Source organism: Atractosteus spatula, chromosome 5 (genome assembly GCF_055471065.1).
Source record: "Atractosteus spatula isolate fAtrSpa1 chromosome 5, fAtrSpa1.hap1, whole genome shotgun sequence".
NCBI classification, from domain to species: Eukaryota; Metazoa; Chordata; class Actinopteri; order Semionotiformes; family Lepisosteidae; genus Atractosteus; species Atractosteus spatula.
The window spans coordinates 1512406-1574834 of NC_142710.1; the positions used below are offsets into that span (position 1 = coordinate 1512406).

Consider the following 62429-nt stretch of genomic DNA (forward strand, 5'->3'; position numbering starts at 1 on the left):
CCAGACCCCAGGACACTGTCAGTAAGAGTAGGGGTGTCCTGACTGCTGGTCAGTCCAGATCCCAGGACACTGTCAGGAAGAGTAGGGGTGTCCTGACTGCTGGTCAGTCCAGATCCCAGGACACTGTCAGTAAGAGTAGGGGTGTCCTAACTGGTCAGTCCAGATCCCAGGACACTGTCAGTAAGAGTAGGGGTGTCCTGACCCCTGGTCCGTCCAGACCCCAGGACACGTCAGTAAGAGTAGGGGTGTCCTGACTGTTCAGTACAGATCCCAGGACACTGTCAGTAAGAGTAGGGGTGTCCTGACTGGTCAGTCCAGACCCCAGGACACTGTCAGTAAGAGTAGGAGTGTCCTAACTGGTCAGTCCAGATCCCAGGACACTGTCAGTAAGACTGGAGGAGCTCACCCAGCTGTGTCTGGAGAGGAGCCAGGGTATCGGCTTCAACAACATGGCTGGGCAGCTTGTTCCCCACCCCCACCACTCTCTGTGTAAAGAAGAGCCTCCTGTCCTGACTGGAGGGTCTCACCCAGCTGTGTCTGGAGAGGAGCCAGGGTATCGGCTTCAACAACAGGGCTGGGCAGCTTGTTAACAAACTGATACCCTGGCTTCTTCCGAGAATTAGTGACCTAGCCAGTGCGTGCTAATGGGCCGAATGGCCTCCTCTCTTTTGTGACCTGTCTTATGTTCTTACAGACGTGGTTTTGGCGCCTTACGCAGGAGTACGGCAGGGGAGTCTGGGACAGCCAGCGAGGGTCATGATCTCATTGTTTATTGGCGTACCCTGTTTTACCCAAACCACAGTTTTTTTTTTCTCCCAAAAACAGCTAATACTTGTGGACTATAACAGTGCAAAAAACAAAAACAAACCAACACATTCAGATGACAAATATAAATGTACTCTTCCTCACGCCTGGCGGTTATAGATCACAGGGCAGGAAGGCTGGCAAAAGCAGAGCGAGTCCTGGGAGAGACTGAACGTCGGTCCTCCTGCTGTTCCGCTCAGGCCCAGGAGAGGGCGCCGAGGGAGGGGCGAGAGTCTGAGAGGAGCCAGTCCAGGTCGAGGGGAGGGGAGGGGAGGGGTGGCCTGTGGCGTGATGTCTAGCAGGAGCTGGCGGTGACCCCTACGTGGCAGGAGGGGTACTGCACCCCCCCCCCCCACACAAACCCAGGGGGGCACACCTGAACAAGGCAGGAGTGGAGGGCGGGGGCGCGGTCTGTCCGAGGCTCTTACTGTAAACTTGGGGTGTCAGAGAGCCCCCTTCCCCCGCCCGCCGATGAAAACGAACGCCCTGTCGCCACCCACCCCCCCCCCCCCCCCCGGCCGGGGGGCAACTCAGACCTGGAGCCCGTCCTCCGAGGCGGCCGTCATCAGGGTCTTCGCCTCGGCCGGCCCGCCCCCCCCCCGGGCCCCCGCGGGGCTGCCCCCCGGCCCCTGGCCGCCGCGGACGGCCCGGTCCTTGCAGGCGCCGGCGGCGGGGAAGTTGACGGAGAACTTGCGCAGGGCCGACACCTCGGCGGACGAGCCGCTGCGGCTGGTCCGCGTGCCGCGGGAGAGCCGGCTGCCGGCGGCGGCGGAGGAGGAGGAGCCGTCCGAGTGGGTGCCGTCGAAGAGCCGGGCCATGAAGTCGAGGCCGGCGCGGCGGATGTGGGCGCTGCCGGCGAACACGTACAGGACGGGGTTGACGCTGCTGCTGAAGAAGGCGAAGGCCGTCACGTTGGGGCGCGCCGCCCGGGCCGCCGCCAGCGCCGCCTCGTGGGAGCCCAGGATCCCCGCCACCTGCGGGGGCGCGGAGCACCGAGCCGGGCTTTAGGGGGTATGTCGCCCGTACCCCTGCTCAGACGCGTCGCTTTGCTGCATGAAAACCGAAACCTGGGGTGCCTGGGGGCTGGGTGGGCCTGGGTGAGGTGGGGTTAGCGACGTTTATACTAAAGGGCGAGGCTAGGTGGTGGGGTGGGGCGGGGTTTGCAAGGCTGATACCCAGGGGGCGGGGCTAGGAGGGGCGAGGGCAGCGCAGTTGATACCCAGGGGGCGGGGTTTGCGCGGTTGATACCATGGGGTGGAGCTAGGAGGGGCGAGATTAGCACAGTTGATACCAGGGGGTGGGGCTAGGAGGGGTGAGATTAGCACAGCTGATACCCAGGGGGTGGGGCTAGGAGGGGCGGGGTTAGCACAGCTGATACCAGGGGGCGGGACTAGGAGGGGTGAGATTAGCACAGTTGATATTATGGGGCGGGGCTAGGAGGGGTGAGATTAGCACAGTTGATACCAGGGGGTGGGGCTAGGAGGGGTGAGATTAGCACAGCTGATACCATGGGGCGGGACTAGGAGGGGTGAGATTAGCACAGTTGATACCAGGGGGCGGGGCTAGGAGGGGCGGGGTTAGCACAGTTGATACCATGGGGCGGGACTAGGAGGGGCGGGATTAGCACAGTTGATATTATGGGGCGGGGCTAGGAGGGGCGGGATTAGCACAGTTGATATTATGGGGTGGGGCTAGGAGGGGTGGGATTAGCACAGTTGATATTATGGGGTGGGGCTAGGAGGGGTGAGATTAGCACAGTTGATATGATGGGGTGGGGCTAGGAGGGGTGAGATTAGCACAGTTGATATTATGGGGTGGGGCTAGGAGGGGCGGGGTTAGCACAGTTGATACCAGGGGGTGGGGCTATGAGGGGCGGGGTTAGCACAGCTGATACCCAGGGGGCGGGGCTAGGATGAGCAAGATTAGCACAGTTGATACCAGGGGGCGGGGCTAGGAGGGGCAAGATTAGCACAGTTGATACCAGGGGGTGGGGCTAGGAGGGGCAAGATTAGCACAGTTGATACCAGGGGGTGGAGCTAGGAGGGGCGGGGTTAGCACAGTTGATATTATGGGGTGGGGCTAGGAGGGGTGAGATTAGCGCAGTTGATACCATGGGGCGGGACTAGGAGGGGTGATATTAGCACAGTTGATATTATGGGGCGGGGCTAGGAGAGGCGGGGTTAGCACAGCTGATACCAGGGGGTGGAGCTAGGAGGGGCGGGGTTAGCACAGTTGATATTATGGGGTGGGGCTAGGAGGGGTGAGATTAGCACAGTTGATACCATGGGGCGGGGCTAGGAGGAGAGGGGTTAGCACAGTTGATATTATGGGGTGGGGCTAGGAGGGGTGAGATTAGCACAGCTGATACCAGGGGGTGGGGCTAGAAGGGGTGAGATTAGCACAGTTGATATTATGGGGCGGGGCTAGGAGGGGCGGGGTTAGCACAGCTGATACCAGGGGGTGGGGCTAGGAGGGGCGGGATTAGCACAGTTGATATTATGGGGTGGGGCTAGGAGGGGCGGGGTTAGCACAGTTGATATTATGGGGTGGGGCTAGGAGGGGCGGGGTTAGCACAGCTGATACCAGGGGGTGGGGCTAGGAGAGGCGGGATTAGCACAGCTGATACCAGGGGGCGGGGCCAGGAGGGGCGGGGTTAGAGAGGTTAACACCATGGGGTGCGACTCGGAGATACCTGGAGGATGTTGGTGATGTGGTAGGGTGCCCAGAAGGCGGCGAAGGCCATCACGATGAGCAGGATGAGCCGGTTTCCCCGGCCGCGGCGCTGGAACATGGCGCTGCGCAGGCGCAAGGCCACGCCTGTGTAGCACATCAGGATCAGGGAGAAGGGAAAGAGGAAGGCCAGCACAGTCTCCCACAGGTACTGGAACACCTCGTGGCTCCAGCTCCCGTAGTGATACGGCATGCAGATGTGCACACTGGAGCCTTTCTTCAGAAACGGCTGAAGATTACTGAAGGAGAGAGAGAAGGGTTCATACAGACACACTGACTCACTGGACACTCCAGTACATTAACACTGCACTGAGAGAGAGGGGTTCATACAGACACACTGACTGACTGGACACTCCAGTACATTAACACTGCACTGAGAGAGAGGGGTTCATACAGACACACTGACTGACTGGACACTCCAGTACATTAACACTGCACTGAGAGAGAGGGGTTCATACAGACACACTGACTGGACACTCCAGTACATTAACACTGCACTGAGAGAGAGGGGTTCATACAGACACACTGACTGACTGGACACTCCAGTACATTAACACTGCACTGAGAGAGAGGGGTTCATACAGACACACTGACTGACTGGACACTCCAGTACATTAACACTGCACTGAGAGAGAGGGGTTCATACAGACACTGACTGGACACTCCAGTACATTAACACTGCACTGAGAGAGAGGGGTTCATACAGACACACTGACTGGACACTCCAGTACATTAACACTGCACTGAGAGAGAGGGGTTCATACAGACACACCGACTGACTGGACACTCCAGTACATTAACACTGCACTGAGAGAGAGGGGTTCATACAGACACACCGACTGACTGGACACTCCAGTACATTAACACTGCACTGAGAGAGAGGGGTTCATACAGACACACTAACTGACTGGACACTCCAGTACATTAACACTGCACTGAGAGAGAGGGGTTCATACAGACACACTGACTGGACACTCCAGTACATTAACACTGCACTGAGAGAGAGGGGTTCATACAGACACACTGACTGACTGGACACTCCAGTACATTAACACTGCACTGAGAGAGAGGGGTTCATACAGACACACTGACTGGACACTCCAGTACATTAACACTGCACTGAGAGAGAGGGGTTCATACAGACACACTGACTGACTGGACACTCCAGTACATTAACACTGCACTGAGAGAGAGGGGTTCATACAGACACACTGACTGACTGGACACTCCAGTACATTAACACTGCACTGAGAGAGAGGGGTTCATACAGACACACTGACTGGACACTCCAGTACATTAACACTGCACTGAGAGAGAGGGGTTCATACAGACACACTGACTGGACACTCCAGTACATTAACACTGCACTGAGAGAGAGGGGTTCATACAGACACACCGACTGACTGGACACTCCAGTACATTAACACTGCACTGAGAGAGAGGGGTTCATACAGACACACCGACTGACTGGACACTCCAGTACATTAACACTGCACTGAGAGAGAGGGGTTCATACAGACACACTGACTGGACACTCCAGTACATTAACACTGCACTGAGAGAGAGGGGTTCATACAGACACACTGACTGGACACTCCAGTACATTAACACTGCACTGAGAGAGAGGGGTTCATACAGACACACTGACTGACTGGACACTCCAGTACATTAACACTGCACTGAGAGAGAGGGGTTCATACAGACACACTGACTGACTGGACACTCCAGTACATTAACACTGCACTGAGAGAGAGGGGTTCATACAGACACACTGACTGACTGGACACTCCAGTACATTAACACTGCACTGAGGGACACCCTGGACAGTACAGAAATTTGCACCATTTAGCCAGTGCACTTCTACAACTTGTGGCAAAAACAATTAGCATTTTCAGCTGCTCACTGAGGCTTCCTGACTTTGCGGTTACAGCTGCTCAGAGCAGGGTGGTGGTTTAGGCAGGGGTTGTGGTGAAGAATGTGGGAGTTGAGGTGAGGCGGCTGTGGAAATCTAGTTTCACTTTAAGCAGAGAATCCACAGCTGGAATGCAATGATAAGATAGGACAGACCTGATCTGCACTGTGTAACAGTGTGTGTTGTACAGTGTATTGTGTAGTATACAGTGTACAGCACACTGTTGACACTGTGTAACAGTGTGTGTTGTAGAGGTGTGTACTGCAGTATACATTGTGAAACACTGTGTTATAGAGATGTGTTGTGCAGTATACAGTGTGAAACACTGTGTTATAGAGATCTGTTGTGCAGTATACAGTGTGAAACAGTGTGTGTTGTAGAGGGAGTGTTGTCCAGTATACAGTGAGTAACAGTGTGTGTTGTAGAGGGAGTGTTGTGCAGTATACAGCGAGTAACAGTGTGTATTGTAGAGGTGTGTAGTGCAGTATGCAGTGTGTAGCAGTGTGTGTTGTAGAGGGAGTGTTGTCCAGTAAACAGTGTGAAACAGTGTGTGTTGTAGAGGGAGTGTTGTTCAGTGTAACAGTGTGTGTTGTAGAGGTGTGTAGTGCAGTATACAGTGTGAAACAGTGTGTGTTGTAGAGGGAGTGTTGTACAGTGTACAGTGTGTAACAGTGTGTGTTGAACAGTGTGTAACAGTGTGTGTTGTAGAGGGAGTGTTGTGCAGTATACAGTGTGTGTTGTAGAGGTGTGTAGTCAGTTTACAGTGTGAAACAGTGTGTGTTGTAGAGGGAGTGTTGTCCAGTATACAGTGTGAAACAGTGTGTGTTGTAGAGGTGTGTAGTGCAGTATACAGTGTGAAACAGTGTGTGTTGTAGAGGTGTGTAGTGCAGTATACAGTGTGAAACAGTGTGTGTTGTAGAGGTGTGTAGTGCAGTATACAGTGTGTAACAGTGTGTGTTGTAGAGGTGTGTAGTGCAGTATACAGTGTGTAACAGTGTGTGTTGTAGAGGGAGTGTTGTACTGTGTACAGTGTGTGTTGTAGAGGTGTGTAGTGCAGTATACAGTGTGAAACAGTGTGTGTTGTAGAGGGAGTGTTGTACAGTGTACAGTGTGTAACAGTGTGTGTTGAACAGTGTGTAACAGTGTGTGTTGTAGAGGGAGTGTTGTGCAGTATACAGTGTGTGTTGTAGAGGTGTGTAGTCAGTTTACAGTGTGAAACAGTGTGTGTTGTAGAGGGAGTGTTGTCCAGTATACAGTGTGAAACAGTGTGTGTTGTAGAGGTGTGTAGTGCAGTATACAGTGTGAAACAGTGTGTGTTGTAGAGGTGTGTTGTGCAGTATACAGTGTGTAACAGTGTATGTTGTAGAGGTGTGTTGTGCAGTATACAGTGTGTAACAGTGTATGTTGTAGAGGTGTGTTGTGCAGTATACAGTGTGTAACAGTGTGTGTTGTAGAGGTGTGTAGTGCAGTATACAGTGTGTAACAGTGTGTGTTGTAGAGGTGTGTTGTCCAGTAAACAGGGTCCTGCTGCTGAGACCCTCAGGGCCTGAAGGGGAGAGTTAGGGTGCTATCCCATCATAGTCCTGCAGGGGGCGCTGTGTCTGTCCCTGGGACAGCCGGGAGGAGCTCTCACAGGGCCAGTCCAGCCCGGTAACCACCTGGTTCGGCCCGCTGAGAGCCCAGCTGTGAGGGACCCGAACCCGGACGTGACCTTCTCGGCACTTACGGGTCCAGGTCTGGGGGAACCCCCCCCCCTCCTCCGGGCATGTCGGAGAGCCCTCAAGAGGGGGCGCAAGGGGGCTCACAGAAGGGAGGGGCGGGAGACAGACAGCGACAGACCCCTGAAGGGGGCGTCGCTCTCACCTGCGGTAGAAGGGCATGGGCACGGAGAAGACGAAGGCCAGGGTCCAGAGCGCCAGGAGGGTGAGGAGGAGGGCGCGCTTGGTGCGCAGCCGCTGGGAGACGAAGGGCCGGGACACGGCCAGCCAGCGGTCCAGGCTCATCAGGCAGATGAGGTAGATGGAGGCGTACATGTTGACGCAGCACAGGTAGTGGACCAGTTTGCACACCGCCGTCCCGAACTCCCAGTTCCGGCTGGCCAGGAAGCGGATGAAGAGGGGGGCGCTGAGGAGCACCAGGGCGTCCGCCAGGGCGAGGTTGAGGACCAGCAGGCAGGTGACAGAGCGGCGGGTCACCCGGCACACGATCGTCCACACCACGAAGGCGTTGCCCGGGAAGCCGAGGAGGAAGGACAGGGAGAGGATGGCGATGCCCACCTGGTGGGAGACCGGGAGGCCGGCGGGGGAGGCGGGGCCGGTGGAGTTCGCGCTGCGATTGGACGGCAGGGAGGCAGTGTTGGCGTGGAAGGCTGGGAGGGACAGAGGGAAAGGGGAGGGGCCGAGGAGGGTGACGCCCACCGGGGCGGGGCTTGTGATGTAGTTGTCCATTTGGGGGTGGGGTTTTGGGCGGAGGGGTGGGGTTTGGGGAGGAGCTAGGGGGACGGGCTAAAAGGTGAATTCCTTCCTGGACCTTCAGTCGAGTCTGTGAGAGAGAGAGAGAGAATGGTTGTGTTTGTCAGCAATGCTTTCAAGAGAAATGAGCTCTGATTTCTGAAATGGTTGGTGGGATTCTCAGCAAAGGAGGAGATTCCTAAATGCTGCAACAGTGTGTGTTTAAGCAGCTTTGATTTGACTGAACAGTTTACCTTAGATGAGCTAAACTGTGTGACAGCGGTAGTTTTAATTTGAAATTGGTGGAGGAACTCATTAGGGATCGTTATTGGAGATAGAAAGTGGGATTGCTGCAACAATCTCCCTCACCACTGGGTGGAAGCATACCCTTGCAGCACATGACAGTGCAGTACTGTACATCAAAGCACATCTGTACTCCAGGTGTGTGTCCAGTAAGAGTCTGTATAGGTGTGTGTGTACAGTGTGTCCAGTAAGAGTCTGTACAGGGGTGTGTATCGTGTGTCCAGTAAGAGTCTGTGCAGGTGTGTGTGTGTGTGTGTATACAGTGTGTCCAGTAAGAGTCTGTACAGGTGTGTGTGTGTGTGTGTATACAGTGTGTCCAGTAAGAGTCGTACAGGTGTGTGTGTGTGTATACTGTGTGTCCAGTAAGAGTCTGTACAGGTGTGTGTGTATACTGTGTGTCCAGTAAGAGTCTGTACAGGTGTGTGTGTACAGTGTGTCCAGTAAGAGTCTGTACAGGGGTGTGTGTGTGTGTGTGTATATATATACAGTGTGTCCAGTAAGAGTCTGTACAGGTGTGTGTGTGTGTGTGTGTGTGTGTGTACAGTGTGTCCAGTAAGAGTCTGTACAGGGGTGTGTGTGTGTGTGTGTATATATACAGTGTGTCCAGTAAGAGTCTGTACAGGTGTGTGTGTGTATGTGTGTGTATACAGTGTGTCCAGTAAGGGTCTGTGTGTGTGTATACAGTGTGTCCAGTAAGAGTCTGTACAGGGGTGTGTGTGTGTATACAGTGTGTACAGTAAGAGTCTGTACAGGTGTGTGTGTGTGTGTGTATACAGTGTGTCCAGTAAGAGTCGTACAGGTGTGTGTGTGTGTATACTGTGTGTCCAGTAAGAGTCTGTACAAGTGTGTGTGTACAGTGTGTCCAGTAAGAGTCTGTACAGGGGTGTGTGTGTGTATACAGTGTGTCCAGTAAGAGTCTGTACAGGTGAGGGTGTGTGTGTGTGTATACAGTGTGTCCAGTAAGAGTCTGTGCAGGTGTGTGTGTGTATACAGTGTGTCCAGTAAGAGTCTGTACAGGTGTGTGTGTATACAGTGTGTCCAGTAAGAGTCTGTACAGGGGTGTGTGTGTGTATACAGTGTGTCCAGTAAGTTTTAAATGTTATATAAAATAATTTGTGATGTTAAACATATGGTGTTCTGTCACAGCAGTGTACAATTTTACCAGTATTTATCCACGAATGATGGGGGATGTTGTGGACTACACATAGCAGGCCATGTTACCAGTATCATGGTCTGGTGCTTAGTCCTCGTTATAATTCAGTCAGATCACAGTTGGTGTTAATTCTGACATGTTAGCATATCTAGCCCATTAGGATATGTATCATGATTGTTATCTGACAGGAGAAACTAGTCCTCAATTAATTTTGTACTTATTGGAAACAAATCAATTGATTAAGACGCCTGAAGTCATTGACCAGATTTCACAGTACTATAATCATCACTTATCATTGACTGACTAACAAATTTAGGTAGGCAGGTCTATGTCTGTTATCATAATCTGTGAAACTACGTTTCTGAATATCAGGCTTCTGATGTATTGAATATGGAGATGTTTCAGATGCATTGATCAGCAAATTGATCCTTAAATTCTTCCTTACACACAGGGGTGTGGGGGTGGGGAACAAGCTGCCCAGCCATGTTGTTGAAGCCGATACCCTGGCTTCTCTCCAGACACAGCTGGGTGAGATCCTCTAGTCAGGACAGGAGGCTCTTCTTTACACAGAGGGGGGTTGGGGTGGGGGACAAGCTGCTCAGCCATGTTGTTGAAGCCGATACCCTGGATTCTTTCATGAAACAGCTGGACCATGAACAGAAGGGTCGGACGTGTGGCTTGCTCTTGTTCATAACATTAAGGGAAACAGCCCAGGGGACGTTTAGCCAGGCGTTGTTCTAGTGCCAGCTGCTCTAGACGAGCTCGGAGCTCAACCCCTGCCCTCTGAGTCTGACAGTCTCTGAGAGTTTCTGCTGTGCGTCTATCGGCCAGGAAAAGCAGAAGCGACCTTGGCCCCCCGAGGGGATAGAGGGAGACAGATAAGCCTTCGCCTGTTAACTTTGCCGATGTGTGAAACACGCACATCGGAAACACTTAAACTGCACTTCCTCTGCTCTTCTCTTCCTCTCTGTCTCTCACTACGGGTCTCAATAAAAGAAATAAAGCTGAAGTGTGAAAGTGCTGCAGGTCAGGAGGGTCACAGGGCAGCAGGTCCTACAGGTCAGGAGGGTCACAGGGCAGCAGGTCAGGAGGGTCAGGAGGGTCACAGGGCAGCAGATCAGGAGGGTCACAGGGCAGCAGGTCCTACAGGTCAGGAGGGTCACAGGGCAGCAGATCAGGAGGGTCACAGGGCAGCAGGTCCTACAGGTCAGGAGGGTGTGAGGGCTGCAGGTCTTACAGGTCAGGAGGGTCACAGGGCAGCAGGTCAGGAGGGTCACAGGGCAGCAGGTCCTACAGGCCAGGAGGGTCACAGGGCAGTAGATCAGGAGGGTCACAGGGCAGCAGGTCCTACAGGTCAGGAGGGTCACAGGGCAGCAGGTCAGGAGGGTCACAGGGCAGCAGGTCCTACAGGTATGGAGGGTCACAGGGCAGCAGGTCAGGAGGGTCACAGGGCAGCAGGTCAGGAGGGTCACAGGGCAGCAGGTCCTACAGGTCAGGAGGGTCACAGGGCAGCAGATCAGGAGGGTCACAGGGCAGCAGGTCAGGAGGGTCACAGGGCAGCAGGTCCTACAGGTCAGGAGGGTGTGAGGGCTGCAGGTCTTACAGGTCAGGAGGGTCACAGGGCAGCAGGTCAGGAGGGTCACAGGGCAGCAGGTCCTACAGGCCAGGAGGGTCACAGGGCAGTAGATCAGGAGGGTCACAGGGCAGCAGGTCCTACAGGTCAGGAAGGTCACAGGGCAGCAGGTCAGGAGGGTCACAGGGCAGCAGGTCCTACAGGTATGGAGGGTCACAGGGCAGCAGGTCAGGAGGGTCACAGGGCAGCAGGTCAGGAGGGTCACAGGGCAGCAGGTCCTACAGGTCAGGAGGGTCACAGGGCAGCAGATCAGGAGGGTCACAGGGCAGCAGGTCAGGAGGGTCACAGGGCAGCAGGTCCTACAGGTCAGGAGGGTGTGAGGGCTGCAGGTCTTACAGGTCAGGAGGGTCACAGGGCAGCAGGTCAGGAGGGTCACAGGGCAGCAGGTCAGGAGGGTCAGGAGGGTCACAGGGCAGCAGATCAGGAGGGTCACAGGGCAGCAGGTCCTACAGGTCAGGAGGGTCACAGGGCAGCAGGTCAGGAGGGTCACAGGGCAGCAGGTCCTACAGGTCAGGAGGGTCATAGGGCAGCAGGTCAGGAGGGTCACAGGGCAGCAGGTCCTACAGGTCAGGAGGCCCTCAGTGCAGCAGGTCCTACAGGTCAGAGGGCGTCAGTGCAGCAGGTTCTACAGGTCAGGAGGGTCACAGGGCAGCACGTCCTACAGGTCAGGAGGGTCACAGGGCAGCAGGTCCTACAGGTCAGGAGGGTGTGAGGGCTGTAGGTCTTACAGGTCAGGAGGGTCACAGGGCAGCAGGTCCTACAGGTCAGGAGGGCCACAGGGCAGCAGGTCCTACAGGTCAGGGGGCCTCAGTGCAGCAGGTCCTACAGGTCAGGAGTGTCACAGGGCAGCAGGTCCTACAGGTCAGGAGGGTCACAGGGCAGCAGGTCCTACAGGTCAGGGGGCCTCAGTGCAGCAGGTCCTACAGGTCAGGAGGCGGCAGGGCAGGATGGTCACAGTGCAGTAGGATTTGTAGCCGGATCAGCAGCACATCAAGGGCTGGGCAAAGCTGTCCAAGCTCTGTACTAGCAGCTTGACTTAACAGGATCTGAAGGAAAACAAGGTCTGAAAGTCAGAGCTGCCTGGCTGTGAAGACAGGAGTTATATCTTTATACGAGAATCTGTGAGCGTTCTGGAACAGACTACCTCAACTGTCTACTGTGCTGTGAGATTTTTTCCCTTTTCGATTTGAAGAAAGCAGTTCGTGCGATTTGACACACTTCCTTCCTTCTCTCACAGCTGATGCAAGAGGACACCACTTTGCCTCAGAGTGCTGTCCTGTTGTCCTCGTTGTGAACGTTTTCGCAACCGTGTACCGAAAAAATCACTTCCCCTTCCCTGCGGGGCATTGCAAAACAAAGGCATGCACGCACCCTACACACATGCCACCTTCACACACCAGTGCTACATACACACCTACAATCTTCATGCATGCACACAACACATGCAGGCACAAAACCTACACACACACAAGCTCCATGCACCAATAAAACCTTTGTGCATGCACACAATCTAGACACAGACCCAAGCAACACAACGTACATACATGCACAACTTTCACTCTTGCATGCAGTCTACACACACAGCTTACAAGCACACACACCACCTGGAAGCACACACACAGCTTACAAGCACACACACCACCTGCAAGCACACACACAACTTACAAGCACACACAGACAACCTTCAAGCACACACAACGTACAAGCACAGACACAACTTTCAGGCTTGCATGCAGTCTACACACAACCAACAAGCACACACACCACCAACAAGCACACACAATTTACAAGCATAAACATACACCACCTACAAGCACACACACAACCTAAAAGGGCACACACACACAAAACCTTCAAGCACACACAGACAACCTACAGTACAAGCACACACACACACAACCTACAAGCAAACACAGACAACCTACAGGCACACACACACAACCTACAAGCCCACATACACACAACCTACAAGCACACACAGACAACCTACAGGCACACACAGACAACCTACAGGCACACACACACAACCTACAAGCACACACACACAACCTACAAGCTCACACACTCGGGGCCTCCTGGACACACGCAGAGCCGTGAGGCTCTCCGGCCTCCTCCTCAGCGCGCGGCTCAGACTGCTGCTCGAGGGAGAGTCCCAGGTCGGCCTGACGGGGGCCCCCCCCCCTGCACAGACGCACGCACCCCCGCGGCGGCGGCAGCGGCGATGCTGCAATCCTTCCTGCTCGCAGCAATCTCTCTTCGCCCAGAGCCCCTGCCGACACCCGGAACCCCGTCCCTGCCACCCTCCCCCCCCGTGCGTGAGGTCGGGCCGGTGGTTTTGGAACAGCGTGTCTCCCTCCGTGTCCTGTCCCCGCCCTGTCCCTGTCCTGTCCCCATCCGCGTCCTGTCCCCGCCCTGTCCCCGTCCTGTCCCCGCCCTGTCCCTGTCCTGTCCCTGTCCTGTCCCCATCCGCGTCCTGTCCCCGCCCTGTCCCTGTCCTGTCCCCATCCTGTCCCCGTCCTGTCCCCATCCTGTCCATTGCTTCACCCAGCGTCACAGCTTCCGCTGTCCGGCACGCGAGCTCCTGGGGGGGGGGGGGCGGGTGTGAGGTCCGCGCGGCGGGTTTGGTTTCGCGGCAGGAACGCTGCTTCATGCTCGGTTCTCTCGGCGTCGCAACGCTCCGCTGCCTTGTCTCCCCGAGAGCTGCTGTCGGGCTGTGGGTCGGGCCGGAGTCGCGGGAGAGGAGGTTTAACGGAGTTTACGACAGGAGTTCGGGAGGAAGGACAGATCCTAAGCGAGTGTCATCACGCCCCGGGACTTCCTGGGGCGCAGCAATCGCGCACCCCTGCAGCAGCTCCCTGGCTCATTCCTGCCAGCAGTGAGGCAGGCTGATCCTCACAGCTAGACTGCCCTCCCTGCAGCTAGGAGAGCCACGCCAAGCGCCCTCCACACATCTCGTTCCTCTGTCGCAGGCGGGACACGAGGCTGTTCTTCACACGGAGGGTGTAAAGATGCTGTTGAGGCCGATACCCTGGCTTCTCTCCAGACACAGCTGGGTGACCTCCTCCAGTCATGACAGGAGGCCCTTCTTTACACAGAGGGGGGTGGGGGTGGGGAACAAGCTGCCCAGCCATGTTGTTGAAGCCGATACCCTGGCTCCTCTCCAGACACAGCTGGGTGAGCTCCTCCAGTCATGACAGGAGGCTCTTCTTTACACAGAGGGGGGTGGGGGTGGGGAACAAGCTGCCCAGCCATGTTGTTGAAGCCGATACCCTGGCTCCTCTCCAGACACAGCTGGGTGAGCTCCTCCAGTCAGGACAGGAGGCTCTTCTTTACACAGAGGGGGGTGGGGGTGGGGAACAAGCTGCCCAGCCATGTTGTTGAAGCCGATACCCTGGCTTCTCTCCAGACACAGCTGGGTGAGATCCTCCAGTCTCCTCCAGATCCTCCTGTCTCCAAGAAGACAGGAGGCTCTTCTTTACACAGAGGGTGGGAGCAAGCAAACCAGCCATACTGTGCAAGCCGATACCCTGGCTTCTTAAAAGAATAAGTTGGATGAAGTCGATACCCTGGCTTCTCTCCAGACAGTGGGATGAGCTCCTCTAGTCAGTAACCTACTTATAGTCTCTGGGTGCTGTACATGCCTTTCTTCGATGGACTTTTTTATAGCTATAATATCTAATAGCAGTAGAAGTGTCAGGTGACGCAGGAAACGTTTCACCACAGAGCTTCTTTCCTGGAGCCTGATAATATCTGATTTTCTGCGCCAGTGCCCCTGAACCTGCGCGGAATTGAAACACCAGGTGCTTTGAAGAATGGGACTCCCTGGTGGCCCTGGCGCGCCCACACACACACCGCCTAGTGTGTGATAGTTCAGTCTCTGTGTGATAGTCTATATCCTGTGTGGTAGTCCAGTCTGTGTGATAGTCCAGTCTGTGTGGTAGTCCAGTCTGTGTGGTAGTCCAGTCTCTGTGTGGTAGTCCAGTCTCTGTGTGATAGTTCAGTCTCTGTGTGATAGTCTATATCCTGTGTGGTAGTCCAGTCTGTGTGGTAGTCCAGTCTCTGTGTGGTAATCCAGTCTGTGTGACAGTTCAGTCTATGTGTGACAGTTCAGTCTCTGTGTGATAGTCCGGTCTCTGTGTGATAGTTCAGTCTATGTGTGATAGTCTATATCTTGTGTGGTAATCCAGTCTCTGTGTGGTAGTCCAGTCTCTGTGTGGTAGTCCAGTCTGTGTGTGGTAATCCAGTCTGTGTGGTAGTCCAGTCTCTGTGTGGTAGTCCAGTCTGTGTGTGGTAATCCAGTCTCTGTGTGGTAGTCCAGTCTCTGTGTGGTAGTCCAGTCTCTGTGTGGTAATCCAGTCTGTGTGGTAGTCCAGTCTCTGTGTGGTAGTCCAGTCTCTGTGTGGTAATCCAGTCTGTGTGGTAGTCCAGTCTCTGTGTGGTAGTCCAGTCTGTGTGGTAGTCCAGTCTCTGTGTGGTAATCCAGTCTGTGTGGTAATCCAGTCTCTGTATGGTAGTCCAGTCTCTGTGTGGTAATCCAGTCTGTGTGGTAGTCCAGTCTCTGTGTGGTAATCCAGTCTGTGTGATAGTTCAGTCTATGTGTGGTAGTCCAGTCTCTGTGTGATAGTCCAGTCTCTGTGTGATAGTTCAGTCTATGTGTGATAGTCTATATCCTGTGTGGTAATCCAGTCTCTGTGTGGTAGTCCAGTCTCTGTGTGGTAGTCCAGTCTGTGTGGTAGTCCAGTCTCTGTGTGGTAGTCCAGTCTGTGTGGTAGTCCAGTCTCTGTGTGGTAATCCAGTCTGTGTGGTAGTCCAGTCTCTGTGTGGTAGTCCAGTCTCTGTGTGATAGTCCAGTCTGTGTGGTAGTCCAGTCTCTGTGTGGTAGTCTAGGTCCTGTGTGATAGTCCAGTCTCTGCTTGATAGTCCAGATCCTGTGTGATAGTCCAGTCTGTGTGATAGTCCAGTCTCTGTGTGGTAGTCCAGTCTCTGTGTGGTAGTCCAGTCTGTGTGGTAGTCCAGTCTCTGTGTGGTAATCCAGTCTGTGTGGTAATCCAGTCTCTGTGTGGTAGTCCAGTCTCTGTGTGGTAATCCAGTCTGTGTGGTAGTCCAGTCTCTGTGTGGTAATCCAGTCTGTGTGGTAATCCAGTCTCTGTGTGGTAGTCCAGTCTCTGTGTGATAGTCCAGTCTCTGTGTGATAGTTCAGTCTATGTGTGATAGTCTATATCCTGTGTGGTAATCCAGTCTCTGTGTGGTAGTCCAGTCTCTGTGTGGTAATCCAGTCTGTGTGGTAGTCCAGTCTCTGTGTGGTAGTCCAGTCTCTGTGTGGTAGTCCAGTCTGTGTGGTAGACCAGTCTCTGTGTGGTAATCCAGTCTGTGTGGTAATCCAGTCTCTGTGTGGTAGTCCAGTCTCTGTGTGGTAATCCAGTCTGTGTGGTAGTCCAGTCTCTGTGTGGTAATCCAGTCTGTGTGGTAGTCCAGTCTCTGTGTGGTAGTCCAGTCTCTGTGTGGTAATCCAGTCTGTGTGATAGTTCAGTCTATGTGTGGTAGTCCAGTCTCTGTGTGATAGTCCAGTCTCTGTGTGATAGTTCAGTCTATGTGTGATAGTCTATATCCTGTGTGGTAATCCAGTCTCTGTGTGGTAGTCCAGTCTCTGTGTGGTAGTCCAGTCTGTGTGGTAGTCCAGTCTCTGTGTGGTAATCCAGTCTGTGTGGTAGTCCAGTCTCTGTGTGATAGTCCAGTCTGTGTGGTAGTCCAGTCTCTGTGTGGTAGTCTAGGTCCTGTGTGATAGTCCAGTCTCTGCTTGATAGTCCAGATCCTGTGTGATAGTCCAGTCTCTGTGTGACAGTTCAGTCTCTGTGTGGTAGTTCAGTCTCTGCTTGATAGTCCAGACCCTGTGTGATAGTCCAGTCTGTGTGATAGTCCAGTCTCTGTGTGGTAATCCAGTCTGTGTGGTAGTCCAGTCTCTGTGTGGTAATCCAGTCTGTGTGGTAGTCCAGTCTCTGTGTGGTAGTCTAGATCCTGTGTGATAGTCCAGTCTCTGTGTGACAGTTCAGTCTCTGTGTGGTAGTTCAGTCTCTGCTTGATAGTCCAGACCCTGTGTGATAGTCCAGTCTGTGTGATAGTCCAGTCTCTGTGTGGTAATCCAGTCTGTGTGGTAGTCCAGTCTCTGTGTGGTAGTCCAGTCTCTGTGTGACAGTTCAGTCTCTGTGTGGTAGTTCAGTCTCTGCTTGATAGTCCAGACCCTGTGTGATAGTCCAGTCTGTGTGATAGTCCAGTCTCTGCTTGATAGTCCAGATCCTGTGTGATAGTCCAGTCTCTGTGTGACAGTTCAGTCTCTGTGTGATAGTCCAGTCTCTGTGTGATAGTTCAGTCTATGTGTGATAGTCTATATCCTGTGTGGTAATCCAGTCTGTGTGGTAGTCCAGTCTCTGTGTGGTAGTCCAGTCTCTGTGTGGTAATCCAGTCTGTGTGGTAGTCCAGTCTCTGTGTGGTAGTCCAGTCTCTGTGTGGTAATCCAGTCTGTGTGATAGTCCAGTCTCTGTGTGATAGTCCAGACCCTGTGTGGTAGTTCAGACCCTGTGTGGTAGTCCAGAGCCTGTGTGGTAGTCCAGACCCTGTGTGGTAGTCCAGTCTCTGCTTGATAGTCCAGATCCTGTGTGATAGTCCAGTCTCTGTGTGATAGTTCAGACCCTTTGTGGTAGTCCAGTCTCTGTGTGATAGTTCAGACCCTTTGTGGTAGTCCAGTCTCTGTGTGATAGTTCAGACCCTTTGTGGTAGTCCAGTGTCTGTGTGATAGTTCAGACCCTTTGTGGTAGTCCAGTCTCTGTGTGATAGTTCAGACCCTTTGTGGTAGTCCAGTCTCTGTGTGATAGTTCAGACCCTTTGTGGTAGTCCAGTGTCTGTGTGATAGTTCAGACCCTTTGTGGTAGTCCAGTCTCTGTGTGATAGTTCAGACCCTTTGTGGTAGTCCAGTGTCTGTGTGATAGTTCAGAGGAGGCATGGTGGCCAAGTGGTAAGGTGTTGACCTTGTAAACTGAAGGTTGTGGGTTTGAACCCTGTCTGTGCCTGTTTCGTTTACCATGACTCTGTGTGGTAGTCCAGACCCTGTGTGATAGTCCAGTCTCTGTGTGGTAGTTCAGACCCTGTGCTCTCCGATAGCACTGGATGCTCAGTGATGCAGTAATGCCTGCTGGGGTCAGGGACAGGACAGCCTCATCTCTCCCAGTCCGAGCTGTTACAGAACTACGAAAGCTTCGAATAACCTAAATGCAGAGGTCATCTTTCGCTGCTGAAATATGTTCCTAAGAACATAAGAAAAGTCACAGGCAAGAGGATCTGTTCTGCCCATCTGCACTGTGTGGTCCTTAGTAGTTTATTGATTTCAGGATCTCATCCAACTTATTCTTTTAAGAAACCAGGATATCGGCTTGGACAGTATGTCTGGTCTGCTTGTTCCACACCCCCACCACCCTCTGTGTAAAGAAGAGCCTCCTGTCCTGACTGGAGGGTCTCACCCAGCTGTGTCTGGAGAGGAGCCAGGGTATCGGCCTCAACAACAGGGCTGGGCAGCTTGTTCCCCACCCCCACCCCCCTCTGTGTAAAGAAGCGCCTCCTGTCCTGACTGGAGGATCTCACCCAGCTGTGTCTGGAGAGGAGCCAGGGTATCGGCCTCAACAACATGGCTGGGCAGCTTGTTCCCCACCCCCACCCCCCTCTGTGTAAAGAAGAGCCTCCTGTCCTGACTGGAGGATCTCACCCAGCTGTGTCTGGAGAGGAGCCAGGGTATCGGCTTCAACAACATGGCTGGGCAGCTTGTTCCCCACCCCCACCCCCCTCTGTGTAAAGAAGAGCCTCCTGTCCTGACTGGAGGATCTCACCCAGCTGAGTCTGGAGAGAAGCCAGGGTATCGGCTTCAACAACATGGGTGGATGGCTTGTTCCCCACCCCCACCCCCCTCTGTAAAGCAGCCTCTGCTCTGCAGCCTCTGCTCAGCAGGAGGTGTCTGTGCGTGGTGCAAACCACACAGGGACCATGTGGTTCCTGCGAAACCAGCCCACATCTGTTCCAGCAGGAAGGAGGTGTAAAGAAAGCGCTTCTGAGAATCCGTCCGCGGCCCACAGACCTCGCACCCCTCTCCTCCCCTCCCACCCTGTCCTGGCCAGCTCTTCCCCGGGATCAGAGGCGCCCGTCGCCCACAGGTGTCCGGCGTGAGAAAGAGGGGGCAGGGGAGCCGAGCGCGCGGGGGACGTGCGGAGCCCTGCTCAGTCTTTTTCTCGGATGTGCAGTTTCGCCAAATGGAGATTATAACAGGAGATGGGGGGGGGGGGTGGTTGATCCTAATCTCGCGAATGCTTCCTTTCGCCCACACCTGTCAGAGTCGCACCTGGGACTTCCTGTAGGGCATCACTCTCATACCCTCGCAGATGCTCCCTGGCTCATTCCTCACAACAATAATAATAATTCCTCACACCTCTATAGCGCCTTCCTGGACCCTCCTCTCCCAGCGCTGTCCAGTACTGGGGACCCCCTCCACCCCCCCAGTGTGATGAGGCTCCAGTCCGCTCACACACTCCAGCTCTCAGTGGGGAGGAGAGCAGAGTGATGAGGCCAGTTCAGAGAGGGGGGTGATCAGGAGGCCATGACTGGTAAAGACCAGGGGGAGTCTGTCCAGGACACTGGGGTCACACCCCTACTCTTTCTGAGAGACACCCTGGGGTCTTGACTGACCACAGAGAGGCAGGACCTCAGTTTTATGTCTCATCCAAAGGCCGGAGCGATTCTCTTCCTCTCTCCTCTCTCCTCTCTCCCTGTAGTGAGCACTGAGGAGGTTTGCATGGCCTGATCCTCTCAGCTAGACTGTCCTTCCCTCAGCTAGGAGAGTCAAGCCATGTACCCTCACACATTCGCACAGCTCATTCCTCTGTCAGTCATTAGGTGCAGTTACAGGTCTACGGTTACCAGTTTGTGGTTATCTGTATGTGGTTACCTGTCTACGGTTACCTGTCTATGGTTATCGTTCTCATCTGTATATGGTTATGGTATGGTTACCTGTATATATTTATCTGTATATTGTAACGGCTCTTGGTATATGGTTATGGTTATTTGTATATGATGTATACAAATCTCTGTATAAAGTGATAGTTCTCTGTGTAATAATAATTAATAATAATAATAATAATTGGTTACACTTATATAGCGCTTTTCTGGACACTCCACTCACAGCACTTTACAGGTAATGGGGATCCCCTCCACCCCCACCAGTGTGCAGCCCCACCTGGATGATGCGACGGCAGCCATAGTGCACCAGAACGCTCCCCACACACCAGCTCTCAGTGGGGAGGAGAGCAGAGTAATGTAGCCAGTTCATAGAGGGGGATTATTAGGAGGCCATGATTAGTAAGGGCCAATGGGAAATTTGGCCAGGACGCCAGGGTTACACCCCTACTCTTTTTCAAGAAACGCCCTGGGATTTTTAATGACCACAGAGAGTCAGGACCTTGGTTTTACGTCTCATCCGAAGGACGGCACCTGTTTACAGTATAGTGTCCCCGTCACTCTACTGGGGCATTAGGACCCACATGGACTGCAGGGTGAGCGCCCCCTGCTGGCCCCATTAACACCTCTTCCAGCAGCAACCTTAGTTTTTCCCAGGAGTCTCCCATCCAGGTACTGACCAGGCTCACACCTGCTGAGCTTCAGGGGGTTGCTAGTTGTGAGTTGCAGGGTGATATGGCTGATGAATGGATTATGGTTGTAGGCTCTGTGTAGGACTATGAGTCTCTGTGCAGGATTATGGTTGTAGGCTCTGTGTAGGATTAGGAGTCTCTGTGCAGGATTATGGTTGTAGGCTCTGTGCAGGATTATGGTTGTAGGCTCTGTGTAGGACTATGAGTCTCTGTGCAGGATTATGGTTGTAAACTCTGTGCAGGATTATGGTTGTAGGCTCTGTGTAGGATTATGAGTCTCTGTGCAGGATTATGGTTGTAGGCTCTGTGTAGGATTATGAGTCTCTGTGCAGGATTATGGTTGTAGGCTCTGTGTAGGACTATGAGTCTCTGTGCAGGATTATGGTTGTAGGCTCTGTGCAGGATTATGGTTGTAGGCTCTGTGTAGGATTATGAGTCTCTGTGTGGATTATGGTTGTAGGCTCTGTGCAGGCTTCTTTGCATTGGGAATGTGCCCTCTGGGACTGCTGCTGCTGAGCTGCTGAGGACTGAGGTGCTGCCTCTCCCCCTCGGGACTTGGCCCCGCGCCGCGACTCCGAGACGTGGCCTTATCTTCTCAACGCAGAGCGGACAACTCCCAGCTCGGCGTCGGCCCAGCCTGTATCTGCCCCGGCCAGGGCCGCGCGAGACTGAGCTGCCTGCTCCGCGACCGACGCGGCTCGGCAAGCCTCAGGGGAGCTGTACCTCCCCACCTGCCCCTGCCCCTGCCCCTGCCCCTGCCCCCGCGCCTGCACCTCCTGCCTGATCACGTCTCGCGCGGGCTGATCTCAGAGCCGCCAGGAGGCAGAGATTTGCAAACGAAAGCCCCCCACCCCCGACACAAGCCCCTTCAGGGGGGCTGAACTGCCCCCAGCTTAGCTGTGAGAGGCCAGCCGGTGCCCACGCCCAGCGGTGAGTTCACTGGCCAGCAGGGGGCGCCCCAGCGAGGCACCGCCCCCTCTCCTGTCCTGGGGCCCGGTCTGGCTGTACCCCACTGCCTTGGACAGCTCAAGCACAAAAGGAGCGAGCAGCCCTCTGCTGCCTTCACGCAAAATCTAAATATTTCACAGCGCCTGGTGCGGCCAGCTGCCCCCCTGCCCCAGGGGAGGGCAGATCCGGTCCTACCTTGATCACCACTCAAAAAACACGCAAACACACCTCTGATGCAACGAAAAGACTGGAGGCGCCCAGCTCTGACCTCAGCCAGCCAGCCAGCCAGCGCGGCAGAGGAAGAGGCAGGGTTTGGACAGCCTCTTCGTCACCTCCTCCTCCTCAGTAAGCGTGTGCCCCGGCAGGCGCTCTGGAAGCAGCGGGGTCTACAGCCCCGGGGGGGCAAGCGCTCAGACGGGCCGGAGCCCGAGCCGGACCTCGTCTCCTTACCTGTCCCAGGTGGGCGGGGAGGTGTGAGCTGTCAGGCTGGCTGTCCGCTGGTCAGCGCGCGCGTGCGTCTGTCTGGAGCCGCTGCAGGAGAGGAGATCAGCCTGGCCGCAGTCAGGAAACTGAGCCGACTGCTGCGTCTCAGGCAGTCAGGCAATCAGGCAGTCAGGCCCCGCCTCCAGACCACAGGCCCACACTGCCACTGACACACACACACACACTGACACTGACACACACTGACACTGCCCCACACACACACACTGACACACAGACACACTCTCACACACACTGACACATACACACTGATACACCGAGGAGCTGAATGCCTGCACCATGACACACCGACACACACTGGGACACACTGTGGAGCTGAGCGCACACACACTGACACATACTGGAGCACTATGAGCTGAATGCTTGCACCATTACACACACACAGCCTGACAAACATGTTCCTAACTTTACACACACTCAACACACTCTGACACCTGAAACAAGCCCCTAACCTTAACACACACTGACACACAACACACCCTGACACCTGAAACACGCCCCTAACCTTAACACACACTGACACACACAACACACTCTGACACCTGAAACATTCCCCTAACCTTAACACACACTGACACACTCAACACACTCTGACACTTGAAACACATCCCTAACTTTACACACACTGACTCAATGCACACACAACACACTATGACAAAAATATTCTTCTAAATTTACACATACACACACAATGTACACTGACACCGATACACACTGACACAATTCTACATACTACTAACCTTACACCGACACACACACATGACATACACACACTCGCACTCACATACACACACTGACACAATTCTACATGCTCCTAACCTTACACAGACACACACTCAGATGGCCGATCGGTCTGCTGCGTTGTTCCATCAGTGACCGACGTGCGTTGAGGCAGAGCTCACCCTCAGCCCTGTTGTCAGTGTGTGTGCGTGAGGGAACCTCTTGCACCCAAGAATTGTGGGAAGACAAGCAAACAGAAACAAGGCCCTTCATCAGGGAAACGATCTCTGCTCACCGCCGACCGCTGACACGAGCGCTTCTGTTTCGAAGCACTCCAGAAGATCGGTATCTCTGAGACGGCAAGAACAACTTCAAGAAAGTGAAAAAACACTCCAGGAAAGATTCTGTGACCCCAGATCTCAACACGCACTGAGAGACAGGAACCGTGGGGGCTGGGTGAGGTGGCGGGTGGCTGTGTTAATTGCTGTTTTCTCTCGATTGCCGAGACGATTCGACTCTGCAGCAGTGACTCGTGTCATAACTGGAAGCTGAAAGTGCAAAACAATTTCGGCGCGACTGTATGTCCCTTATCATTGCTTTCGCACAAAATGCAAATGTCAAATACCTCTGCCGCGAGCGAGGCGGCGAAAAAAACACAGCGCTGCCGACGGCAGAAAAAAACCTCATTTGAAATATCTCGTCATTTGGATAACAACTACTCCCCTGTGGGAGACCCTCCATAACACACACGCAAACCCTCTTCCCCCCAGGGCCAGGCCATCGCCCGGATCGCAGTCCCTCTCCCCTCGAGACAGCGACATCCAGGACCTGCGGAGTCTGGGATACTGCGCAAACCCTCTTTCCCCCAGGGCCAGGCCATCGCCCGGATCACAGTCCCTCTCCCCTCGGGACAGCGACATCCAGGACCTGCGGAGTCTGGGATACTGCGCAAACCCTCTTCCCCCCAGGGCCAGGCCATCGCCCGGATCGCAGTCCCTCTCCACTCCAGGACCTGCGGAGTCTGGGATACTGCGCAAACCCTCTTCCCCCCAGGGCCAGGCCATCGCCCGGATCACAGTCCCTCTCCACTCCAGGACCTGCGGAGTCTGGGATACTGGGCAAACCCTCTTACCCCCAGGGCCAGGCCATCGCCCGGATCACAGTCCCTCTCCACTCCAGGACCTGCGGAGTCTGGGATACTGCGCAAACCCTCTTCCCCCCAGGGCCAGGCCATCGCCCGGATCACAGTCCCTCTCCACTCCAGGACCTGCGGAGTCTGGGAGTGTCGGGGGCAGTCGGGGAGAGGAGGTCTGTCTGATCCCGGCAGGACGGAGCGACTCAGACCCGAGTCAGACCGAGGGGACCCCGAGGGGCAGGCAGGCAGGCGGAGACGGGCTGAGGAGGGGAGGTGGGGACCCATGAGGGAGGCGTTCGAGTTCCGTTTACACAGCTGGTTCGGAGGTGATGGTGACGGTGTCCTCCCGCCGCATCTCCAGCGAATAACGAAACCCCCCCCCCCTCCCCCAGAGCGACGCCGAACGGGGCAGAACGACAGAGCCGCGGCGTGACGCGACACCTCACCCGTGTCACCCTGAGGCGCTGAGGTTTCGACGCCTGGTCCGCTGTCGCAGGGCTGAGGCCGTGACGGGTGGGGGTCGGGGGCTCCCTCGACAGCGACCGCAGCCTCCCCTCCAGCAGCGGACACCTTGTCCCGGCCCCCCCAACCCCCCCCCCACCCCGAGAGAGGGACGTTCTGCCAGCTCTGCTTGGCGCCCCCTGAGAAGAGGAAGAGGAAGTGGGGTGCCACAGGTGTCTGCGTGGGTGGTTGTGGCTGTTCGGCACAGTGAAGCAAGAGGTGCGACTGTGACTGCCTGTGCGCTGGGCTCCACAGATGGCGTTCCTGGCCACATCAGTACAGCTGGGCCTGACGATACCCCACGCCTGATCGTGCACCCTGATGTTCTAGTAACATCAATATATCATTCACGATAATTTCTCACACTTCTATAGCTCTTTCCTGGACCCTCCTCTCCCAGCGCTGTCCAGTACTGGGGATCCCCTCCACCCCCCCAGTGTGATGATGCTCCAGTCCGCTCACACACTCCAGCTCTCAGTGGGGAGGAGAGCAGAGTGATGAGGCCAGTTCAGAGAGGGGGGTGATCAGGAGGCCATGACTGGTAAAGACCAGGGGGAGTCTGTCCAGGACACTGGGGTCACACTCCTACTCTTTTCTCTATAGAAAACGTGTCTCGCCTGCAGAGCGTCAGGAGGCTGGGGGCCCACAGTCCGAACGAGGTGGCTACAGGGGACAATGTCCCCTCCTGGGAAGTGGGAGAGTGGACTGAAGTCCGCCCACGCATGTCTGCGCTATTCCGTCCTCCCTCGCTCTCCGTTCCTTCGCCCCGTCGAGGACGTCTCCTTGTCCCTGGCGAGCGCAGGTCGGCGATAAACTTTCCCATGACCAAACGCCACTCCTGCATGCTGGGAAGACACGGATCGCCTGGGGCGGCTTCCCACGATGCACTGCTGGGGGCGCCGTCCCGTGTGGTACCGGTGAGCACACGAGGCCTGACGTACAGCAGCATTGGGGCGTGGGGTTTTTTTTTACAGCAACGTTGCGTGTTTGCTCACTACTGTACACACAGTAGAATTACAGTCACTTTTATCCAAATGTTATCACTGGTACATCGAATCCTTCCACCTCCAATTCTTCCTCTCTGGTCTCAGTTCTGAGAGTGCGAATACATCCGTTTACGTCTGCTGTGCGCGACTGAGATATTCCCACTTTCATATGGTTCCACTATCAGTGACAGGGGATTATCGCAGTAACATAACGAGCTCCCCCGGCTGTACGTCTTTCTGAAGAAGGTGTGTCTGAAGAGACCGGTGCAAAGAGCTACCGTATTCATCACTGGCTCGATTGCGTTGTTTGCTTTTGTGCAACTTATCTAAAGTTTTGTGTGACTTTTTTGTGCATTTTTTTTACTGGGAGTGTTACACGTTTCGGTTCTGGGAGCTGTGTTTACCATTTTGATTATGCAAATACCGTTTCCACCATTGTGCTCAAGCAACAGAGAGAAACGGTAATTGTGATTCTCTGAACGTTGTGCTGGTGAGATCAGGGTGAGTGTGAGAGGAGAGGGACAGCAGTGACACTAGTAGTGTCTACAGTACAGTCAGGTGTGACAGTGTGTGTGTGCTGGTGAGTTTAGGCTGAGTGTGAGAGGAGAGGGACAGCAGTGACACTAGTAGTGTCTACAGTACAATCAGGTGTGACAGTGTGTGTGTGCTGGTGAGTTCAGGGTGAGTGTGAGAGGAGAGGGACAGCAGTGACACTAGTAGTGTCTACAGTACAGTCAGGTGTGACAGTGTGTGTGTGCTGGTGAGTTCAGGGTGAGTGTGAGAGAAGAGGGACAGCAGTGACACTAGTAGAGTCTACAGTACAGTCAGGTGTGACAGTGTGTGTGCTGGTGAGTTCAGGGTGAGTGTGAGAGGAGAGGGACAGCAGTGACACCAGTAGTGTCTACAGTACAGTCAGGTGTGACAGTGTGTGTGTGCTGGAGAGTTCAGGGTGAGTGTGAGAGGAGAGGGACAGCAGTGACACTAGTAGTGTCTACAGTACAGTCAGGTGTGACTGTGTGTGTGTGCTGGAGAGTTCAGGGTGAGTGTGAGAGGAGAGGGACAGCAGTGACACTAGTAGTGTCTACAGTACAGTCAGGTGTGACAGTGTGTGTGTGCTGGTGAGTTCAGGGTGAGTGTGAGAGAAGAGGGACAGCAGTGACACTAGTAGAGTCTACAGTACAGTCAGGTGTGACAGTGTGTGTGCTGGTGAGATCAGGGTGAGTGTGAGAGGAGAGGGACAGCAGTGACACTAGTAGTGTCTACAGTACAGTCAGGTGTGACAGTGTGTGTGTGCTGGTGAGTTTAGGCTGAGTGTGAGAGGAGAGGGACAGCAGTGACACTAGTAGTGTCTACAGTACAATCAGGTGTGACAGTGTGTGTATGCTGGTGAGTTCAGGGTGAGTGTGAGAGGAGAGGGACAGCAGTGACACTAGTAGTGTCTACAGTACAGTCAGGTGTGACAGTGTGTGTGTGCTGGTGAGTTCAGGGTGAGTGTGAGAGGAGAGGGACAGCAGTGACACTAGTAGTGTCTACAGTACAGTCAGGTGTAACAGTGTGTGTGCTGGAGAGTTCAGGGTGAGTGTGAGAGGAGAGGGACAGCAGTGACACTAGTAGTGTCTACAGTACAGTCAGGTGTAACAGTGTGTGTGCTGGAGAGTTCAGGGTGAGTGTGAGAGGAGAGGGACAGCAGTGACACTAGTAGTGTCTACAGTAGTCAGGTGTGACTGTGTGTGTGTGTGCTGGTGAGTTCAGGGTGAGTGTGAGAGGAGAGGGACAGCAGTGACACTAGTAGTGTCTACAGTACAGTCAGGTGTGACAGTGTGTGTGCTGGTGAGTTCAGGGCGAGTGTGAGAGTAGTGTCACCTCTGGTGGATTAGTGATGAGGATGATAATGATAAAGATGATGAGGAAGGCAGATGAACGACAACGGCAGTTCCCAGTTTTAGAGGACTGAGCTCCAGAGTGATGCAAGCAGGGAAACTCCGCAAGCCGAAGGAAGAATTTCAGATGTGTTTGTCATTTCCTGCTCCGCGCGGCCCCAGGCCTGCCAGCGATGCACATACCGTACCTGCAATCGGTTGTGGTCGTGGCTGTTGCCCAAGACGGCGAGATGATATTGGCACCCAATGGGGAGTATTCACTCCTAGGACACAACCCCCATCTCTCACAACGTCACAGCGCTAGCTGCCTGTGTCTCCTGAGGAACGTGTATTTCTGCAGGATCTGGGCATATCGACTGTTTCCGGTACACTGTGTATAAGGCTGGGTAGTTCTTTCTCCTTCTTTTTTTATTCTGGATTCGTAAAAAAGAAAATAAAAGTCTCCAGTCCTGGGCAGATCCCAGTCCAGTCAGTCCAGGGGTCTCTGGTCTCGGGGAGACCCTAGTCCTGTCAGCCCAGGGGTCTCCAGTCCAGTCCAGTCCAGGGGTCTCTGGTCCCGGGGAGACCCCAGTCCTGTCAGCCTAGGGGTCTCCAGTCCAGTCCAGTCCAGTCCAGTCCAGTCCAGTCCAGTCCAGGGGTCTCTGGTCCTGGGGAGACCCCAGTCCAGTCCAGGGGTCTCTGGTCCTGAGGAGACCCTAGTCCAGTTAGCCCAGGGGTCCCCAGTCCAGGCCAGAGGTCTCAGGTGCTGGGGAGACCCCAGTCCAGGGGTCTGGTCTCAGGGAGACCCCAGTCCAGTCCAGCGTTCTCTGGTCCTGGGAAGACCCCATTCCAGTCCAGTCCAGGGGTCCCCAATCCTGCTCCTGGGGAGACCCCAGTCACGTCAGTCGCGGGGTCCCCAGTCACTCCAGGGAGCCCCGATCCTGTGGTGCCTTGAAGGGACACACTGATCCAGCTGCTGACAGGGCGGGGTGGCCAGGGGTGGCCCCACCTTGTCCTGCGAGTGAGGGCGTCTGCAGTAACGCTGTCGAATCTGCAGTGCGTATGGAGCTTCTCCACTCCCTTTCCAAACAGGCAAATCAGGACTCTTCAGAGAGGAACGGCAGCCGATCTCTCAGACCATCGTCAGCGCCCGGCGACGAGGTGAATCCGCTGGGGTCTTAGACGAACCCTGCACCCCCCCCACCCCCCCGAGACGAAGTGCGAAACCGCGAGCTTTCTGAAAGCGCTGTGAGTTGCGCCATGTTGTTGCCAATCCCTGGTCTCGTGGGAGTTTGCAAGAATTGTGACTTAAGGCGGCCCTTCCTGCTCACTAGTCCCTGTACTGACTGATGCGCTGTGATGCAAGAGTGAGCAAGTACAGGTCGTGCAGCAGCTGTGTCACCACAGAAGTGTCCCAGCGTGACCTGCAGGCAGAGTTAACAAGCAAGCAGTGCTTGTGAGCAAAACCGCCTCAAAGCCGAGAGGCGTATTTCTACTGGGCTACGATCCTGCTTGTTTACAGTGTCACAGGGCCCCTTCACCTCACCGGAGGTCTTGTTGCCTCGTTCTGAATCTCAGACCTGACCTGCAAAATTCCTCTATTTTGTGATGTAAATTGGAGGTTACCGATACCCTGGCTCCTCTCCAGACACAGCTGGGTGAGCTCCTCCAGTCAGGACAGGAGGCTCTTCTTTACACAGAGGAGGATGGGGGTGGGGAGCAAGCTGCCCAGCCCTGTTGTTGAAGCCGATACCCTGGCTTCTCTGCAGACACAGCTGGGTGAGACCCTCCAGTCAGGACAGGAGGCTCTTCTTTACACAGAGGGGGGTGGGGGTGGGAAACAAGCTGCCCAGCCCTGTTGTTGAAGCCGATACCCTGGCTCCTCCCCAGACACAGCTGGGTGAGCTCCTCCAGTCAGGACAGGAGGCTCTTCTTTACACAGAGGGGGGTGGGGGTGGGGAACAAACAGCCCAGCCATGTTGTTGAAGCCGATACCCTGGCTTCTCTCCAGACACAGCTGGGTGAGATCCTCCAGTCAGGACAGGAGGCTCTTCTTTACACAGAGAGTGGTGGGGGTGGGGAGCAAGCTGCCCAGCCATTTTGATGAAGCCGATACCCTGGCTTCTCTGCAGACACAGCTGGGTGAGACCCTCCAGTCAGGACAGGAGGCTCTTCTTTACACAGAGGAGGATGGGGGTGGGGAGCAAGCTGCCCAGCCCTGTTGTTGAAGCCGATACCCTGGCTTCTCTGCAGACACAGCTGGGTGAGACCCTCCAGTCAGGACAGGAGGCTCTTCTTTACACAGAGGGGGGTGGGGGTGGGAAACAAGCTGCCCAGCCCTGTTGTTGAAGCCGATACCCTGGCTCCTCTCCAGACACAGCTGGGTGAGATCCTCCAGTCAGGACAGGAGGCTCTTCTTTACACAGAGGGGGGTGGGGGTGGGGAACAAGCTGCCCAGCCATGTTGTTGAGGCCGATACCCTGGCTCCTCTCCAGACACAGCTGGGTGAGCTCCTCCAGTCAGGACAGGAGGCTCTTCTTTACACAGAGGGGGGTGGGGGTGGGGAACAAGCTGCCCAGCCATGTTGTTGAAGCCGATACCCTGGCTCCTCTCCAGACACAGCTGGGTGAGACCCTCCGGTCAGGACAGGAGGCTCTTCTTTACACAGAGGGTGGTGGGGGTGGGGGACAAGCTGCCCAGCCATGTTGTTGAAGCTGTTACCCTGGCTCCTCTCAGGAGGACACAGTGGGATGAGCTCCGGGGATCAGCCTGGAACCCGTCACCAAGAGCCCGGCCGATGGGGAAGGCCCGCCTCTCTCCTGACTCCCGCGCGCGGCTGCCGAGCGAGGTCCAGCCGGGGCTCCTCCAGAGCGGCCCTCATGCTCACGGCCGCCCCCCCCGTCAACCCGGACCCTCTGAACCCGGGCGAAGGCTCCTCTCCCAGAGGGGTCAGCGCCAAGCGGATCGGGTCGGCCGGCACGGTGCGCTTGGATGAGACCGTTTCCAGGCGGACGAGAGGCGCGCGCGGCGCGCGAAGGCTGGGGAGCGCTTCCTGCGGCCGCGAGCGCGTCTCCTCGCGATGTTGAAATCTGCCGCTGCCGCTGCTGCTCGTGGGAAACGGCCCCTCGCGGTCGCGGTCGCGGGGCGAGTGAGGTCACTTCCGGCGATGCTGCCCTTCGCTCTTCGCGGTGTGACAGCGAGCGGGAGCGAGCGGCAGTGCTGGAGAGCGCGGGCCCGCATCACAGAGTTGATAGATATTTATCTTCCAATAATCCCATCACCATGGGATGGGATCGTGCTTTTCCCGCGGTTAGTGACGAGGTTCGAAGCCTCTAGAATAAGATCGTATCATTCATATAATGCTCGTCGTGCAACGCATCTCGTCCTGCTCCTCCGCTGCCGCTCGAGCGGGCAGGTGACCTGTGACACCCGGGGCGAGGAGCTCCTCTCCTCTGCTCTCCTCTCCTCTCCGGGCGTCTCTGAGCGCGGCCGGTTGTTCTGTGTTTTTAAGGGAAGTGATTTTAGTAGCGAGACCGTCCCGTCCTGGAGATCCGCGAGGGCACTCCCTCGCGGCTCGGTCCCTTGAGCCCGCGGCACGCGCCGGGCACGAGCCGAGGGCAGGGAGACGGAGGCACAGCGCACGGGGGGGCAGTCCCGTATTGAGAAAGGCCGGTGTGGAAACAGCAGCAGCAGCCGCCGCCGGCGAGGGGAGGACGGCGCAGATCTCGAGAGCCGCTCCCCCCCTCCCCCCCGCCCGCGCGCCATCCTCGCTTCCTCCTGCTCTTTCGACACCGCATCCTGGACACTCGCTACAGGCCGCGCGCCGCAGCGCAGCGCCGTCTTCCTGTCGCCGGGCTCCTCTCCCGCAGGCTCGCCGACCCCTTGACGCCGCTTCACTGCCGCCACACCCGCAAGCCCGGTCAGTTAAAGAGAGCGTGTGTGTCTCCTGTCTCTCCTCTAACTCCTGTCACTCTCCTCTCTTCTCTCTCTCCTGTCTTTCCTTTCTTCTCTCTCTCCTCTCTCTTGTCTCTCTCCTCTTTCCTCTCTCTCCTCTCTCCTTTCTCCAGTCTCCTCTCTCCTGTCACCTCTCTCCTCTCTCCTCTCTCCTGTCACCTCCTTCCTCTCTCTCCTGTCACCTCTCTCCTCTCTCTCCTCTCTCCTGTCACCTCTCTCCTCTCTCTCCTGTCTCCTCTCTCCTGTCTCCTCTCTTCTCTCTCTCCTGTCTCCTTTCTTCTCTCTCTCCTCTCTTTCCTGTCTCTCTTGTCTTCTCTCTCTCCTCCCTCTTGTCTCTCTCCTCTTTCCTCTCTCTCCTCTCTCCTTTCTCCAGTCTCCTCTCTCCTGTCACCTCTCTCCTCTCTCCTGTCTCTCCCCTCTCTCCTGTCACCTCTCTCCTCTCTCCTGTCACCTCCTTCCTCTCTCTCCTGTCACCTCTCTCCTCTCTCTCCTCTCTCCTGTCACCTCTCTCCTCTCTCTCCTGTCTCCTCTCTCCAGTCTCCCCTCTCCTCTCTCCTGTCTCTCCTGTGTCTCCTCTCTCTGGTCTCTCCTCTTTCCAGTCTCCTCTCTGCTCTCTCTCCTCCCTCCTCTCTCCTCTCTCCTGTCTCCTGTCTCTGGTCTCTCCTCTCTCCTGTGTCTCCTCTCTCCGGTCTCTCCTCTCTCCTGTCTCCTGTCTCTCCTGTGTCTCCTCTCTCTGGTCTCTCCTCTCTCCAGTCTCCTCTCTCCTGTCTCTCTGGTCTCTCCTCTCTCCTCTCTCTCCTGTCTCCTGTGTCTCCTCTCTCTGGTCTTTCCTCTTTCCAGTCTCCTCTCTGCTCTCTCTCCTCTCTCCTCTCTCCTGTCTCCTGTCTCTCCTGTGTCTCCTCTCTCCGGTCTCTCCTTTTTCCAGTCTCCTCTCTGCTCTCTCTCCTGTCTCCTGTCTCTCCTGTGTCTCCTCTCTCCGGTCTCTCCTCTCTCCTGTCTCCTGTCTCTCCTGTGTCTCCTCTCTCCGGTCTCTCCTTTTTCCAGTCTCCTCTCTGCTCTCTCTCCTGTCTCCTGTCTCTCCTGTGTCTCCTCTCTCCGGTCTCTCCTCTCTCCTGTCTCCTGTCTCTCCTGTGTCTCCTCTCTCTGGTCTCTCCTCTTTCCAGTCTCCTCTCTGCTCTCTCTCCTCTCTCCTCTCTCCTCTCTCCTGTCTCCTGTCTCTGGTCTCTCCTCTCTCCTGTGTCTCCTCTCTCCGGTCTCTCCTCTCTCCTGTCTCCTGTCTCTCCTGTCTCCTCTCTCTGGTCTCTCCTCTCTCCAGTCTCCTCTCTCCTGTCTCTCTGGTCTCTCCTCTCTCCTCTCTCTCCTGTGTCGTGTGTCTCCTCTCTCTGGTCTCTCCTCTTTCCAGTCTCCTCTCTGCTCTCTCTCCTCTCTCCTCTCTCCTGTCTCTCTGGTCTCTCCTCTCTCCTCTCTCTCCTGTGTCGTGTGTCTCCTCTCTCTGGTCTCTCCTCTTTCCAGTCTCCTCTCTGCTCTCTCTCCTGTCTCCTGTCTCCTGTCTCTCCTGAGTCTCCTCTCTCCAGTCTCCTCTCTCCTCTCTCCTGTCTCCTGTCTCTCCTGTGTCTCCTCTCTCTTATCTCTCCTCTCTCCTCTCTCTGTCTCTGTCTGTCCCCCAGGGCGCGTGAGGGACGCCGAGTCTCAACTCCTCTCACTGTGAGCGAGACCTGACGAGGCGGACGGGCCCCCCGTTCCTCGACAGAAGGAGAAGAACCGACGCGCGCGCACGGACGCACGCGCACGCACGGACGCACACACGCAGCGCGGAGCAGCGAAGCCTGGGCGGCAGACGGGTACGTTAGCGCAGCTGCTGCAGCTTCCTGTCGGCCCGCGGGCGAGGGGCGAGGGGCGAGGGGCGAGGGGAGACAGCCAGGCCGCCCTCAGGGCGAGGAGGCAGAGGGGCGGGCGGGCACCAGCAGGAAGAGAGCAGCGAGCAGGGAGGGGTTACTGTGCTATTTTGAGTGAAGCCTGTGTGGCGCGGTTTTGCTGGTGCGGCTCCTCGGCCTGTCTGTGGGTTCGCCCGCCTGTCTGTGGGTGTGTCTGTCCGTCTGAGTGTGTCCTGTCTGTCTGTGGGTGTGTCTGTCTGTCTGAGTGTCTCCTGTCTCCCGTCTGTCTGTCTCCTGTCTGTCTGCGTGTCTGTCTCCTGTCTGAATGTCTCCTGTCTGAATGTCTCCTGTCTGTCTGCGTGTCTGTCTCCTGTCTGAATGTCTCCTGTCTGAATGTCTCCTGTCTGTCTGCGTGTCTGTCTCCTGTCTGAATGTCTCCTGTCTGTCTGTCTCCTGTCTGTCTGTGTGTCTGTCTCCTGTCTGAATGTCTCCTGTCTGAATGTCTCCTGTCTGTCTGTCTCCTGTCTGTCTGTGTGTCTGTCTGCGTGTCTGTCTCCTGTCTGTCTATGGGTGTGTCTGTCTGTCCGTCTGTCTTCTGTCTGTATCCTGTCTGTCTGTGTGCCTGTTTCCTGTCTGTCTGTGTGCCTTTCTCCTATCCATCTGCCTCCTGTCTGTCTATGGGTGTGTCTGTCTGTCCATCTGTCTCCTGTCCATCTGTCTCCTGTCCGTCTGTCTCCTGTGTGTCTGTCTCCTGTGTGTCTGTGTGCCTGTCTCCTGTCTGAGTATCTCCTGCCTGTCTGTGTGTCTCCTGTCCGTCTGTGTGCCTGTCTCCTGTCTGAGTATCTCCTGCCTGTCTGTGTGTCTCCTGTCCGTCTGTGTGCCTGTCTCCTGTCTGAGTATCTCCTGCCTGTCTGTGTGTCTCCTGCCTGTCTGTGTGTCTCTTGTCTGTCCCCCCTCTACCCCTCTGCCTCTGTTCTCCCACAGGTCACGCAGGAGAACCAGCAGCCCCTCCATTCTGCCCCCGGGTTCGAGACGAGAGACAGGGAGACAGATGGCCGCCGCCCTCCTCTCGACTCCGCCCCCCGCCTTCAGCCCGGACCCTCTCAACTCCTCCAACTCCTCCCTGGCGCCCCCCCCGGCGGCGGGCGCGGCGGGCGCGGTGCGGCTGGGCATGGCGCTGCTGCTGGTGGCCATGGCGCTGGGCGTGCCGGGGAACCTGTTCGTGGTGTGGACCGTGCTGTGCCGCCTGCGCCGGCGCTCCGTCACCTCCCTGCTGCTGCTGCACCTGGCCTGTGCCGACGCCGCCGTGCTGCTCACCGCCCCCTTCTTCCTGCGCTACCTGGCGGCCGGCCTGGACTGGGAGTTCGGCGACGCCACCTGCCGCTGCCTGCACTACGCCTGCTGCGTCAACATGTACGCCAGCGTGCTGCTCATCGGCTGCATGAGCCTGGACCGCCTGCTGGGCGTCTCGCGGCCCTTCCTGTCGCAGAAGGTGCGCACCAAGTCCAGGGCCGGCCAGGTGGCGCTGGGCATCTGGGCGGCGGCGCTGGTGCTGTCCGTGCCCATGCTGTTCTACCGCCGGGCGGGCGCGGGGGGCGGCGGGCAGGGCCGGCGCTCCTGTCGGCCGCACCACCCGGGCCCCGGCCACCTGGTCTTCCAGTACACGCTGGAGACCGTGGCCTCCTTCCTGCTGCCCTTCGGCGCCATGGCCTTCAGCTACTGCCGCATCTCGCGCCAGCTGGCCGCCAGCGGCGGCGGCTTCCAGCGGCGCTGGCGGCGGCGCACCCGGCGCCGCTCCGGCCGCCTCATCGCCCTCATCCTGGCCAGCTTCGCCCTCTTCTGGGCGCCCTACCACGCCGTCAACGTGCTGCAGGTGGCGGGCGTGCTGGCGGGGGCGGAGGGGCTGGAGGCGGCCGCCCTGCGCGCCCGGCCGCTGGTCACCGCCCTCACCTTCCTCAGCAGCAGCGTGAACCCGGTGCTGTACGCCTTCGCCGGCAGCGCCTTCATCCGCTCGGCCGGCCTCGACTTCGTGGCCAGGCTGCTGGACGGCACCTCCTCCGACAACGCCTCCCTCAAGAAGTCGCGGAACGCCTCCCGGGACCCCGGCGGGGAGGAGGCCGGCTCAGTGCGCCTGGCGGCCGTCGGTGCGGGCCCGGCCGGGGAGCAGGGGAAGGGGGAGAAGGGGGAGGAGGAGGAGGGGAAGGAGGAGGAAGGGAGGGAGTGAGGGGAGGGCCGGGGAGGAGGGGGGGCAGGAAGCAAGCTCCTTTTTCGGCGTTGCTGGGAGAGAGTCGGGGAGCCCCCCGGAAGGGGGAGGGGGTGGGTGTCACTTTCGCGGGGGTCCGGAGAGCCAGCCGGCGTCTCGATGTGTGAGGGAGTCAGGCAGAGAGTCAGTTAAAGAGTCAGAGGGTCAGTTAAGGAGTCAGTGTGTCAGTTAAGGAGTCAGAGTGTCAGTTAAGGAGTCAGTTAAAGAGTCAGAGGGTCAGTTAAGGAGTCAGTGTGTCAGTTAAGGAGTCAGAGGGTCAGTTAAGGAGTCAGTGTGTCAGTTAAGGAGTCAGAGTGTCAGTTAAGGAGTCAGTTAAAGAGTCAGAGGGTCAGTTAAGGAGTCAGTGTGTCAGTTAAGGAGTCAGAGGGTCAGTTAAGGAGTCAGTGTGTCAGTTAAGGAGTCAGAGTGTCAGGTAAGGAGTCAGTTAAGGTGTCAGAGTGTCAGTTAAGGAGTCAGTTAAAGAGTCAGTGTGTCAGTTAAGGAGTCAGAGTGTCAGTTTAAGAGTCAGTTAAGGAGTCAGAGAGTCAGTTAAGGAGTCAGTTAAAGAGTCAGAGTCAGTTAAAGAGTCAGAGTGTCAGTTTAAGAGTCAGTTAAGGAGTCAGTTAAAGAGTCAGAGGGTCAGTTTAAGAGTCAGAGTCAGTTAAGGAGTCAGTGTGTCAGTTAAGGAGTCAGAGGGTCAGTTAAGGAGTCAGTGTGTCAGTTAAGGAGTCAGAGTGTCAGTTAAGGAGTCAGTTAAGGTGTCAGAGTGTCAGTTAAGGAGTCAGTTAAAGAGTCAGTGTGTCAGTTAAGGAGTCAGAGTGTCAGTTTAAGAATCAGTTAAGGAGTCAGAGAGTCAGTTAAGGAGTCAGTTAAAGAGTCAGAGTCAGTTAAAGAGTCAGTGTGTCAGTTTAAGAGTCAGTTAAAGAGTCAGAGTCAGTTAAAGAGTCAGTGTGTCAGTTTAAGAGTCAGTTAAGGAGTCAGTTAAAGAGTCAGAGGGTCAGTTAAGGAGTCAGAGTCAGTTAAGGAGTCAGAGTGTCAGTTAAGGAGTCAGTTAAAGAGTCAGTGGGTCAGTTAAGGAGTCAGAGGGTCAGTTAAGGAGTCAGAGTCAGTTAAGGAGTCAGTTAAAGAGTCAGAGGGTCAGTTAAGGAGTCAGAGGGTCAGTTAAGGAGTCAGTTAAGGTGTCAGAGTGTCAGTTAAGGAGTCAGTTAAGGAGTCAGAGTGTCAGTGTGTCACTCTGTGTATCAGTTCCTGTGTCCCTGTGTGAAAGAGTCAAGGTATGACTCGGTGCATCACTGAGGGCAGAGAAGAGATCAGGGGTGTGCTCTGTGGTAAAATGAGAACAAAGCAACATCTTTCATGGGGGTTGGCCTCTGTCTTCCAGAGGAGGTCCGTCTGTTAAGCCCTTTTGTGATGGCATTGCTGTACACGACTGAAAGGGCAGCCTGATGACGTCTGTTCGGGGTGTTCGATCCCAGTAACACTTTTGCACTGATGTTTGTGAACGGTTGTGAACTTTGTATTTATTGACCAGTGTCTGTCGTCCCGTTGTAAACACAAGAAGGATCTTCACGAGGATGTGCAGCTGAAGCAGGCCTTCCCAGGAAAGTGTGCGCTTGTTTTACTTCATAATGTCACAGAATAAAATATTGACGGCTTTTTTACAAAAAGATGTCTGTCTGAGTGCTACAGGGGGAGAGAGGAACTGCTAGCCCTACTGTCCGGGCTCAGCACCAGCTTAGCCTTCACTCCGACCTCACTCCAGTGTGATGTTTCGTCTCCTGAGGGACAGGGGGACAGCGACTGTATTTTCAGATTTGGGGGTCAGAAAGAAGCAGCGCTGAGGAGTGTCTGTCCAGCAGCAGCGAAAGCAGAATGCACACGGCAGCTTTGTAAAACCTCCACTTTACTGTCCATTACAAAATAGACAAAGCTTCTGGGTCTGCGTGCTGCGATTCCCGAGCGAGGCCACAAGCCTTCTGGAGACCGGAATGTAGGGGTGTGACCCCAGTGTCCTGGACAGACTCCCCCTGGTCTTTACCAGTCATGGCCTCCTGATCACCCCCCTCTCTGAACTGGCCTCATCACTCTGCTCTCCTCCCCACTGAGAGCTGGAGTGTGTGAGCGGACTGGAGCATCATCACACTGGGGGGGTGGAGGGGATCCCCAGTACTGGACAGCGCCGGGAGAGGAGGGTCCAGAAAGGCGCTATATAAATATAGGGTGTGGCCTTATGCAGGGGGCGTGTCCGGCGTGGAGGCGGAGCCCTGGTAGAAGGGCGACGCCTCGCCTCTGTTGTCCCAGCTGTCCTGGCTTCCAGCCCGTGAGCCCCCGCTGGGCGGGTCCCATAAAGGCCCACTGGACACCCCCCGAGGGGACGAGCAGGGCCATCCCCGGAAGGGGGGGGGGTTCACCGACAGTCCCGGAAGGGGTTGCACCCACCTAAGGTTTTCTTTTTGCTGTTGCCCGTCCCATCATGCACTGCCACTGGGGCAGGCACGCACACGCAGTTCTATCGCGCCCTCAGTTCTGGGTTTTGTTTTGACCTCGCGCGCCCTCCTGCTCACCAGACGGGACCCCCGCTGAACAGGGTCGGCCCAGCCCGGAGGTAACGCAGCACTGCCAGCGGTACTCTTTCGTTTTGCCTTTTTGTTGCATTTTTTCCACTCTTGTTGTGTTATTTTTGGTCCCTGCTAACCTCACACCGGTGCTCCTGTCCCCTCGCCACGGCGCCACCCACTACACACTGTCACAAGGGCCATTATTATGACTATGATGACGCTGTAAACAGGCGGGCTTGCGAATCCATCTCTTTTAATCCGAAAGGAATATTGCTCCCGACTTTGAGGCGGTTTTGCTCACAAGCACTGCTTGCTTGTTAACTCTGCCTGCAGGTCACGCTGGGACACTTCTGTGGTGACACGGCTGCTGCACGCCCCGTACTTGCTCACTCTTGCATCACAGCGCATCAGTCAGTACAGGGACTAGTGAGCAGGAAGGGCCGCATCGCGTCACTGTTCGTGGGAACTCGAATACGAGTCTGCAACAACATAGCACCTTCACAAAGCTGGCCTTTGTAGTTTTTTCCTGTAATGTCAATGAATTTTTTCTGTTACCCAGGTTTACTAACCAGTCTGAGAAATCAGGACTGCAGTTCCTCTTTAACTCGATTCAAGATCAGGCTTTCTCATTCCGGCTTGGCTCAATTCAGATTCAGGCTTGGCTTAATTCCCTTTCGGGGTTTTGTATTCCAGTTGGACTCAATCCCAGTTCAAACTTTCCTGTTGTGTTTTATCTTAATTCCCTTTCAGGGTTTTGTATTCCAGTTAGACTTAATCCCAGTTCAAGCTTTCCTATTCTGTTTTTATCTTAATTCCATTTCGGGGTTTTCTATTCTGATTTGGCTCGATTCCAGCTTGAGGTCAATCAGCCTGGCCTGGAACAATTCCACTTCAAGTGTCCTAATCCCTTTTTACTTGGAGAAAATTCGGATCAGTTTCACGATAATCCATTCTTACTCAATGGAAATGAAGGCTCGTTCCGTCTGGTCTGGATCATCTGCTCTCCAGGGCACATTAATCCATCCTTACTCAGAGGATGTTCAGACTCGTTTAGTATGGCCTGGATAAGTTCCACTTCAGAGTGTGTTAATCCTTCCTTACTCAGTTACTCAGTGAAGTTCACACTTGTTCAGTCTGGCCTGGATGAATTCTACTTCAGACGGTCTTTATCCTCACTCAGTGAAGTTCAGACTCGTTCCGTCTGGCCTGGATCATTTCCACCTCAGAGTGCGTTAATCCTTCCTTACTCAGTGAAGTTCAGACTCTTTCCATCTTAATAATAATAATTGCTTACACTTATGAAGCGCTTTTCTGGACACTCCACTCCACCCCCACCAGTGTGCAGCCCCACCTGGATGATGTGACGGCAGCCATAGTGCACCAGTACTCTCACCACACATCAGCTATATCAGTGGGGAGAAGAGCAGAGTGATGAAGCCAATTCATAGAGGGGGGTTATTAGGAGGCCATGATTGATAAGGGCCAATGGGAAATTTGGCCAGGACGCCGGGGTAACACCCCTACTCTTTTCGAGAAACGCCCTGGGATTTTAAATGACAAAGAGGTCAGGACCTCGGTTTTACGTCTCATCCGAAGGACAGCTTCGTTTATAGTCTAGTGTCCCCCTCGCTGTAGTGGGGCATTAGGACCCACACAGACCGGAGGGTGAGCGCCCCCTTCTGGCCCCACTAAAACCTCTTCCAGCAGCAGCCTTAGTTTTTCCCAGGAGTCTCCCATCCAGGTACTGGCCAGGCTCACGCCCGCTGAGCTGCAGTGGGGCTGCCAGCTGGGAGCTACAGAGCGATACGGCTGCTGGCCTGCAGAGTGTCTTCAGTGCTTGAATGCTTGAAAATCCACAGCCACAGGCCAGGACTGGACAGCCCCGACTGCCCCTGTGCCCGCGTGCTGTATGAATTACTGTCTCCTCACACAGACGCTGTGTGTACTCCTGCACGTACAGACATGCCCTGAGTTCCAGACGCGCCCACATTCCAGCAACGCTCCGTAAGATATTATTTTAATCATTCGGGCATGGGGACGCTAATCTGCATGTGAGGACGCTCTCCGGACGTGCTTAGCGGACAGCGCGGAGCTACAGGCCCGTCGCCTTCAGAGGGAAAAGCAGGAGCTCCTTCCCAAGACACGACCCCAGTCTCGGACCCTGATGGCCGCAGCGGTGCTCGTGACGCACCCTCATCGAGGAAGAGCCACGGGGCGTGCAGTGACATCAGACGGAACGGACCGTCCGGAGAACACGCCGATCCGGCTTCCAGCTGGACTGGGTGTTGAGTAGGCTTTTGTGTTCCAGCCGGGGAACCTGACCACCATGTCTGTCTCACATCTGGCGAGTCTGGGGCCAGAAGAAGGAACAGCAAGCTGGCAGAAAACGAACACCTCCTGCAGCTGCTGTCCTTCCTGTCCAGTCTCTATCCACGTCACCCAGATCAGGGTCAAGGGGAGCTGGAGTCTATCCCAGCGACCAACACGTGCAAGGCGGGATACACCCTGGACAGGACACCAGCCCATCACAGGACACACACACACCCTGGACAGGACAGCAGCCCATCACAGGACACACACACACACACACACACACACCCTGGACAGGACAGCAGCCCCTCACAGGACACACACACACACACACACACACACACACACACACACACACACACACACCCTGGACAGGACAGCAGCCCCTCACAGGACACACACACACACACACACACACACACACACACACACACACCCTGGACAGGACAGCAGCCCATCACAGGACACACACACACACACACACTGGACAGGACAGCAGCCCCTCACAGGACACACACACACACACACACACACACACACACACACACACACACACACACACCCTGGACAGGACACCAGCCCCTCACAGGACACACACACACACACACCCTGGACAGGACAGCAGCCCATCACAGGACACACACACACACACACACACACACACACCCTGGACAGGACACCAGTCCATCACAGGACACACACACACAAACCCTGGACAGGACACCAGCCCATCACAGGACACACACACACACACACACACACACACACACCCTGGACAGGACAGCAGCCCCTCACAGGACACACACACACACACACACACACACACACACACACCCTGGACAGGACACCAGTCCATCACAGGACACACACACACACACACACACCCTGGACAGGACACCAGCCCCTCACAGGACACACACACACCCTGGACAGGACAGCAGCCCCTCACAGGACACACACACACACACACACACACACACACACACACACACACACACACACACACACACCTGGACAGGACACCAGCCCATACAGGACACACACACACACCCTGGACAGGACAGCAGCCCCTCACAGGACGGACACACACACACACACACACACACACACACACACACACACACACACACACACACCTGGACAGGACAGCAGCCCCTCACAGGACACACACACACACACACACACACACCCTGGACAGGACACCAGTCCATCACAGGACACACACACACACACACACCCTGGACAGGACACCAGCCCCTCACAGGACACACACACACCCTGGACAGGACAGCAGCCCCTCACAGGACACACACACACACACACACACACACACACACACACACACACACACACACCCTGGACAGGACACCAGCCCATCACAGGACACACACACACACCCTGGACAGGACAGCAGCCCCTCACAGGACGGACACACACACACACACACACACACACACACACACACACACCCTGGACAGGACACCAGCCCATCACAGGACATACCCAGACAGCCACACCCACACTGACAGTCACACCAGAGACACACACCAGACAGACCCAGACACCCAGACACACACTCACACCGGACGCACCCACTCACACTTGTGCCAGTTTCCCAGAAGCCATTTAAAGTCCAGGCGGTTGAGGTCCCTGCTACACGCAGGGAGGGCGATGACGTCACCGTGTCCAAACTAGCTCCGCTACACAATGTTGAGACCATGTGTTTATCAGCAAACCTTATCAGCTCTGAACTCACCAGCACAAACACTGTCACACCTGACTGTACTGTAGACACTACTAGTGTCACTGCTGTCCCTCTCCTCTCACACTCACCCTGAACTCACCAGCACACACACACTGTCACACCTGACTGTACTGTAGACACTACTAGTGTCACTGCTGTCCCTCTCCTCTCACACTCACCCTGAACTCACCAGCTCACACACTGTCACACCTGAGTGTACTGTAGACACTACTAGTGTCACTGCTGTCTCTCTCATCTCACACTCAACCTGAACTCACCAGCACACACACACTGTCACACCTGACTGTACTGTAGACACTACTAGTGTCACTGCTGTCTCTCTCCTCTCACACTCACCCTGAACTCACCAGCACACACACACTGTTACACCTGAGTGTACTGTAGACACTACTAGTGTCACTGCTGTCTCTCTCATCTCACACTCACCCTGAACTCACCAGCACACACACACTGTTACACCTGAGTGTACTGTAGACACTACTAGTGTCACTGCTGTCCCTCTCCTCTCACACTCACCCTGAACTCACCAGCACACACACTATCACACCTGACTGTACTGTAGACACTGCTAGTGTCACTGCTGTCCCTCTCACACTCACCCTGAACTCACCAGCACACACACACACTGTTACACCTGAGTGTACTGTAGACACTACTAGTGTCACTGCTGTCTCTCTCATCTCACACTCAACCTGAACTCACCAGCACACACACACTGTCACACCTGACTGTACTGTAGACACTACTAGTGTCACTGCTGTCTCTCTCCTCTCACACTCACCCTGAACTCACCAGCACACACACACTGTTACACCTGAGTGTACTGTAGACACTACTAGTGTCACTGCTGTCTCTCTCCTCTCACACTCACCCTGAACTCACCAGCACACACACAGTCACACCTGACTGTACTGTAGACACTACTAGTGTCACTGCTGTCTCTCTCCTCTCACACTCACCCTGAACTCACCAGCACACACACACTGTTACACCTGAGTGTACTGTAGACACTACTAGTGTCACTGCTGTCTCTCTCCTCTCACACTCACCCTGAACTCACCAGCACACACACAGTCACACCTGACTGTACTGTAGACACTACTAGTGTCACTGCTGTCTCTCTCCTCTCACACTCACCCTGAACTCACCAGCACACACACACTGTTACACCTGAGTGTACTGTAGACACTACTAGTGTCACTGCTGTCCCTCTCCTCTCACACTCACCCTGAGCTCACCAGCACACACACTGTCCCTATCCTCTCACATCAGGTACTGTATGTTGTGGCGTTACCAATGTGAGCTTGGGATGCCTACAGATAGAATCAGGAACTGCAATGGCTTCCTCTGGTATTTCCCTCAGTGTTTGTCTGTCTTGTCCCACTAACAGTCTGCAGGAGGAAAAATGACTCTTGGGGCTCTGATCGGATGATTCTGCATTTTCTTTCAAAACAGGATGCAGCACCTTTCCAGGAGGTCGAGATAGTATCTCAGTTTTAGGGGGAGGTGTGAAAGCATGGGTCATGTATAAATCAGCAGAAAATGTGCTTGACATGACCTTCATGCTTCATTTCCTGTTTTGCGACTCATCGTCTAAGAGGTTTAGAGAAACTGCAGTAACTGAGGTTGTTGATGCGCTTGCAAAACCTGTGCACGGGAGAGATGTGACATAGACAGTCAGGGGATCCGGTCCTGGACTTGAGCCCTTCTGTGCCCGAACATAAAAACTTTCACAAATGAGTTTTCTCATCCCCCTGTATCTTGAGAGAAGCCAGGGTATCGGCATCGACAACATGGCTGGGCAGCTTGTTCCCCACCCCCACCACCCTCTGTGTAAAGAAGAGCCTCCTGTTCTCATTTTCCATTGCACTTCCCCTTCAGTTTCTGCTGGTGTTGCAGTGTTTGCCCTCTGACAGTTTTGAAACAGCTGTACCAGTCACCCTTGTGATTGTCTGTGCTCAGGACGTGAAAGGTTAAGTTCCTTCAGCCTGTCTGGTAAACAGCACAGGCAATTCGCAGAGTAAGAAGTGTTCACCCGACATCTACTTATAGCCACAGGGGCGTGTTGTAGTATGGCCTGTACTGCCCCCATCCACAACCCTCATCTCTGTCCACTCCTTCTGCCCCTGCTGTCTATGGTGGTCATCTGCTCTTCCCCCTGGTCCAGATACCCCCTCCTGTTCCCTGCTCTCAGCTGCCCCCCCCCCCCCGAGGCTGGGTGCTGCACAGTCTCTCTCCCTGCCCATGAGCGCCTCCTACAGACGGCCCTGGGCAACACCTCTGTGCTGAGTGCAAACGCAAACACCCCTGTCTCTGTGGGACAGGTATACGTAAGTTCCCATCCTGGCTGAGACCCTGTAGTTCTACTCTTGATCAAGGTCGGGGTACGTCATGTGCTGTTCCAGTGAAATACACAGTGGTATTAATGAGTGCAACCGGTAGTTGCTTTGGATACGTGTTTGAACCCACTAATCTAGTAATAGCAACCAGCAGCTGTTTCACATCACAAAGAAGAAAAGAAGCTGTTGGAGAATTCATGTATGTGCTTTTATTTTAAAAAAAGGGAAATTCAACATTCATATCTTCGAATTGCTTCATTGCTACAGTGGAACATCTAATCAAGCCCACAAAATGTGCCACACATATGCATTGCATATATATACACATACTGTAACATTTGATTATACTATGTACAGTCACAGTGTGCAGCCTTTGGTGAATCCTGTTTGGACAATGGAATGATTGACAAACACGTGTTTCTCTTTCGGACAGATGCTTTTCAGCAGCTGAGTTTTTTTAGAAATTCATCCCTGATTACTTCCTGTCAGCGGGAGTGTTTGTGCTCATGTGCTGCTGGCTGTGGCTCTCTCTGTGGCCAGCAGGGGGCCCCGCTGAGCAGAATCAGGCTGTGGGTACCTGCTGTGATTGTTGTGGAGGAGGGGAGGGGGGGTGGACGTGCTGGAAACATGACAACCGTTCTGAAGGTTCACCGACAGAACCATCCCAGAGGAGGACTGCTCCAGGATCACAGTTCAAAAGGACCCAGAACACAAGTGGACACACAGTTTTCACTGCATTCAGCATAGCTGCACTACTTGTATATATTGCATACACCATGGACACATAGCACATAGACACATAGCAGCTCTACTCATATTGAGTTTTATGCAATTTAAAAAAACATAACCTCAATTTTGTGATTTGTGATTTTTGTGTTTTTGTGAATTTTGTGATTTTTGTGAGCTCGCAGAAAAGACATTTCATTGCCAGTAACTACTGCTGCACGCCGTATTGTTGTGCATTTGATAAACTTTGATTTGATTGTGATTTGATTTGAAGTGGGAACTTGTGGAATCAGGAAGCGGAGCTTTACACGAAGAGTTGAGGGAGGCTGGGACAAACCACCCGACCACAGAGTACAAGCACAGTCTGTGACTGTCCTGTATCTGTGCTATGATGTTTGGTGCAACTTGTTTTATGTACTTTTGTAAATGTCCTTGTAATCTTTGGAAAGTGGTCTGTTTTTGTTTCCAAGTGTTCTTCTCTTCTCTATCATCACTATTAATTATTCAGGATTTATTATTTACTATTCTTATGTTCTTTGCAGCACCACTCATGTTCTTTATGGCCTTCCTTAGGGTCATCATGACATCATGCTTTGGTTCTTGTACGTTTGGTGTGGACATTCTTATCTTCTTAATTATCTGTACTTGTGTTCTTATATTATATTATTTAATCACCGTTCTTGTGCTCTTAAGTCACTGTTATTATGTGCTATAGTCACTTTTTTGTGCTCTTTGATCACTGTTGTTGTACGTTTTAGACACTATTCCTGTGCTCTTTGGTCACTATTCTTGTGCTCTGTGGTCACTGTTCTTGTGCTCTTTAGTCACTTATCTTATGCTGTTTGCTTACTGATCTTCTGCTCTTTGGTCACTGGTCTTGTGCTCTTGAGCTCTTACAGTATGTGTGCACCCTCCTGTGACAAAAGGGCCTTGTGGTTCTGCTGACCAGGTTGAGGTGCACACAAGGAGACCAGGGGCTCCCTCAGGGGAAACGGATCAGTCCGTTTTCTTTAGAAATCCAGAAAGGGACCCCTGTGCCGCACACGGGGGAAGATGCACCTTATCAAGGGGACTGGGCTGGGTGGGGGTTGGGTGAGGGTAATAACAGGATGAAAGGAACTCTGAAAGATGGTATATCAGCAAAAAGAGCAAAAAAGAAAAGAAGAAAAGAAACAAAAACATCAACCCACGCGCATGCTCAGCGCCCTAGTTCACACCCTGCAGTCACTCCTGCGAGGCGGTGCGGCTGTCGGCCAGGGCACAAACAGGACCTCCTGCGGTTCGCTGCACTTTCAGCAAAGGTCACCTAGAGGAAGTGCGATTTGCACAATCGCTGCTCCACCCCGTGCTGCCGAGGGCTGCCGCCGCCGCGGGGAGATCGTCTATCTCTCCTGCCGCTAAGGGGGCTCCGCGGTCTCTGCTCTCACAGTCACCGCAGGCTTCCTGACCAGCAGCAGCGCCAGCTGAGGGGGCCGAGGGGCCGAGGGAAGCGTCTGTCTCTCTGGACATGGAGAGCAGCCCCCCGAAGAGGAGGGAGACAGGAGAGAGCTCTGCATGAATTTGGGCACACTGCCTCCTAGTGGAGGAAATGATGTATCATCCTTAATGGTGTCACTTTTGTGATACTATTATATTAACACACTGACTGACTGGACGCTCCAGTACATTAACACTGCACTGAGAGAGAGGGGTTCATACAGACACACTGACTGGACACTCCAGTACATTAACACTGCACTGAGAGAGAGGGGTTCATACAGACACACTGACTGGACACTCCAGTACATTAACACTGCACTGAGAGAGAGGGGTTCATACAGACACACTGACTGACTGGACACTCCAGTACATTAACACTGCACTGAGAGAGAGGGGTTCATACAGACACACTGACTGGACACTCCAGTACATTAACACTGCACTGAGAGAGAGGGGTTCATACAGACACACTGACTGACTGGACACTCCAGTACATTAACACTGCACTGAGAGAGAGGGGTTCATACAGACACACTGACTGGACACTCCAGTACATTAACACTGCACTGAGAGAGAGGGGTTCATACAGACACACTGACTGGACACTCCAGTACATTAACACTGCACTGAGAGAGAGGGGTTCATACAGACACACTGACTGGACCCTCCAGTACATTAACACTGCACTGAGAGAGAGGGGTTCATACAGACACACTGACTGACTGGACACTCCAGTACATTAACACTGCACTGAGAGAGAGGGGTTCATACAGACACACTGACTGGACACTCCAGTACATTAACACTGCACTGAGAGAGAGGGGTTCATACAGACACTCTGACTGGACACTCCAGTACATTAACACTGCACTGAGAGAGAGGGGTACATACAGACACTCTGACTGGACACTCCAGTACATTAACACTGCACTGAGAGAGAGGGGTTCATACAGACACACTGACTGACTGGACACTCCAGTACATTAACACTGCACTGAGAGAGAGGGGTTCATACAGACACACTGACTGACTGGACACTCCAGTACATTAACACTGCACTGAGAGAGAGGGGTTCATACAGACACACTGACTGACTGGACACTCCAGTACATTAACACTGCACTGAGAGAGAGGGGTTCATACAGACACACTGACTGACTGGACACTCCAGTACATTAACACTGCACTGAGAGAGAGGGGTTCATACAGACACACTGACTGATTGGACACGCCAGTACATTAACACTGCACTGAGGGAGAGGGGTTAATAAAGAGACTACTCCTCCAGCCTGTCAGTGTGGGACACTCCCTTCAGACTAAAGAGACTCAGTTCCTCTAGCCTGTCAGTGTTCCTTTGATCCCAGAATGCATCTGGGTGCTGTCCTCATTTTTAATATCATAGTGACTGAAGCTGCACACAGTATTCTGATTTTCCAGTGCACTGTGCTTGCCCAGACCTCACGAATCTCCGGTGAAATTAACAGTCCGATGCTGGCCCGGTCCGGTCTGGCCCAACTCGGCCCTACTTCCCCTGCGAGGTGCTGGTGGACGAGTCCGCCTCCCTGTCCTTCAGCGAGTCCAGCCCCACTTTCTCCCGGCTGGCCTGGCGGCTCAGCGCGTTGCCGGCGCGCCCCCGGTAGGTGCCGGAGTCCGGCGCGGTGCCCTCGAAGAGCTGCGCCATGAAGCCGAGCCCCGCCTGGTGGATGTAGCCGCGGGCCGCCACCGAGTAGAGCACGGGGTTGGCGCAGGAGCTGATGAACGCCAGCGAGGAGGTCACGGCCCGGCTCGTTTTCCACACGTGGTCCAGTTGTGTCTTTGTCGGCTCCTTGGACAGCACCGCCGCCACCTGCAGGGGAGCAGAGGGTGTGTTTACCGCTGGCGCCACCAGGGGGCAGTAGCGTGGGGCTGAGACGCTGTGCTACGGAAGTTTGTTAGATACTGTAACAAAGGCCCCGTGTGAGGGCGGCTCAGTGGTACAGTCATCAGCATTACTGTCCCACAGCGCTGGGGCCCTGGGTTCAATTTTGGACCTGGGGTGCTGTCTGTGTGGAGTTTGCATGTTCTCCCCATGTTGGTGTGGGTTTCCTCCGGGCGCACGGTTTACTCCCACAGTCCAAAGTGGAACTGGTGTGTTGTGCTAGGTTAACTGGCTTCTGGAAAACTGGCCTTGGTGTGAGTATGTGCGTGAGTGTGTGTTTGTGTCTGTGTGGTGTGAGTGTGTGTATATCTGTGTGTCTGTGTCCGTGTGTGTGTGTCCATGTGTCTGGTGTGAGAGAGTGTGTGCATGTCTGTGTGTGTGTGTCTGTGTCTGTGTCTGTGTCTGGTGTGAGAGAGAGTCTGTGCGTCTGTGTCCGTGTGTGTGGTGTGAGAGAGCGTGTGTATGTCTGCGCGTCTGGTGTGCGTGTGTGTGTCTGTGTCCGTGTGTGTCTGTGTCCATGTGTCTGGTGTGAGAGAGTGTGTGCATGTCTGTGTGTGTGTGTCTGTGTCTGTGTCTGGTGTGAGAGAGAGTCTGTGCGTCTGTGTCCGTGTGTGTGGTGTGAGAGAGCGTGTGTATGTCTGCGCGTCTGGTGTGCGTGTGTGTGTCTGTGTCCGTGTGTGTCTGTGTCCATGTGTCTGGTGTGAGAGAGTGTGTGCATGTCTGTGTGTGTGTGTCTGTGTCTGTGTCTGTGTCTGGTGTGAGAGAGAGTCTGTGTGTCTGTGTTCGTGTGTTTGGTGTGTGTAGTGTGTGTGTGTTTGTGTGTGTGCGTGTGTGTGTGTGAGAGTGTGATGTGAGTGAGCGTGTGAGTGTATGTCTGTGTCTGTGTTACTGGTGGGAGTGTGTGTGTGTGTCTGTCTGTGTTTCTGGTGGGAGTGAGTGTGTGTGTCTGTCTGTGTCTGTGTCTGTGTTACTGGTGGGAGTGAGTGTGTGTGTCTGTCTGTGTCTGTGTCTGTGTTTCTGGTGAGAGTGAGTGTGTGTGTCTGTCTGTCTGTGTTTGTGTTTCAGGTGGGAGTGTGTGTGTGTGTCTGTGTTTCTGGTGGGAGTGAGTGTGTGTGTCTGTCTGTGTCTGTGTTTCTGGTGGGAGTGTGTGTGTGTCTGTGTTTCTGGTGGGAGTGTGTGTGTGTCTGTCTGTGTCTGTGTTACTGGTGGGAGTGAGTGAGTGTGTCTGTCTGTCTGTGTTACTGGTGGGAGTGTGTGTGTGTGTCTGTGTTTCTGGTGGGACTGAGTGAGTGTGTGTGTCTGTCTGTGTCTGTGTTACTGGTGGGAGTGTGTGTGTGTGTCTGTGTTTCTGGTGGGACTGAGTGAGTGTGTCTGTGTCTGTGTTTGTGTTTCTGGTGGCAGTGAGTGAGTGTGTCTGTCTGTGTCTGTGTTACTGGTGGGAGTGAGTGAGTGTGTCTGTGTTTCAGGTGAGAGTGAGTGTGAGTGTCTGTCTGTGTCTGTGTTTCAGGTGGGAGTGTGTGTGTGTGTCTGTGTCTGTTTCAGGTGGGAGCGAGTGTGTCTGTGTGTGTCTGTGTTTCAGGTGGGAGTGAGTGTGTCTGTCTGTGTCTGTGTTTCAGGTGGGAGTGTGTGTGTGTCTGTGTGTGTCTGTGTTACTGGTGGGAGTGAGTGTGTGTGTCTGTGTGTGTCTGTGTTACTGGTGGGAGTGAGTGTGAGTGTCTGTCTGTGTCTGTGTTACTGGTGGGAGTGTGTGTGTCTGTCTGTGTCTGTGTTTCTGGTGGGACTGAGTGTGTCTGTGTCTGTGTCTGTGTTTCTGGTGGGACTGAGTGTGTCTGTGTCTGTGTCTGTGTTTCTGGTGGGACTGAGTGTGTGTGTGTCTCTGCCCTGTGATGGACCATCCTTGTGCCCTTTGTTTCCCAGGAGTTCCCCCCTGAACTGGATAAAAAAGATGGATGGATGTATCGAAAGGATAGGCTATCCAAAAAAAAAGGATGGGATGTACAACAGGTTACTTGTACACCAAAGCATTTCCACTGCAGCACTTGCGGCCTCTAGTGGCGACACTACTGTCACTGCAGCCCAGAGGCACTCTGCCACCACACACACGTAGTGAATACAAGATCTGTGCTCATATTAATATTAATACATAGATATGGCTAGAACTAAAAGTCTATACACATTAATTTATTATACTAATACTAATTTTTCCTATGGGCATAGCAAATTAATATTCATTGACTGCAATCCCAGACACTATAGATCACTGCGAAATGGTTAATAGGAAGACGACCTTAATTACTTCCAGACTTCGCACACTCGGTATTGATAATTGATGAGTGGGCATTCTCTGGCCCTATTGATCACTAATAGGTGATTAACATCCATCCAATTTCTAACCTCATCTTCCAATTCAGGGTCGAGGGGAAGATGGAGTCTATCCCGGCAAGCAAGGGGCACAAGGTGGGGTACCCTGGACCCTGGACCGAATGCCAGTCTATTGCAGCACAGACACACACACACACACACCAGGGCCAATTTTCCCAGAAGCCAATCAGCCCACCAGCACGTCTTTGCACTGTGGGAGGAAACCGGAGCACCCAGAGGAAACCCACACAAACACAAGGAGAACACGCAAACTCCACACAGATAGCACCCCAGGACCTGAACCCGGGGCCCCAGAACGGCGAGGCAGCAAACCTAACCACCGTGTTACTGATATTGCTGATTGGCCATTTCTGGCGCACAAATTGATCCCTGATGGGTGATCAATAGGCAGACAATAGTAATTCTGCTCTGTATTGATGACCGGACAGTCTCAGGCACGACTGATCCCTGATGGGTGATCAATAGGCAGACGATACTAATTCTGCTCTGTATTGATGACTGCTCAGTCTCAGGCCCTATTGATCCCTGATGAGTGATCAATAGGCGACAATACTAATTCTGCTCTGTATTGATGACTGGACAGTCTCAGGTACGACTGATCCCTGATAGGTGATCAATAGGCGACAATACTAATTCTGCTCTGTATTGATAACTGGACAGTCTCAGGTACGACTGATCCCTGATAGGTGATCAATAGGCGACAATACTAATTCTGCTCTGTATTGATGACTGGACAGTCTCAGGTACGACTGATCCCTGATGAGTGATCAATAGGCAGACGATACTAATTCTGCTCTGTATTGATGACCGGACAGTCTCGGGCCCTATTGATCCCTGATGGGTGATCAATAGGCGACAATACTAATTCTGCTCTGTATTGATGACCGGACAGTCTTGGGCCCTATTGATCCCTGATGGGTGATCAATAGGTGACAATACTAATTCTGCTCTGTATTGATGACCGGACAGTCTCGGGCCCTATTGATCCCTGATGGGTGATCAATAGGCAGACGATACTAATTCTGCTCTGTATTGATGACCGGACAGTCTCGGGCCCTATTGATCCCTGATGGGTGATCAATAGGTGACAATACTAATTCTGCTCTGTATTGATGACTGGACAGTCTCAGGTACGACTGATCCTTGATAGGTGATCAATAGGCGACAATACTAATTCTGCTCTGTATTGATGACTGGACAGTCTCAGGTACGACTGATCCCTGATAGGTGATCAATAGGCGACAATACTAATTCTGCTCTGTATTGATAACTGGACAGTCTCAGGTACGACTGATCCCTGATAGGTGATCAATAGGCGACAATACTAATTCTGCTCTGTATTGATGACTGGACAGTCTCGGGCCCTATTGATCCCTGATGAGTGATCAATAGGCAGACGATACTAATTCTGCTCTGTATTGATGACCGGACAGTCTCGGGCCCTATTGATCCCTGATGGGTGATCAATAGGCGACAATACTAATTCTGCTCTGTATTGATGACCGGACAGTCTCGGGCACGACCGACCCCTGCGATCGACAGGCAGACGGTATCGATGGCTCCCACTGCTGGCCGACGGGTGTCCGGTAGCGGCGGGCCGCACCTGGATGATGTTGACCACGTGGTAGGGCAGCCAGAAGAGCCCGAAGGTGATGACGATGGCCAGGATGAGCGTCTCGCTGCGGACGCGCCGGCGGAAGCGCGTGCGGCGGATGCGGCGCAGGATGCGGACGTAGCTGGCCACGATGGCCGCGTAGGGCAGCACGAAGCCCACCACCGTCTCGAAGGTGTACTGGAAGACCACCTGCCACTCGCGCGGGTGGACGGGCACGCACACCCGCGTGTCATTGCCGCGCCCCGCCTCCTTGTTCACGGTGTCCTGGCGGAAGACCAGGGCCGGGACGGCCATGGCGAGCGTCAGGACCCAGAGGGCGGCCAGCACGGGGGCCACCACCGCCTTGCGGTTGATGAGGTGCAGGCGGTGGGGCCGCACCACGGCCACCAGGCGGTGCAGGCTCATCAGGGTGATGAGGAAGATGCTGGCGTACATGTTGGTGCAGCACAGGTAGAAGAGGCCCTTGCACATGGCGGTGCCGAAGACCCAGCTGCGCTTGGCCAGGTAGACCACGAAGAAGAGCGTGAGCAGCATCAGGCCGCCGTCCGCCAGGGCCAGGTGCAGGATGAGCAGGCAGGTGACGGAGCGCTTGCGGGCCCGCACCAGGATGCTCCAGATGACGAAGAGGTTGCCGGGCACGCCCACCAGGAAGACCAGGGTGAGGATGAGGGTGCCCACCGCCGTCGACACGTCGTTGCTCACGATGGTCTCGGGTTCGGGCGTGGGGCTAGGCACGAGGGTCTCGTTGGTGGCCATCTTTGGAGGGGCCCGGTGGGGCTCGGTGGCACTCAGCAGGGGCCAATGGCACTCGGCTGGGCTCCAAGGGGCTCAGCGGGTCTCGGCTGGGCTCGGTTGGGCTCGGTTGGGCTGAGCAGGGCTCAGTAGCACTTGGCTGGGCTCTGAGTGGCTCAGTAGGGCTCAGCTGGGCTCGGTTGGGTTTAGTTGGGCTGAGCAGGGCTCAGCGGCACTTGGCTGGGCTCCGAGGGGCTCAGCAGGTGTCAGCAGGTCTCAGCTGGGCTCAGCAGGCCTCACTGGGACTCGGCTGGTCTCAGTGGGATTCGGCAGGGCTCAGCGGAGCTCAGCGAAACTTGACGGGATTAGGTAGAGCTTGGCAGGGTGGTGGGGACGGACTTGAGCCTGGAAAAGCAAACACAGGTGATGTACTTGAACCACTGTACTGAATGCCCATTCCAAAGCAGATGTAAGAGTGTTACAGGGGGGCCCCCGAGATACGCTGGGGTTCAAGGCCAGAAAGCCGCCTTGTATAAGTATAGCAAACTGGCATACAGTGGGGTGACTGATAACAGGACCACCTGCACACACGTGTGCGTGAACATGTATAGAGACGCCAGCGTCCCAGTAAATCCAGCCACAGTTAAACAATGCCCAAGAACGACCGCTCCCCTCCTCCCATCCTGCCTCCTGCACACATCCGGCCTGTGAGCAGAACTCCACAGATCCTGAGCTGTGGGGTGCAGTGGTGCATGCTGGGACGCGTCTCGAGGCGGGCGCACTCAGCAGCTATCCCATGTCTCCCATCAAATGGACTCCCTCCGTGTGCCCTTCCTGCTGCGTTTCACAACCCGCTGTGCTTCTGGAGAGTCTCCAGACCTCACAGCGGATTCGGGAAGTGATGCAGCAACGGGGGTGGGGAATAGACCACTAGATCAGTGGGGGGGGGGGGGGAGGAATAGACCTCTAGATCAGTGGGGGGGGGAGGAACAGACCACTAGATCAGTGCTGGGGGGGGAGGAACAGACCACTAGATCAGCACTGGGGGGGGGAACAGACCACTAGATCAGTGCTGGGGGGGGAGGAACAGACCACCAGATCAGTGCTGGGGGGGGAGGAACAGACCACTAGATCAGCGCTGGGGGGGAGGAACAGACCACTAGATCAGTGCTGGGGGGGGAGGAACAGACCACCAGATCAGTGCTGGGGGGGGAGGAACAGACCACTAGATCAGCGCTGGGGGGGAGGAACAGACCACTAGATCAGCGCTGGGGGGGGAGGAACAGACCACTAGATCAGTACTGGGGGAGGAACAGACCACCAGATCAGTACTGGGGGGGAGGAACAGACCACCAGATCAGTGCTGGGGGGGGAGGAACAGACCACTAGATCAGCGCTGGGGGGGAGGAACAGACCACTAGATCAGTGCTGGGGGGGGAGGAACAGACCACTAGATCAGTACTGGGGGAGGAACAGACCACCAGATCAGTGCTGGGGGGGAGGAACAGACCACCAGATCAGTGCTGGGGGGGGGAGGAACAGACCACTAGATCAGTACTGGGGGAGGAACAGACCACCAGATCACTGCTGGGGGGGAGGAACAGACCACCAGATCAGTGCTGGGGGGGAGGAACAGACAAACACCCTTCCATAAACCGGGACAATAAAAAGCATGGACAGGAAGCCTGAAAGCTGCCAAGCAGCGAGTTCCCGAGTGCATAGCTGCGCTCACAGGGCTGGGCTCGCACCCTCATCCTCCCGGCGCACAGCAGAGGATCGGGAAGGATCCTGATCAAGATTCCTCGCTCAGTTCATCGCGCCGGCTGGCCTGCTGGTCAGAGGTGAGCAAGAGAGGACCACAGTCCCGCAATACCAGCAAGCAACAACCCCTCGAGACCCCCAGGACAGGCCAGGAGGCCTCCTGAGCCGGCGGCAGTCTGCGGCGGCCTCTCTATGCACCACAGCCGATGCCCCCCTGCGCAGGCAGAGCCCAGGAAAAGGACTCAGGGCATCAAGGGAATTAATGATGTAACCAACACCAGGACTGCCGAGAAACAGCATTACATCAGGTAGCCCATGATGCCCCACCCCGCCCTCCCTGTGGGAAAGACCTACCCACACAGCAGGCTTCTGTCTGATCACTGATCACCGATCACCGATCACCGATCACTAATCACTAATCACTAATCACTAATCACTAATCACTAATCACTAATCACTAATCACTGACCATCAATCACCGATCAGAGCTGTCAGCTCAACACACGTGTCTATGACCCTGCAGAGGCACAGGAGACAGGAGAGAGAGGAGATCACAGAACATCCCTCAGTAATACACACACAACAGGACAGGAGACACAGTGAGAGACAGGAGATCACAGAACATCCCTCAGTAACAAACACACACAACAGGACAGGAGACACAGTGAGAGAGAGAGGAGATCACAAAGAATCTCTCAGTAACAAACACACACCACAGGACAGGAGACACAGTGAGAGACAGGAGATCACAGAGAATCCCTCAGTAATACACACAAACCACAGGACAGGAGACACAGTGAGAGACAGGAGATCACAGAACATCCCTCAGTAATAAACACACACAACAGGACAGGAGATCACAGAGAATCCCTCAGTAATACACACACAACAGGACAGGAGACACAGTGAGAGAGAGGAGATCACAAAGAATCTCTCAGTAACAAACACACACAACAGGACAGGAGACACAGTGAGAGAGAGGAGATCACAGAGAAGCCCTCAGTAACAAACACACACCACAGGACAGGAGACACAGTGAGAGAGAGAGGAGATCACAAAGAATCTCTCAGTAACAAACACACACCACAGGACAGGAGACAGAGTGAGAGACAGGAGATCACAGAGAATCCCTCAGTAATACACACAAACCACAGGACAGGAGACACAGTGACATGGAGGAGGTAACAGGAGAACATTTACTCACGACCTGATATTCAAACGACCTTCTTTAAACCCCAAATCTCATCCTGCAGCTCAGCAAAGCCCCTCCAAGAGCTGGCTCCGGTATGGGGGCGCCCCCCTTCTCCCCAACTCTCGCACCCGACCAGCGGCCTGACCTGCGGCGGAAGAGGCTGCCTGCCTGGCGCTCCGTCGGTCGGTCGGTCCTCCAGCAGTCCCTGCGGACGCTCCAGGACAGCGGAGGAGGTTTCCCCAGCCTGCAGCCCCAGCGGGGCCAGATGCTGTGCAGAGCCGCACCCTGCCCCAGCGCGGGGCGATCAGGAGCAGGAGGGAGGACTGCACCGTGCAAACTACAGCGCACGGTCTGGAGGGGGAAGTGTGCTCCTCTCTCCCCTCTCTCCTCTCTCTCTCCCCTCTCTGGGCTCACAGCGATCTGCTCAGGCCGAGTCACAGCACGTCTGACTCCCTGACACCACACCCGTCCGCACACACCCACGCACACCCGCACATGCACAAGAGAGCACAAGCCCAGGTACAGAGACAGAGCACACACACACACTGACACAAGCCCAGGTACAGAGACAGAGCACACACACACACTGACACAAGCCCAGGTACAGAGACAGAACACACACACAGACATCCACACACAATCCCAGGTAGAGAGGCAGCTCAGACACACACACACACACACACACACACACACACACACACACACACACACACACACACACAATCCCAGGTAGAGAGGCAGCTCAGACACACACACACACACAATCCCAGGTAGAGAGGCAGCTCAGACATGCGCACACAATTCCAGGTAGAGAGGCAGCTCAGACACACACACACACAATCCCAGGTAGAGAGGCAGCTCAGACACACACACACACACACACACACACACACACACACACACACAGAATCCCAGGTAGAGAGGCAGCTCAGACACACACACACACACACACACACACACACACACACACACACACAGAATCCCAGGTAGAGAGGCAGCTCAGACATGTGCACGCACGCGCAGCTCAGGAATTTCACTTATTTCTGGGAAGGGAGAGGGAGAGAGACTGGGGCGCGAGAGGAGCCAGGAAACCAATCCCCTGCGTTGCTCACAGAGAGGTGGAGGAAGTGAACTGATGGACAGCAAGGCGCAGGACCTCACAGGCTGCGGAGAGACGGGAAAGATGCGGTTCTGGGGGTCCAGGGAAGGCAGGTAGCCGCTTCCTGCTGAGGTGTTCAGACTCAGCTCCAATCTGGCACAGCCCTGACAGCTCACACAACCCTGAGCACTGCCGAGCGGGAAGAGAACAGCTCAACGCTTGCCCCTGTCCTCCGTGTCGAAATGCCGTGGCCAGGTGTGAGTAAAAGAGCCGATTGTGAAAGGCGAGACACTCTGACCTCACCAGTCTGCGAGCATGATGTAAACTGTGTTTGTCTCTAGCGGTGACACTAGTAGTGTCTACAGTACAGTCAGGTGTGACTGTGTGTGTGCTGGTGAGTTCAGGGTGAGTGTGAGAGGAGAGGGACAGCAGTGACACTAGTAGTGTCTACAGTACAGTCAGGTGTGACAGTGTGTGTGTGTTGGTGAGTGTGAGAGGAGAGGGACAGCAGTGACACTAGTAGTGTCTACAGTACAGTCAGGTGTGACAGTGTGTGTGTGTTGGTGAGTGTGAGAGGAGAGGGACAGCAGTGACACTAGTAGTGTCTACAGTACAGTCAGGTGTAACAGTGTGTGTGCTGGTGAGTTCAGGGTGAGTGTGAGAGGAGAGGGACAGCAGTGACACTAGTAGTGTCTACCGTTCAGTCAGGTGTGACAGTGTGTGTGTGCTGGTGAGTTCAGGGTGAGTGTGAGAGAAGAGGGACAGCAGTGACACTAGTAGTGTCTACAGTACACTCAGGTGTGACAGTGTGTGTGTGCTGGTGAGTTCAAGGTGAGTGTGAGAGGAGAGGGACAGCAGTGACACTAGTAGTGTCTACAGTACAGTCAGGTGTGACAGTGTGTGTGTGTGCTGGTGAGTTCAGGGTGAGTTTGAGAGGAGAGGGACAGCAGTGATTTCGATTACTTCAGATGTTCTATCCATTAGGTAATCAGCACATCAGTGTCTTCATCTTTTGGTAAGTCAACCATTTCCAAGCCTTAAATGCTATTTTTAACCCAGAGGTAATATTTAAAAGGATATAAGAGCTGTCAGTCATGTATTAGGAGTAAAACAGGATTTACCACATTCTCCTTCACTTTAGAGAAAGTGCTGATTTCAGTAACAGGTTGGGTAGCTTCCACACTCCCACCACTCTTTGTGTAAAGAAGAGCCTCCTGTCCTGACTGGAGGATCTCATCATGCTGTGTCTGGAGAGAAGCCAGGGTATCGGCTTCAACAACATGGCTGGGCAGCTTGTTCCCCACCCCCACCCCCCTCTGTGTAAAGAAGAGCCTCCTGTCCTGACTGGAGGATCTCATCATGCTGTGTCTGGAGAGAAGCCGGGGTATCGGCTTCAACAACATGGCTAGGCAGCTTGTTCCCCACCCACACCACCCTCTGTGTAAAGTACTTGTTCCACACTCTCACCACCCTTTGTGTAAAGTACTTGTTCCACACTCCCACCCACCTTTGCCTCCAGTTTTCAACCCCTGGTTCTCTGATTCCTGTTCCTGTTGATTCTTCAGAAGCCCATCAATGCAGCGCTGTTGGATAAACTCCAGCGTGCCAATGAATACCGCGCCAGTGCGCCCTGCGCGGGAGAGGGGCTGGAACTGGAGAGAAAATGGATTCAACTCCTTCCGCTGTCAGTTGCTGGAGCCAAGAGTCTCCTCCTTCAGGAGAGACGGGCTTTAGAAATGTAGAAAGTCTTCAAAGGCTGGCGTGACCCCCCCCCGACTCTCTCGCTAAGGCTGATGTGACCCCCTGACACACAAACAGGCGCAAACTCACACACACAAGCACAAACTCACACACAATCACATACACACACACAAGCATAAATTCACACACACAGGCATCCTCGATCAAACAGACACTGAGAAAGACAGAAACACAGTCAGACCAGACAGAAAATCAATCAGTCAGACAGACAGGATCTCAGACAGACACTCAGACAGAAACTCAGAAATTCTGACAGACAGACAGAATCTCAGAAAGACACTCAGTCACAGAGATACTCAGACTGACAGAAACTCAATCAGACACTCAGAATCTCAGACAGACAGAATCTCACCCAGACACTCAGTCAGAAAGTCAGTCAGACAGACATTGAGACAGACAGACGTAGTCAGTCAGACAGGCACTTAGTCAGATAGACAGACAGGCAGAATCTCAGCCATATAGACATGCAGACTCTTAGTCAGACAGACAGGCAGAATCTCAGTCAGACAGACAGGCAGATAGATCTCAATCAAATAGACAGGCAGACAGATCTGTCAGATAGACAGACAGGCAGATCTCAGTCAGACAGACAGACAGAAAGAATCTCAGTCAGATAGAAACTCAGTCAGATAGAAACTCAGTCAGATAGACAGACAGGCAGAATCTCAGCCATATAGACATGCAGACTCTCAGTAAGACAGACAGGCAGATAGATCTCAGACAGGCAGATAATCTGGTATTTGGGCTGACTGGCGCTATCTTTCAGTCTGATTCCAGTGCGAGAGCCGTGCAGTTACAACACTTTCAGGACTGTCACCCCGTCACAGATCTGATGAAGGAGCTCAAAAGTTTTTTTTTTGTGTGTGTTTTTTGTTTTTGCCAAGAAAAAGAAGACAAAATCCAGATAACAAAAAAGCAACGCTAATTATAATAATAAACAAAAACACCACAGAATTGTCAAACCCTACCGACAGGAAAGACCGGTAAAGCTGGAAGCGAGAGGTTTTTCTTAATATTCTGTTGTTGTTTTTGTTTTGTTTTTTTTACCGTAAGAAACTCCTGTTTCGCCACCGCGCCGGAAGTCCCGCGCGAGCGCACCTTCCAGGACCGGCGCGAGACATACCCCTCTCCCCGTCCGCCTGTCAGCGTGGGTCTTCACGCACTTATCATCGCCCCCCTCCTCCTCGGAGTGTCGTCGCGGTCAGGACAGGACCCGCCTCGGCTGCCCCGGGCGAAAGAGGACGGAGACGCCCAGGGTCCCCGAGCCCAGAAGGAGCAGGCTGGCGACGCCGGTTTAGATAAATAATTGAATGATTGCGCGATTACCAAGTGCGTGTCGGGCAGCAAGCTGCAGACCCCCCCCCCCATCCCCGGGAGAGTCTCCAGCAGGCCTCGCTCAGCGTCTTTAACCCCCTCACAGCCCGCCCCTCTCCCGCCCGGCCTGTCGGCAGCCTCTTACACGAGAGGACTCCCCCGGGAGGCAACACACAGTACAGGAACGCGTACACGTAAACAAGTGAAGTAAACGTAAAGCAACGTTTCGGCTGTGGCGCCTTCTTCAGGTGTGGGTGTTGACGTTGTGTTTCTTTCCTTCTGTTTTCAGCAGGGAATAAACGCGTACTTGTTCCTCTACAGCCCGCGCCTGCTGGCGGAGCCCCCTGCTTGAGCGACTTCAATAGACAGGACATGGGTGCCGGCGTGCTGGTGTCTAGGAGTTTGAGTTGAACACCTCGCACCCGCTGTGGTTCCTAACTCACGAGCAGGCTGATGCAGTAGCACACACTGAAAGCTGCACAAACAATGCAGGCACATAATACGCCACACTGTACTGAACACAGCGTCGACTTCACCTTGCTGAACACACACTGTGCACTGTACTGGACACACACAGCACACTTCACTGCACTGAACATACATTATAAACTACACTGGACACACACTGAACACTGCACTAACAGCATAACATACAGCTCCGTGCACTAAACACACACCTCAAGCTGTGGTAGACTATATGGTCCGCAAACCGTCAAGTGCATTCACTGAACACTCTCTGTTCACAACACATACACACTGTACTGGACACATGATAAACATTAAAACCCACACTGCCTCCCGGCTCTGGGGCCCTGGGGTCAGTTCCTGGGGTGCTGTCTGTGTGGAGTTTGCATGTTCCCCCACAGGGGTTTCCTCCGGGTGCTCCAGTTTCCTGCCACAGTCCAAAGACCTTCGGGTAACTTGGCTTCTGCAAAAATTAGAACTGGTGTGAGTTTGTTCGGCTGGTGTCCTGTCCTGTCCTGTCCGTGTGTGTGCGTGTGTGCGTGTGTGCGCGTCCTGTGCTGTCCGTGTGTGTGTGTGTGTGTGTGTGTGTGTGTGTCCTGTCCTGTCCTGTCCGTGTGTGTGCGTGTGTGCGTGTGCGTGTGTGTGCGTCCTGTGCTGTCCGTGTGTGTCCGTCTGTGTCCATGTGTGTGTGTGTGTGGCGTGTCCTGTCCTGTCCTGTCCTGTCCGTTTGTGTGTGTGTCCTGTCCAGGGTGCACCCTCTCTTGCACCCATTGCATGCTGGGATAGGCTCCGCCACCGTGGGGAGCACCACCTAGAGGTCGGCCATCTCCACTGTCAGCAGCAGCCGGGCTTCCCTTCAGTTCTCTGAAGAGACATTCGCCTCCCACAGCTGAATTCGGAAGAAAAACAAGTTCAAAACACAAATGATTATTATCCAGTTTAAAACTGCTTTATCCAGTTCAGGGTCTTGGGGGAATCGGAGCCTATACTATGATAGCCTATGTTTTTTAATATATACTTCTAAATGTTATATTATTAGGAGGCCATGACTGGTAAAGACCAGGGGGAGTCTGTCCAGGACACTGGGGTCACACCCCTACTCTTTCTGAGAGACACCCTGGGGTCTTTACTGACCATAGAGAGTCAGGACCTCAGTTTCACGTCTCATCTGAAGGACGGCACCTTGTTTACAGTCTAGTGTCCCCGTCACTGTCCTGGGGCATTAGGACCCACACAGACCATGGAGTGAGCGCCCCCTACTGACCCCACTATCACTTCTTCCAGCAGCAACCTTAGCTTTTCCCAACAGAGTAGGGGTGTGACCCCAGTGTCCTGGACAGACTCCCCCTGGTCTTTACCAGTCATGGCCTCCTGATCACCCCCCTCTCTGAACTGGCCTCATCACTCTGCTCTCCTCCCCACTGAGAGCTGGAGTGTGTGAGCGGACTGGAGCATCATCACACTGGGGGGGTGGAGGGGATCCCCATTACCTGTAAAAAAGTGTCCAGAAAAGCGCTATATAAGTGTAAGCAATTATTATTATTATTATTATTTTAATGCATATACCTTGTGTCGGATTTCATAGTGAAATAGCGGAACATGACCACGAGGTGGCGCCACAATCA

At 54.5% G+C, this 62429-nt stretch overlaps 3 protein-coding genes across 8 annotated transcripts; 1 reads left to right on the forward strand and 2 right to left on the reverse strand.

The window, feature by feature from the left end:
• Positions 1 to 749: 749 nt before the first annotated feature.
• On the reverse strand, positions 750 to 22259 carry LOC148833271 (leukotriene B4 receptor 1-like). Its single transcript, XM_088915976.1, has 4 exons — positions 22067 to 22259; positions 7310 to 7987; positions 3497 to 3773; positions 750 to 1778 (listed from the first exon to the last, which is right to left on the reverse strand). Exons 2-4 carry the CDS (start codon positions 7891 to 7893, stop codon positions 1335 to 1337), a joined length of 1305 nt encoding a protein of 434 aa, XP_088772102.1. The 5' UTR covers positions 7894 to 7987; positions 22067 to 22259; the 3' UTR covers positions 750 to 1334.
• A 10702-nt stretch (positions 22260 to 32961) lies between these two features.
• Positions 32962 to 35541, forward strand: LOC148833272 (leukotriene B4 receptor 1-like). Its single transcript, XM_088917967.1, is given in 2 exon segments — positions 32962 to 33113; positions 34131 to 35541. A coding segment is annotated over 1 exon segment (1344 nt). The 5' UTR covers positions 32962 to 33113; positions 34131 to 34197.
• A 9008-nt stretch (positions 35542 to 44549) lies between these two features.
• Positions 44550 to 60157, reverse strand: ltb4r2b (leukotriene B4 receptor 2b). 6 transcript variants are annotated; one of them, XM_088915980.1, is made up of 4 exons: positions 60073 to 60118; positions 58772 to 58916; positions 52469 to 53617; positions 44550 to 48411 (listed from the first exon to the last, which is right to left on the reverse strand). In XM_088915980.1, the coding sequence occupies exons 3-4, from the start codon at positions 53234 to 53236 to the stop codon at positions 48088 to 48090; spliced, it is 1092 nt and encodes a 363-aa protein (XP_088772106.1). In that variant the 5' UTR covers positions 53237 to 53617; positions 58772 to 58916; positions 60073 to 60118; the 3' UTR covers positions 44550 to 48087. The 6 variants fall into 6 exon arrangements, with proteins under 6 accessions (XP_088772106.1, XP_088772107.1, XP_088772109.1 ...); XM_088915981.1 differs by lacking the exon at positions 58772 to 58916 and having other exon boundaries at positions 60073 to 60157; XM_088915983.1 differs by lacking the exon at positions 60073 to 60118 and having other exon boundaries at positions 58772 to 58924.
• Between the last annotated feature and the right edge of the window lie 2272 nt (positions 60158 to 62429).

Bases quoted from the DNA above. Each gene is read 5' to 3' on its own strand.
- LOC148833271 (XM_088915976.1), bottom strand. From the start codon at position 7,893: ATGGACAACTACATCACAAGCCCCGCCCCGGTGGGCGTCACCCTCCTC. The intron at 3,774-7,309 runs GTGAGAGCGACG...TCTCTCCTTCAG, and splicing joins CCCATGCCCTTCTACCGCAG to TAATCTTCAGCCGTTTCTGA. The intron at 1,779-3,496 runs GTATCTCCGAGT...GCGCCCCCGCAG, and splicing joins ACATCACCAACATCCTCCAG to GTGGCGGGGATCCTGGGCTC.
- ltb4r2b (XM_088915981.1), bottom strand. From the start codon at position 53,236: ATGGCCACCAACGAGACCCTCGTGCCTAGCCCCACGCCCGAACCCGAG. The intron at 48,412-52,468 runs GTGCGGCCCGCC...GCTCCCCTGCAG, and splicing joins ACGTGGTCAACATCATCCAG to GTGGCGGCGGTGCTGTCCAA.